The 72089-nt window shown below is 35.0% G+C and overlaps 3 protein-coding genes across 5 annotated transcripts; all 3 read right to left on the reverse strand.

Annotated features, from left to right (window-relative positions):
• Nucleotides 1–964: 964 nt before the first annotated feature.
• gcnt4b.2 (glucosaminyl (N-acetyl) transferase 4b, tandem duplicate 2) lies at nt 965–11340 on the reverse strand. Of its 3 annotated transcripts, XM_056447156.1 has the most exons (4): nt 11228–11340; nt 10801–10855; nt 3500–3597; nt 965–3421 (listed from the first exon to the last, which is right to left on the reverse strand). In XM_056447156.1, exon 4 carries the CDS (start codon nt 3418–3420, stop codon nt 2158–2160), a length of 1263 nt encoding a protein of 420 aa, XP_056303131.1. In that variant the 5' UTR covers nt 3421; nt 3500–3597; nt 10801–10855; nt 11228–11340; the 3' UTR covers nt 965–2157. The 3 variants fall into 3 exon arrangements, with proteins under 3 accessions (XP_056303131.1, XP_056303129.1, XP_056303130.1); XM_056447154.1 differs by lacking the exon at nt 10801–10855; XM_056447155.1 differs by lacking the exon at nt 11228–11340 and having other exon boundaries at nt 10801–10933.
• Nucleotides 11341–16030: 4690 nt separating this feature from the next.
• gnrh2 (gonadotropin-releasing hormone 2) lies at nt 16031–21175 on the reverse strand. The gene is made up of 4 exons (XM_056447160.1): nt 20983–21175; nt 19607–19746; nt 16402–16485; nt 16031–16309 (listed from the first exon to the last, which is right to left on the reverse strand). The coding sequence occupies exons 2-4, from the start codon at nt 19742–19744 to the stop codon at nt 16271–16273; spliced, it is 261 nt and encodes an 86-aa protein (XP_056303135.1). The 5' UTR covers nt 19745–19746; nt 20983–21175; the 3' UTR covers nt 16031–16270.
• A 5563-nt stretch (nt 21176–26738) lies between these two features.
• ptpra (protein tyrosine phosphatase receptor type A) lies at nt 26739–59080 on the reverse strand. Its single transcript, XM_056446940.1, has 22 exons — nt 58979–59080; nt 56081–56168; nt 53284–53697; nt 50286–50297; nt 49457–49541; nt 49140–49213; nt 47331–47467; nt 45035–45125; nt 44804–44880; nt 41068–41104; nt 40865–40962; nt 40542–40661; nt 37648–37814; nt 36307–36442; nt 36076–36225; nt 35905–35998; nt 34301–34377; nt 33310–33444; nt 32837–32962; nt 32598–32749; nt 31588–31723; nt 26739–29292 (listed from the first exon to the last, which is right to left on the reverse strand). Exons 1-22 carry the CDS (start codon nt 59078–59080, stop codon nt 29218–29220), a joined length of 2583 nt encoding a protein of 860 aa, XP_056302915.1. The 3' UTR covers nt 26739–29217.
• Between the last annotated feature and the right edge of the window lie 13009 nt (nt 59081–72089).

Genomic DNA, 72089 nt, shown 5'->3' on the forward strand with positions numbered 1-72089 from the left:
GTGTTTTGATATATAGTATATTGAAAACACTACTACAATATGCATTTATGCATGTATAATTTATTAAATCCAGTAAGTAAAATCCAAAAATGTGCAATAGTTTCAAATTTTAAATACACACAATGATTTTATTAATAAACAATTAAAACAAAGATATATATAACGTTAAATTAATGCTTTGACAGTGATTAACAGTAGGAAATAGTTAAAACAATATATCAAATATAAAATCGTTTTTATTAAATTAATCATTATAGCAAACAAGTACAAAAGATTCTAAACCCAAACCCTCAAATTTTGTGCAAGACATTATTATGAAATATGAAAAATATGCATCTGGAAAAACATGTAAAGTGAAAATAACGAGCATCTTTTTTTCTCGCCAATGGGAAATGCTGATAAAACCAGCAAAACCTTCATGTATGAATTCATTCATAAATGAACCAAGGGTTCACGAATGAACTGTTTTTGCATTTGGCATTACAACACAATAAAACATCTTTCAAAATATAGTTTGGCCAAATGCAAAAAATAGATTTTCTATTGAACATGGCAGCAGTTATTTATCAAATGCTAGATAAGCACAGTGCATAAATGCTGTAGAGTACAGAAATGACAGATCACAGAAAACAGCTGCATCATTCACAAGCCTTCAGAAGCAAAACCAGTAAAATGAGAAATTGCAACATGCAAATGTTGCCTAGTTCTACTTTTTGTGGGGTTGTGTTTAATTCATTTGCATTATTCCTGCTCAGTCAGGTGCAAAACAAACACATTTTTCTCTGACAATTAACACTCAATTTGCTCCAAGTCATTGTTCTGAGTCAACCTTTAGCTTCTTTCTTTCTTTCTTTCTTTCTTTCTTTCTATCTATCTATCTATCTATCTATCTATCTATCTATCTATCTATCTATCTATCTATCTATCTATCTATCTATCTATCTATCTATCTATCTATCTATCTATCTATCTATCTATCTATCTATCTATCTATCTATCTATCTATCTATCTATCTATCTATCTATCTATCTATCTATCTATCTATCTATCTATCTGCCTGATCCATTGTAATCATATTCAAAATTGTGATCAAATGTTTTGAGAGACTAAAAATGGACCCTGAAGTAGTTTTTAAAAAAATGTAGAAGTAATTACAGACTGCTGTCCAACATATTTACAGGAACTGCAAACAGCAATACAGAGACCAAAAAACAAAAGCATCACAGAGCATTACCAGTTATAGTGCAAGTGACTAGTTAATAATCCAGTTTGTTTGAGCTAACTCATTAGCTGCGCAGAGTTGGTTGCTGGTAACAGTTCTGACAGTAGATTTTCAATCTTGATGACACAATTTCATTCATTCAGTTTACTTTAGCTTAGTCTTTATTTCAGAGGTCACCACAGTGGAATGAACTGCCAACTATTCCAGTGTATGCTTTACACAGTGGATGCCCTTCCAACTGCAACCCAGTACTGGGACACACCTATACACACTCTTATACACACACTACGGACAATTTTTTCAATTCACTTATAGCGCATGTCTTTGGACTGTGGAGGAAATTGAAGCACCTGGCGGAAATCCGGCGAACATGGATGATTTTTAAATTTTAGATTTTTTAACCAGAGATAAGATTTGGTTTTGTAACATGATAAGAACATAAGTTAGTAATTTAACATATATATTTTCTGACACACATGCTCTTTAGTCCAGCATTGTTGTTTTGGTTGTCAGGTTCTCACACTCACATGCTTGTAGACTGAACACACTCATTTATCAATTTGCTTTTGTGTGCATGGGTGTTTATGTATCATGTTTTAAACCTTCTGCTTTTTAAGAAGTGTTCATCCTCATGTTCCTCAAAATAAAATAAAACAGCCCAAAAGGCATATATAGTTTTTCATTATTATTTTTTAGCTGAAAACAGAGTGTGTAAATGTAAACCGACATAATAAAATTCACATTTGGTCTCTCATCAAATCCTTAAATGTTTTATCACTAGAAAATTGCACATCATGTTGGCTGAATCACCTTTTAAGAAACACTTTCATAACAACATAAAGTGCATTTTCAAACTATTTTCCGCAGTAAATGGCTCAACTTTAAATTGTTTTAAACGTTTTATATTGCAAAATTTCACCATGGTAAAACAAGGTCAATTCACTGCAAGTCTCTGCCGTTTTTCAGCAAGCTTTTCTTCTAAACATTCAATAAGAACAGGATCCACAGTGGGATCCACTTTATTAGCAAACCAGTGGCCATAGTTTAAGAGCCATCTGAGCTCAGCAGCACCATAAATACAGACAGAACGTACACTGGCTCCAGTGCATTGTGGGTAAAGATCATTTTCTAAATATGACCACTTCACCAGATGAGTTTTACTGATCAGTTCGGAGATTTCCGGATCAGATCTCGGCACCTCACCGGGCACTCCAGGCACACGAACCAGAGTCGCCCAGAAATGTTCATCAGGTGAGTATGTATCCTCAGACCAGGCCAGGAAATCTTTGGCAAGGGAACTCCAGTGAACAAAATACACAAATTCTCTTGAGAGAGTAAAGTAAGCGCTGCCTACAAACATCTCTATGTTGTGAGGTGGTGGAGATTTCTCCTCTGAAGAGCTGACTGGAAAATCGTAGTACTCTGAATCATTCTTTTTCAGCAGATGATGAACACTCCAGCGGTTTTTCTTTCCTCCAGGCCACTTGCTTTCCACCATGTTCCTCCCTTTCAGCATCTTCAGATCCGACACCAGCTCAGCGTTTGTCCGCAGTGGGAAATCTTGACCGCACAGGTTGATGACGTACTTCCATTTGACTTCAGAGTCAAGGAGGTCTGACAGACAATTCAGATCCGCTCTGAGTCGTGAGATTCCTGCATACTGAACTCTCTCCAGTTTTGAGGCAATGAAGACGTTTGGGATGCAATACGCCAGACCATTCATTGCTGACATAAAGTCAGAAGAGGACTTTCGATCATAATGTATGCAGTAGATGTTATGCGGCACATAAACGGCCCTCAGGAGTCTTTCCACAAGAGCTGCATCTTGATGAACAACTAAAGAGTAAGCAAGAGGAAATTCACGCTCAGCCTCAGTGACCTGAATAGCATTGTAGCCCTGTGATGATACAAACCAACCGCAATCGATGGTGGCATTTGCGATAGCTGCATCAGTTACTCCTTTGTAGATTTTTTGCTTGCGGATGATTAAGGATTTGCCCAGCTCCACTGGTTCCATTTCATATATTTTAGTGCAGTTAATGCCATATTTTACTGTCAGCTGCTGCCTCAAGGGCAGTCCTGTTTCTTGTCTTTCTCCATTTCCTCTTAAAAATATGACGGTGATGCATAAAAGTCCCAGTGTTCCAAATACAAAAATGACATTTCTCAGTTTCAGGTGAAGCTTCAATGTTTTCATTCTGTAAGGTAAAATTAAAGCTCTTTTTCTGTACATGCACCATTAACACATTGAATTATCTGTTGTAATTATACCATACCTTTGCAAAACTTTGAGGCATTAAGAATCCTTTTGTAGCACTGGCACGATTCTCTGAACAAACATGAGCGTGAGTGTGTGGTGTATCAACGATGCCGCCTGTTGTCACAAAAACAGACAAAAATGTTTAGAATCTGGTCTAAATTCAACCTTAAAGTCCTAATACAGAATGCTTGATGAATACGGTACAATGAATATGGCTCATTTTGATTGAAAAAAGAACATTCCAAGGCATGCAGTTATCTTCCAGGAAATGTTCTGGGCAGATCATGACCATATCGGTTTTATATCACTTCACCAAATGATTTCGGTTACTCTCAGAAGTGTCACAGAAGATCAATTTTACACTCTACAAAGAAACCTTCTATGAAAAGTTCTTAAAAGAGACATTGTCTTCTTAGAGTAAAGACATTTTCAATCATCTAAAAAAAATTCCATTATAAAGATTTTTTGTCCACTTAAAAGGTCCTCTGGCTGTTGAAGTTTGTATCAATGGGTTGTATAAAATCAAGAAAATGCAATTCCCTTCCCCTTGTTAATTTATTTCAGATGATTTCACATATATTTTGATACATTGTTGAATGTAAAATATCACTTACAATAAGCAGTTTCTTTTTGTTTTGAAGAAATGCTTTATATTGTAAAGCGGGAAACTGTTTTAAGGTCCCCATGAACCGGAAGCTGCAACCGTTTTTTTTTTTGTATTGTGAAATTGAATTGCAAATGTGATTTGAAACATTGCGATTAGCTAATCGCAAGAGGCTGCGATATTAAATATATATAGATTATATAATTTCCCCCGCCCAGAGCAAATGCGTGACAGTCTGCGTGTGACAGTCTTACTAGCCAATTGAGTGAGCACACTTTTGTTCTGCCCAATCAGAATTGTACAACCAAACCATGCAGAATGCCCACAATAAAACAAACAAACAGGAAAGCGCGGACAAGTGGGATGATGGCGTCTGCTGCTTCAGAAGCATTAACAGATGAATTAATATCAAAAAAAAGTCACAGACACCGAACACAAACAGGTCATTTGTAAGAGCTGTCACAGAATTGTTTCCATAGCACGAGGAAATGTCTTGCTAAAAAGTCAACTAAAAGTATTGCCTGTGACACTCAGTATAGTTACTAGCAACAGTAAAGTACATTTTCAGAGTTCTTTGCGGTTTTGTTAATTTAAGTAAATACACAATCCTATGAGCAAATAATCTAAAGGCTGATGGCTGTTATTATCATGCTGTTGTTTTTTTACTATTAAAAACTACTAGTTTATCCAAAACATAACTTTTTAAAAAATATTTACAAATTAGACACTGAGTTAAAGAGATTACTTTGAAGAAAATTCCAGCCTTATCACCACTTAATATATCATTCATAATAAAATTATATTGTCCCCAAAAGGTATTACATCTATAGGCTACTGCATAATATCAAACACTTTAAAAGCATACAACAATACTTCGAAACAGAAGTGGGAAAAGAATCTTGGCTGCACATATGGCATGGTAGAGTGGGAGTGCATTATGAACAGAATGCAGACAACTTTAATATGCACTAAACATAGACAAATCCAATTTAACATACTGCATCGGACATATTATGCTCCCAAAAAACTTCAAATGTTTATTTCTAATATATTCCCAAAATGTCAAAGGTGCAATGCAGCTGAAGGAGACTTGCTGCATATGTTTTGGAGTTATCCTCTGTTGGCTGATTTCTGGGAAAATATAATTGACATATCATCAACAGTTACAGATATCAAACTTAGCTACAATCCTAGAATTTGGATATTAAGGGACACGGAACTACTAGATACAGCTCATCATAAAAAATACTTTACACTTCTGGCTGGAAAAAAATGCATATTAATTAACTGAAAATCATCTCTCCATCTACAAAACATTGGATCAACGAACTTATTTCCTACTGCAACCCTGAGGAAATACTGTTCAGCGTCAGAGGATCACCAAGGACTTTTGAAAAAAATCTGGTGTATCTACTTTACATTCTTAGAAGCTTTAGGGTATGTATATATATTTATGTATGTATGTGTATGGATGTATATACATGTGTTTTTATTTTTTTAATTTATTTATTATCATTTAAATCAATTTATAATTTATTATTATTTTTCTTCTTTCTCTTTGCTTTTGAAGGGAAAAAAAAGCCCATTATTGTTTGTACAATAGGCTTTATTTTTTATATATTTTTATATATTTGCAAAAAAACACTTGCTTAATCTTCTGTGGGTTGTGGTTAAAATATGGTAATTCTATATTTTAAAATGACCCCCTGTTATTGTCCTACATGCCCCACTTTGTGAACCACCAACAGACTCCCCCTCCATACCATTTCTGTTTGTTGTCAAATCTGACAGTTGCAGCAGCGTTGGTTAAATATGTTAGCCATGCCCAACGCCTAATCCTAAAATATACGTAATCTGACTAATTTACGGTGAATCTTTAGATTTTAATTAAAGATTAGAAGGGCAACAATATTTTTTCTTGATGACATGCACAAAACTAGCAATGTGAGCTAACAAAATCAGCTGGTCATATGGTTTTGATTTCTTAGGGCCTTCAAGTCTCATGAGGAGCAAATGCTTGACTTGAATTACAAAAAGTGTGTGTTTCTACACCTGACCTTAAATGGACATTAGCCATCTTGCTCAAGATTTTAGGGAAATTCCAACATATAACAGTGAAGATTGTGACCTTATAAAAAGTATGACTGACGAAGAACTTTTACAGTTGAGTATTAGAGTCCCATAGCTGACAACACATCATAATAATATTGAAGTTTTTGAGTATCATTTGCCTTTACAGTTTTGTTTAACATAAAAGTAAATGTAACCAATAAAAATAAATGTATCTGTTTACAAACACCATCTAATTTATAGTGTTTAGGCAAGACTCCAATACACAGGATGATGAATTGGCAAACTCAAAACGGATATATTTTATATATGTGTAGGAATTAAAATGATCATATGCATTTGTTTATATGGCAAAACATGTATTTTTCACCAAAGAAGGTCCATACTGACTCCACATTTTTAGCAATTAATACAGCCCTTATTTCCGTTTCTGGTATAAGATTGCAGAAGAATGGTTTGACTAGGAATGTATAGTTTTTACCATCATGCTGATAACTTTTTAGTCACTCGGCAGAACTACAGTTCGAACCGCTGTGGTTAAAAAAACATTCTTACATATGAACGGAATACCCCAGAAGGGTTTCTTTAGGGCAATATGATAGCGGTATCTACAAATTGTCAGAAAATTGAAGTAAGATTGTTTCTTTGGGTATTGTTGCTCGTGTTTCAGATCATCTTCTTATGTGCAGATGTATTATTGTTAGTGTGGTGTTGTGGTTTTTATACTAATGAGCACTACTCCCACGTAGCCAAACCTCAGACTGATGGCTGTTTTTAATGCTCAAGAAATGCCCATGATGCTATATTACTGACAGCGTAACCAACCAATTTTTTTTTTTGCGCCGCCTCATGTTCATGTTTAGGGGTGTGGAAATGTCCGCATAATGACAGCCTGATATGCAACTAGGGTATTGTTAGTTCACGAATGTCTTAAAAAGTTTACAACAAGGGAACATCAATATCCTAAATGATCCATCAGCAAAACTCATAGAATATATATATATATTTTTTGAGTTTGAGTTTCAATTCTTATTTCAGTGATGCATTTCTACATAAAGTTCACGCAGACTGAGATGAAAGTAGCCATTATTTAAATTTGGTTTATCAAAGCAAATGGTTTGGTTCTATTTGTGAGAAAAAAAAAGTAACTGGAAAAGAAACACTTTTCAGTTTTCAATGATGTCTCAATATTATCTGTATACCATTTTTTTTTGATGCCCCTAATGCTAATATAAGTGCTAGGCATGGGCCAATATAAGATTCTGACGGTATGATAACCTTGGACAAAAATATCACGGTTTCAGGGTACCACTGTGTTGTGATTACTAAATTAAAAAATGTTCTTTTTAAATACCTGGGTTAAAAACAACTAATTTTTTCCCCTATTGAACACAATATATTTTATTTTAAGCAACATTTAAAATATTTCGGAGCAGTATACATATCAAGCTAAATACTTTTTAAAAATTATTGACTTCTACTATCTTCATTAGTTTGTAAAACACAGATTACTTTATATATCTTTAGATTTCTTTGGATATCTTTCTTTTCCTGTGGATATAAAGAAAGCAACTGCACTGTTCAGGTCCAGCATGGTGCATAAGCGATTTGTTTTTCAAATGTTCCCTGAACTGTGGGCTGACCAGTAGCTTTTGATGTGGAGATTCTGTTGCCCTAAAAAAAAAAAAAATTTACAAGTTATATATACGGTAGGAGCTGTATAACAGAAAATGTTAGCGGTTTTAAAACTTTGACTTTCCTAACCATGGTAAAACTTGAACCCGGCTATCATCCCATGCCTAAAAAGCACACGTGTGTGTACACAGGTTGAAGTGCAGATTTTTTTGCAGTGAAACTCGTAGAATTTTAATAGTCTAGCCTTTATTTGAATTGATAAATGCTCAAAGTTATCTTCAAAACAACAACAGGTTGATTTTCAGGGAGCGAATCATTGATTCATGAATGTCTCAGACGTAGGGCTGGGCCGATAAACGATATTATATCAAATCGCAATAAAATTTATGCCAATAAAAATTATAAGCTCTGGCCTTTTTACTCTATACTCATCTAAAAGTCATCACACAGCAGAAATGTGCAACAACGGGAATCTAAAAGTGTGTTGATATTAGTGATGTACTGAATTTTTGGCCAAAAAAAGTTATCTGCTGAAAATTTGTTATGCTATTTAATGGACCCTCTAATTATTGAGGCTTTAGTAATTTTTAAGATACTCTTTTAAATCTGGAAGCATTAACAACTGATATTGGAATGTATATCATTATCCTTCAACATGGAAAACAATTATAAAGACTGCATTTTTACCATAACAAAAAAGTCTACAAAAAAGATATTTTTAATAAAAATACAGAAATTTAACCAAGAATATTATTGCTCACCCTTGTACAATGCTGTGCTCTTTACCGGCTACCACACTATACCAGTGTGATGCATTTGTTTTGAGGACATTTTGCCACAGCTTTGGAGAACTGGACACAGGACTAAATGTCTAACCGATGTATCTGGTCTGTTCTGTGATGTGAGGGGGCAAAACATTAAATCTGGACCTTTAAAGAAACTGTAAAATTTATAACAAATGTTCAGCTAAATATTTTGCCATATCAGTCAGCAAACAAGTTAAACATTTACTTTCCACTTCAAACACACTCTTGGACAACTTTTGAAAATATTACATTGTGATTAGTTCAAAGAATTCTGCTTTTAATATACATCATTTAATGATTATTGTCATCAATGTAAACATCACAGTTTTTTATTTATCAAACCTATTTTCATGCAGACTAGCTAAGATTGCAGCACATTCGACTCCTAAAATATCCTATATATATTAACCAATTCAAATCTGCTGAATTGTTACCACAAAGGTGTGCCAAACGCATTAGAAATTAGCCACAGAGCTGTGGCCAGTGCTTGACTAACTAGCACAGACTGTGCAACTGGGTGGGGTGGTGGGAGCGGCTGATCATTATCATTTAAAGAGACAGCAAAATGGGTAAAAAGCAAGTAAAAAGGGTGTTTATTTACAAGTACTTCACAATTGAGAAATGTAACAGGGTTTCTGCAGGTTTCACAAAGTCAAATTTAAGACTTTTAAAGACCTTTTTAAGATGATTATGGATAAAATTTTAGACTTACACAGCGCTAAACACTAAGGATTTTTTTCTAATTGCCCAGTTGGTCCCATGGAAAAGAGGTTTACTTGCCCCATACAAATGATTCTATTTAGTAACTTCTTTGACGCATATTTTTAATAATGTGTCAAAACAAGCAAACCCTAGTTGTATACATACACATTTTTAACACAACTTTTCCTCTTCTTCTTCAAAAAAAAGTTTTGTTGAAAGTTGTTTTGAGATTGTTGGGATTTTTGGTGATTGGATTGGGTAGCTTTACATGGACAGAGGAAAGGTAAGACTTGTTTAAGGACCTAAAAGACAATAATTCAGTGAATTAAATACTTTAAGTCCTAAAATTTATTTTATGAAATTTAAGACCCTGTGGAAACCCTGTGTAACCTAAGTAAGTTTTAGACGTTTTCATTAAGACTGTAAAGAATCATATAAACGTGTAGAACGGGCATCTGACATTATAGCCATTGGGAGAAGACTAATCCAGTTATTTATGCAGTTTCTGAAGGGGGGGGGGGGGTATTTATATTATTGTAGTTTAGGCCGTAGAGTCATTTAAAATGACTGACATCATTTGCCATAGTGACATGGAGCTGTAAATTGGTCAAGACCTGTCAGGAATTGCATTTCGTTTTCCTGAATATACTTACACGCCTTAAAATGTTCCCCAGCTAATCAGAATAAAGCATTCAACGGCCATGAAGCGCAATAAGTAATCAGGTTAAAGGTGTTAAGATCAAAGTCCCAGGAGATACATGCTGCACATTAGGCTACAGTAGACTATTATCTCCATGTCGCAAGAAAACGCTTAAGCACCGCAGTAAGTCATGAAAGATTTTGGCAATTCATGGTGGTCTGTTATTTATAGCCTTGTATAGTCTTCCGCCAGATTACACTGGTGTAACATGTTAGTCAGTAGTATCCGCATGTTTGACACGAATCCATTTAATCTAACTCCCGCGTACCGCATGCAGATCTTTGGTGAACTAAACTTGACATCCCCTATGAAAATGGACCACGGTTCTACTATTAAAAGCGCAGTAACCATATTTTTGATCGCCATTTGTATAACCACACTTATAATCACATCACTTGGACTTTTTTTTACAGCAAATATGGTTGAACTATAGTCATTGAAGCAAAAACTTCGTTAATTTGTAGTATAGCCTAACCTTTTTGGTTTCATATAAAGCGCAGGCCATATCTGTAGTTTAAAAAAAGAAAGGAAAGAAGACATGGGGTCTAGTGTACGTCTAACTTCAGTAGCTTCATGTGGTTTTAATTATAACCTCTTTAGCGAAGTATTGCTATTCCCTTTTAGATCACTAGATGTTAAGTGCACGAAACCACTGATTAAGTAGCAGGATAACTACAATTTAATTTGATTTATTTTATAAACAAGTCAAATTGTACTAGACCTGAATGAAGTATTGGTGCTTCTTTCACCGAATTACTAGTGTAGCAAAGCATATTTAGAACGAAGTCTAAGTAAATTACCTGCCGTTACATCGACGTCATCTGGAGACATGGAACGCAAAGTTGTGAAGTTGCTCTGGTAACCAGTAAAAATAAAACATTAATTCCACATCGACAGATGAACTTCACAAACTACTGCCATAAGTCCAGCCAGGGAGTGGAGTCCAGAGAAAAGCACAGAGCTACAGAACTTGTTGCCTAATGCACTCGTTTTGCTGACTTCTCACACCCTTCTTCCCCTTTGCAAATCTATTTAAAACATTGCCTAAAGCAGCAACAAATTCTCGAACAACGACATACACCTAATTCAGAAAAAGAGCTTTGACACATGTTCCTATATAGGCATCTATGTCATGTGTCCCTAAAAAGTATTTTGAACTACTTTTTAAAACATGAACATTTCTAGTAAATAGAAAAAAACATTAAAGTATCTGGCCTTGTAACTCACCTCGGCAAATCAAGCATTCAAGCTATCAAATAAGTAGATTCAGCATCTGCTTTCGCTTAATACGGTGCTAATGTCACACTGATGCTGTAAGAATCTGAGCCAAGCCACGTGGTGATGTTTGCTTATGTCCCTCCCTCCTACTGACTGCAGTTTACTTGATTAAAAGCATCTGATATAAAGTGTGGGAATACACACAATGCTGACATTATACTGTGATTGATCATCGGGACAAAACTTGCTTGGTTAAACAAGCAAAAAAAAAAACTTTTCAACACGTGCCAAACGCACCAATTGTCCTAACAAAACTGTATAGAGAAAAATAATATTTTATATAAGGTTAAAAAAAAATTATATATATATATATATATATATATATATATATATATATATATATATATATATATATATATATATATATATATATATATATATACATATATATATATATACACATACATACATACATACATACATACATACATACATACATACGTACGTACGTACGTACGTATGTATGTATGTATGTATGTATGTGTATATATATATGTATATATATATATATATATATATATATATTCATAATTTATTTTTATAACTTATAATATACATAGAGAGAGAGAGAGAGAGAGAGAGAGAGATAGATAGATAGATAGATAGATAGATAGATAGATAGATAGATAGATAGATAGATAGATAGATAGATAGATAGATAGATAGATAGATAGATAGATAGATAGATAGATAGATAGATAGATAGATAGATAGATAGATAGATAGATGGATAGATAAATGTAGTCTTGTTTGATAATTACAGTGCAGTGAAACGTTATCGAAAATATACTGCTAAATAGCAGTCTGGAGATATAAATAATAGCAAATTTGTCTCATTTTACATAAACATTAAAGCTAAGATGAAAAAAAATACTAATATATATATATATAATTTTTTCTTTTTACACTTTAGAACTGATAGATGGGACTGAATACTTGGATGCATTAAATTTGAAGTACGCATAAAAATATATAAATACGAACTAATTTATTACGTTATAATATATTTATACACTGTAAAAATTTCTGTCTTGAATTTTTTAGTTTTAGTTGCATCAAATTAAAAGTACAAGTAGTTTCATTTAACGTTATATTAATCTGACTTAGCCCTACATCATGTATAATTAGTAAATATACAAAAATATATATATATTGTCATCAAAGTAAAGAATAACAGCTTATCTGTTAATGTATATTTTTATGTCAAGAAAGAAAATCAAATCAATGAATAACAGGGAAATTACAATATCTTAATTCCACAAAATATTTTAATAATCGTTCCAGCAGGTGACGGATATGAATAAACTGCTTTCATTTTCAAGCTCTCTGACTGCAGTAGCAGAAATGAAACTTAAACGCTTTTGCCGTCTTTAAAGTGACTTCTTCCTGCTGCATTGTTCTTTCTGTCACATACTGTATATAGTTCAGTTTGCTCTACAAAAATAACTCCTGATAATCCCTAAAGCCTACAATTATTTGATGTCTGTTTGCAATATGATCTTTATTAATAGGAGGTGACATCAGCTACTGCAGGGGTGTCCAAACTTGGTCCTGGAGGGCCGGTGTCCAGCAGATTTTAGATCCAACTTGCCTCAACACACCTGCAAGGATATTTCTAGAAAGCCTAGTAAGAGCTTGATTAGCTAGCCCAGGTGTGTCTGATTGGGGTTGGAACTAAACTTTGCTGGACACTGGCCCTCCAGGACCGAGCTTGGACATGCCTGAGCTACTGGAATTAGTTGGAAGCTAGCCGGCTAAACAAACAAAAAGATAATGCACTCTTACTTAATACGACAGCTATAAATCTCCAGTATGAATAGCCATTGTCTAAGTATAAATACAATGTTATTGAATGGGAATGTCAGTAAATTTAGGCCTTGTGTCTCAAACCACTGTGTCAGCTGTAAAAAAAAAAAAATAAATAAATAAAATAAAATAAAAAAGATATGATGGTGGAATAACAGTTTGAGTGTGCTTGCTCAGAATAATCCTGAAAGTGAAACTGTCTAAAAATAGTGGATGCTTATTTGTTTCATTTTAATTTTTATTATACATATCTTCTCAAATACTAAACAGTCTCAGGTGTCAGAGTCAAAAAAGAATTGTTGCTGCCTAAAATTGTAAGTTAACTAATTACGTCTTCAATTTTAAAGTAATTTCAAAGTACATTAATTAAACTGCCCTTAAACACATCAAGTTTAAAATTGTGCATCTTAAAATATAAAGTTGTGAACTGGATAACTTACAAAAAAAGTTACAGTAACACTAAAACATGTGTTCTCATTACTTTTTGATCATATCTCTTTTTTTAACAGTGTATTGAGAATGAATCGACATTAAATGCTGGAATATTCATTTGACAGCACGTGGTTTGTTATATAATTACATTTATTGCAGGTCTTGCATAGAAGTGAATAAGTTTTGATAAGAATGTCACTATACCATGTTTGAGCTTAATTAATTTTGATAAGTATATCTATTTGCGCCATGTGGTGGCTAACAACAATACTGCATGAATGTACCGATGTGAGTCGGAATAAATATTTGGTCAAGAAAATAAGTTTAACAAATGTTTTTAAGGTTTACATTAAATTTTAATCTAAAATTATACATATTTTATTTAAAAAAATGATAAGATAAGAATATGGGTTAATAAGGTACAATGATGATGTCTAATTTTGGGTGATACCATTGTGTAATATTGATCCAATAATAAATAAAATAAATAAATAACGTTCCACCATCATACATCATAACAGCTGTATAAATTAAACATATTTATTCTGACCTGCTGTATATTGTATATTAATGAATTAGCCATATTTCTTTTAAATAATTAAAAACATTTTATTGATCAATGGATAAGTATACTTTATAGACGGTTTACATATAGCAGCAATGTAGAATATGTCAAATTATTAATGATTATTTTGATGATTTAAGAAACAATTCTTTTTAAAAACATGCAAAGGATAAGGAAATGCATTAAATAAAAATGACGAGGTCTGTGAAAGGCATTCACCCCAACCAACTGCCCATAATTCACCCTTTCTATTCAGATGGGATGGCGGACCAAGGTTTCCACGGCCCCTACTTTGGGCATCTTTGATATATCATGTTTGAGTCTAATGCATTTTGATAAGTATATCTATGTGCGCCATCTAGTGGCTAACAAAATTGTATGAATGTATTGATGTGATTCAATCGGAATAAATATTTGGTAAACTTCAAGTAAATAATAATAATAATAATAATAATAATAATAATAATAATAATAATAATAATAATAATAATACTTTAGAAAAATATATAATGTTTTTGTTTTTAAGATTTACATTAAATGTAATTAGAATAATACATGTAATAATCTAAAAAATATTATAAAATACGAATATGGGTTAATATGGATCAAAGATGAGACGTTCAATGTTGGTGTCGAATTTTATGTGATGCAATTGTGTAATAATAATGCAATAGTAAAATAAATAATGTTCCACCATCATACTGTTACTGTATCATATAAATTAAACATATTTCTATTCATAATTATTCTGATCTGTACTAATTATTATATTGTATGTTAATTAAGGTCATAATTTTTAAAAAATCACTCAAACCAAACTGACCAATTGATAAGTCTTAGTGGGTTGATATATAGCAGCAATGTATAAAATGTCAAATTATTAATTAGTACTTTGGATGATTAATTTGATGATTTATGAAATAATTATTTTTATAAACATGCAAAGGATTTTCTTTTATATGCAACCATTTTAAATCAAGGTAAAAATCTATGGTTGTCATAATCTTTCAGTGTCATTGCTGACGTTATAATGTAATAAGAAATAAAAAAACGTTCAAATATATTCTTGTGATTTTGAATTTAATAAAGGATGTATTCATTTACTTGTTTGATTCAATTACAGAAATTTGTAAAGTGTGGTTTTCTGTAAAACATTAAACGGCAAATTTGCTTTCAAAATTGATAATATTAGGACATTTGTACTGTGTTCAGGAAACCAGCATATTAGACTGATTTCTGAAGAACTGGGCCATGCTAAAAATCCAGCTGTCATCATAAAAACAATTCAGCAGCACACACACTCCTTTATGGAGGAACAAAATGTCTAAAAAATGAGCATAAAATGACAAAACGAAACAATAAATGCAAAATCTGAGAACAATGTTGGGAAAAAGGAATGTGTTTAGTATTTTTGTCTCTTTTTCTTTTCATCAAACAATGATTTATATTGGTCATTTAAGGGCCATATATTAACTGAACGTCTGCTGTTGTGTGTGGGATGCTGTGCATAAATGCTGGTCCATGCTGGTCCCAAATTAAATTCAGCTCTGTGGAAACTGCCTGTCTGAAGAAAGGTGTTAAAACTGAACACAGAAAGTCTTATGCTTTTATTGTTGTGCAGAAAATTCATAGAAAAAGAGGACTCATGTCTGGGGTGCGGCCAATGGAGGACTGAACAATGATTTACAAATGACAAAATTCACTAAACTCCACCTGTTAATATCAGCTGCCTATATAAGTTGAAGTCAGGAAAAGGAAGTTGTTGCGCACCTCCTTAATGTAACTTTTGCATCGCATTGAGGATAATTGAGAATTATTCATTTGCATCCAATAAATTGTTATGATTTTTGACATTGAAGAAAAACCTCTCCTGACCTTTTTTTCTTGAACACGCATGGAATTGACTTAATATTCCAACAATACTCAGGATTAAAGAAGACACTGAACAATTAAAACAAAATACCAAAATAAAGCCTTTATTGTAGGAACTGCTGCGAATGGTTACACAGGGCCGGCAGTAGATTCACTCACAATGAATATGAGAACAGAACGAAACACAGACATACAAAATTAAAGAAATAAAGTCACAGGAATAACAAAATATATCGAGTTTGGATGAAAATAGCAGGTCTAATGTGTTTGCTGGAAAAGATGTTTCTTTGGACACAAGCTGAAACATCATCTTGGTGTCACTTTCTCTTTTGGAAATCACGAATGAGGGCATCCAGCTGATAACATCAATGTAAAACAAGTCAAAAGGTAGAAACTTATTAAAATCCAGTCATGAATAGCTTATATAACTATTTGTTTGAGCACCCACCAGTATTGTCTTGAGGATGTTTCTTCCCTGCGGTCTCAGGTAACTGCATTTTCCTGCCTCACAGAGCTTCACTTCCTCTGAAACCTGATTTTAAGGTAAAACCGTTGGCAATGTGATCATGTTCATAAAAATGTCTCTCTATAGGATGCTAACACAAACACAGTTTATAAGGCACGTGACACTACAATAAAGGAACTGATGTTAATCACTATAGTAGTATATGCATTAATAAGAAATAAAAATGTTCAAACTAGGGCTGCACAATATATTGTTTCAGTATCGATATCACAATGTGTGTCTGTGCAATATTCACATTGCATAGATGTGCAATGTTGAGTTGGGATCATAGTTGAGCAAGGGTCACATTACAGAACATGAGATTTGTGGAGTCACTGCAGAGTTTATCTATAATTTTATAATTGGCATGTTTTGGAGGCCTGAGAGAGATTAAAGTATTCAGGCACAAGAAACGTTACCAATTGGGAGTTTAATAAAGATTCAAAATATATGGAATTACATGGAATAAAAATATGGAATTATTTATACAGTAAAGACTTTGCAGTGTCATTTTTACATTTACAAAACCATGAAGCATGCACTGTTTATTTCAGTTTTATCTTAGCTTTATTGTATTTCGTCAGCTTGGAATTATAAGGTTCTATCTGCGTTCTGAATGATTGAGATATTGAGCTTCAAAGTTTTTGCATTCCATAGGAAACAGTATGTGTGTAACATCTGTTTATTAAATAAAAAGTCTTAAAATGTAAACAACTTATAAAAAAAAAACATCTCATAATGTAAATAAGTTGTCATTTAATAAGAACATGTCAATAACTGAATGTCTTATAAATGTCTTATAAATCTAAGGTGATGATTTATCTATGATTGTTGTTTGTTTACTAAATTTTTTTTTTTTTGTGCATTGTTCACTTCCCTACCTAATCATCCCAATCAATCAATACATTCAGTGGCACTTTAGTAACCGATTCTCACCATCAACTAGTTGCTTATTAGCATGCATGTCATTGGGATATTGGCTGCTTATTAGTACTTACAATCTACATACTCTGTATGATCTTATTCTAAATCTCTACCCATCAAACGACCCATAACTATTAATAAAGAGCAAATTTGAAGTTCATGGAGGCAAAAGTCATAGTATTACATCTTAAAATAAAATGTGACCATAAATTGTTTCCAAATAGTGCTATTCAGGCCTTGGATGAAATTGTATATCACAATATACATCACAAATATATATATATATTGCAACGTCAGATTTGTCCAATATCATGTAGCCCTTGTTGAAATGTATTCTTGTGATTTTAATTTAAGAAAGGTTGCATTTTTTTACTTATTGAATTAAAGAAACCTGTGATGTGTGGTTTTCTACAAAATATTAAGCAGGAAAGTTGTTTTCAAAATTGATAATATTAGGAAATATTCACTGCGTAGCAAATCAGCATATTAGAGTGATTTCTGAGGAATTGAGCCATGCTAAAAATTCAGCTGTCATCATATGAACAAATTGTAATTTATTAATATCAGGGTGTCCGTGAGGTCTTAAATAGTATAACAAGTTGATAAATCATTGTAGAGAAATGTAAGGCCCTTAAAAGTATATTTTGCAAGGTATTACATTTTATATCATTTTTGATTACGCAATATATGGTTGTATGCTAAAGTTTGCCTGAATTAAATCTGCGAATATCAGGATGAGGTGTAATTTATGAAATCAATGAAATCCTACTAGATTTGACGTCATGCTGCTTTGTTTACTGCAGTAACCAAGACAACACTATTATTTCCAATGAATGTTTTAGTTTTGGATTAGTTTTTACATTAATATTTAGTAAATATACTGCAAGTTAAAATCTCGCCAGTGTTTCCGGTTGAAACCTAAAGTGGTTATAAGGTCTTAAAATGGATGGAAAGAGTCTTTAAAAAGGTCTTAAAAGGTACTGAATTTCACTCTGATGCCTGTATATACTCTGAATATAGAAAACCATTACTTTAAATTAGGGCTGCACGATATTGGAAAAATCTAACATTGTGATATTTTTTATTCTGCGATATATATTGCAATAGAAATACAATTTCACCAGAGAAGTTGAAGAAATATTTGTAAAGAATCTATCATTTTAGATTGATTGGGGTGATTCTGTATATGAGTGCATAAAATATAATAAACAATCTACAAGCATAGATAAATGCAATAATGAAAAATATGCTAATAAAATCAACAGTGTTTTATAGTTTTCCTAAGAGTCCAAATGTATTCACTTGCAAAATGATAAATCATAAACCACAAGACTTCATATGTGACTTTTGCAACTGATCATATTACGATATCGATGCTGAAACAATATATCGTGCAGTACTACTTTCAATAGTAATAATATTCAGAAAGTTTGTGTTTTGCTGTAATTTCAATCAAATAAATGCAGCTCCAGTGAACAATAAAGCCTGCTTTTACATGCATTTACAAATCTCCAAATCTCTTCAAATGCGATTATTTAAAATACATGAACTTATATTTACCACTAAAAAGTAATAAAAATGAAATTAAATATAAATAAATCATATTTAAATTACCCAAAAAAGTCCCCCCTGAATTATAACCCCCACTATTTATTTTTTCCCCAATTTCTGTTTAACGGAGGGATTTTTTCAACACATTTCTAACCATAATAGTTTTAATAACTAATTTCTAATAACTAATTTATTTTTATCTTTGCCATGATGACAGTTAATAATTTTTGACTAGATATTTTTCAAGACACTTCTATACAGCTTAAAGTGACATTTAAAGGCTTAATTAGGTTAACTAGGCAGGTTAGGGTAACTGGGCAAGTTATTGTATAACGATAAAGTTATTGTATAAAAATATAGCTTAAGGGGCTAATAATTTTGACCTTAAAATGGTTTTAAAAAAAATTAAAACTGCTTTTATTCTAGCCGAAATAAAACAAATAAGACTTTCTGCAGAAGAAAAAATATTATCAGACATACTGTGAAAATTTTCTTCCTCTGTTAAACATAATTTAGGAAATATTTAAAAAAGAAAAGAAAAAAAAAAAACAAATCAAAGGGGGGCTAATAATTCTGACTTCAACTGTATATATGTACACATAGCTAGTAGATTAAACACATTACTAATGTAAAGTTTCAAAATAAAGTCTGTTGTTGATGAATATTGTCCCACCTCTGAAGTGTCGTAGAGATCTATCTCTCTCTTTCCTCCAGGGTACCAGCCGTGAGACCAGTGCTGAGCGCTGCTCAACTGAGCACTCAGACACAGCATCAGCCCCATGACCAGCAGCAGCCTGCAGACCAGCACCATTACTGAGGAGTCAGAACCACACAAACACACACACTGAGTGAGTACACATACACACTAAAGCAGGTCAAATACACAACCAGTCAGGTCTAGCTGTACCAGAGTAATAATTTCAGTAGACGTTTTACACTAATGGTGCTAAACATAATGACATGTTTGATAAGTGTTTAATCCAAATAAAGTTACAATAACCTATCGAAACTGAACAAATTAAAACACTGTTGGCAAAACCAGTTCAGACTAAGAACAATAACTAGCCAATATTAAGTGTCTGAGGTGCAGGAGGATTTTTGGTGACGGTTTAAAAATATTCCATGAATTGGTTTGGTTTTATTTAAAACATCTTAAATAGACTGCGCTTTCTTAAAACCAACGTTTTCCTAAGGTGAGAGAGATAAGCAGATGTTTAGGTGTGATGAAAGATCATGTATTGTGTCAAAAATAGCCTAAATTACACAGCGTTTAGTATTAAATTCAGCATTTATTGATCTTTTTCTTACACCTCATAATGCTTTTGGTGAATCATGGGTCAGGAGTTACTTTAGCTAAACAGTAAACTGACGAAGATGACAAAGGTTTAACAAGCCTATAAAAATAAATGTTTTTTTATATTTGTAGTAAAACCATAGTTAATCCTATTAATGTTTCCAGCAGCAGGGATTACAGTAGTTTTAAATAGCCTATTGCTGTCATTTATTGAATACAAAGACGATTGCCATCAGTTTTCATTACTATCATAGCGATAATAATGCCACATTCAAATTCCAAGTGTAAGATTCCTTTCAGGAGGATATATCTACAGAGAATAGCCTAAGTATGTAATCCTCTCAGTTTTCACTATATAGATTATTAAAGCTCAACCTTACTATTTAAGACGTTTTCCATACACTGGAAATGGTACCCATCATATTTTAAGTTCAGCAGACATGTTTATAAAAAGGTGGATAGTAGCTCTGACATATGATGAATCTTACAAACAGCAACATTCCATCGGTATAATCACTGTAAGAAACTGGACTATTTATTTTAAACTAACTTATTTTTTGGTTTAATATTTATTTTGTTGTACCTTAATTTTTAAAAATGAATAGCCAATAAGTCACTCAGGGCATGTTATATTGTAAATATAGTCATGACTGAAGAGAATTCGCCTTCAGTACATTGTTGCTTAAGACATACTACAATTAGCTTTCAATTCCAATAAAAATATTAAAAAAAGAATAAAAATATATTAAGTCTACCTTAATCTTTTGGCACGTCTTCTCTTGAAGTATCGTCTGCTGTAGCTCCTCTACTGCAGTGTTGGTAATCCTGAAATGGTCTCCTTTTCCTCAAGTGAACGGTTGAGTGAAATCACAGAGCTTCTGAGATACTTCTGCCACTCATTCTCTGAAATCTTCCTACTCCTCTTCCTCACAATTTATTTACCGCCGCACATTTCCCCTCCCCTGTCTGAACACACACACTTTGACCTTCAAGTCTTCAAACACTTTGACTGGTCATTGTGGTTCCACTGGGAGAAAAGCATGTGAAAGATGAGCTCAATTCCAATTATCATCTTCAAACACTGCTGACCCTCTTGGGATGACGTCCTCTTTTCACCAACACAACACTCTCATCAATGTGTTATGCATAAAAACGTGTGCAAATTTGATTTTATTAAGACTACATTATATATATATATATATATATATATATATATATATATATATATATATATATATATATATATATATATATATATATATATATATATATATATATATATATATATATATATATAAACAAACAAACACATTTTATTAGGTACACCTGTCTGACTGCTCAACACAAATTTTTAGTCAGCCAATCACATGGCAACAACTCCGTGCCTTTAGGCATGTAGACATGGTCAAGACGATCTGCTGAAGTTCAAACTGGGCATCAGAATGGGGAAGAAAGGGGATTTAAGTGACTTTGAAGGTGGCACGGTTGTTGGTGCCTGAGTATTTCAGAAACTGCTGATCTACTGGGATTTTCATGCACAATTATTTCTAGGATTTACAGAGAATGGTCTGAAAAAGAAAAGACATCCAGCGAGTGGCTGTTCTGTGGGCACAAATGCCTTTTTGATGCATGAGGTCAGAGGAAAATGGCCAGACTGGTTCAAGCTGATAGAAAGTCAACAGTAACTCAAATAACCACTCGTTACAACCGAGGTATGTAGAAGTGCATCTCTGAAAGTACAACACGTCCAGCCATGAGGGTCAGATTTTGGCATCAACAACATGAAAGCATAGATCCATCCTGCCTTGTGTCAACAGTTCAGGCTGGTGGTGGTGGTGTAATGGTGTGAGGCATAATTTCTTGGCACATTTCTTGGCCATTGGTACCAATTGAGCATCGTGTCAATGCCATAGCCTACCTGAGTATTGCTGCTGACCATGTCCATCCCTTTATGACCAGTGTCCCCATCATCTGAAGGCTATTTCCAGCAAGATAATGCACCATGTCATAAAGCGTGAATCATATCAGACTGGTTTCTTGAACATGACAATGAGTTCACTGTACTCAAATGGCCTCCACAGACACCATATCTTAATCCAATAGAGCACTTATGGGATGTTTGTATCTGAATATATATATATTGGAAATTATGATCCATTTTAGATAAATCCAAGAGCAAAAAAGGAAATATTTTATAGAATTACTGATGACTTTATTTCATAATAAATGACTAAAAACATTTTAAGATGAGAAATAACAAGTGTATGTACTGTATTTTACATGCATATAATACTCTGTAAATGTTCAATACTTTCAGACATGGCAGCAGCTCCAGTGACCTCAATATCACACATTCTACATGAGCATGTTTTATTTAAAAAAGTCAATGTCTTGCTAATTTCCTCTAAGCTGTAAAAAGTGGCCACAGTGACCCCACATCCGTGATTTGTGTCACCTTGACCCCTACAAGATGCAAACTGGCCCAATGGGAGAGAGCCTTTGCAAACACATCAGCCAGACTTCGCTCTTAATCACAGAGAAGGTCTCCCATGGGTGATGAGAGCAGAGAATGTGACGGACGACGCATCACTGACTCATCGCAGACTTTCAACTTCTGATTGAGTTCCTGTCAAACACTGTTTAAACACGCGCAGGGGTCTGCAAGGATAATCCATCCACATCTCGACACTGACACCAGGTCTAAAAGGCCAGGAAGGATGCGAGACAAGGTGACATGACTCACTACACGAATTTCCTCTCGGGATCAAGTGTTTTCCACTCTCGGGGTCTTACAAATGGCAAGGGATTTTCAGAGATGCATACACGCCAGTTTAAAGATAAAGATCAACTAGTCAAGTTTGTTAAATTGATATGATATCTAACAGATTGTGTATACTACTTATATATAATCTCAAAAAACATTTGGAGTCGGTAGATTCCATAATTGTTTCTGAAAGAGGGTTTCTTAAGCTCAAAGTACACTCAGGTTTGTACACTTGAATGCACAGCCTTTCAAAGTATATCCCATTTGATAGCATGGACAAACAGAGGTGTTCAACAGGTACGCACTAGACAGATTAATTTTTGTCTAAGGTTAGCATTTTTCTATCAAGATGATGTACTCATTGAAAATAGAGTGGAGGATATCATCATAATCCCTTCATAAATTAAATCAGTTATGCTGCTGCTATCTTGATGAGCTGAGAAATGGGAGATTTTTAAAGTGCAAGTAAACCACACACCTTTGGTCTCAAGAAGCATGCCAACATCCTTGTTAGCATACCTTTCATGTTGGAAAGAGAGCTGGAACACCCTTCATGTGGCACAAGGGGTTAACAGTGGTGCCATGAGCTGGATGGCAATGAAGTTTAGAACTGCAAGTGTAATTAGGCTCAAGAGGCTATTGCTTTTAGCATCCTTGTTAGTCAATCCACCTACCATGCCAGAGACGCCGTTTCCAATATTACTTCAAATGGGGCGAGTGGAACCAGGGGGGTTAAGCTCAGGACACACAAAGCAAATGGCAAAGATCTAGCGGTAATAATAAAATAAATAAAAAAACGGACAATGTTGTTGCCTTGCATAGGCTGCATTTGGTCCATTGTAGACCAAAAAGCCAGATCTGAAAACACCAAACAGATTAACTGAAACAAGAATGTGCGTCGATTGCAGGAAAGGACATATCTTTCCACACACATAGGTAGCAGCAGTCTGAACCAGATCTAGTCCTGCACAGGACTAGTCCTGTTTCTCTCAAGGTTTTTTCCTTCACTTTCATCAATTGGTGAAGTTTGCTCCTCACCACTGTCGCCACTTGGTTTGTGACATGTGGAGCTGCGCATCATCAGTGTTTAGACTTTCAGCAGTGAAATTTAAACCACACTAAACTGAAAACTAGACTGACACACTTTCAATCTACTAGAACTTCTATTTTAAGCTGCTCTGACACAATCTACACTGTAAAAGTACTATAGAAATATAGATGAATTGAAAAAATAGAGATTATAAATAGGAAAGCGTGGGGAGAAGAGATAGGGGAAGGATTGGCAAAGGACCTCGAGGTGAAAAGTGGAGTGGTGTCATCACTTTTAGTTTTTGTTCTTGAATTCAAAGCTGAACAGTCAATCAGAGTCTTCTCTTTCACTGATGCCTAATGCCAATGCTACACGCTAAATCCTGCAAACTCTTTCCAACGTTTACCAGACAAGAGGCAAGACACCAAACAAACTAGCCGGATAGATGCTCAACAATGCGCTGTTGCTGCCCAACCATACCTGCCAACACTTCTCATCTCCCGCCACCCTCCCGTTTTGTTATTTCTCCTGGAAAACTGCTGTGATTTCACCCCCACGGGTCTAAGCTTTTTGGTACAGTCTATAACATCTATAACGGGGCTCCCCCGAAACCCGGTGCATATTACAGTTACTTAGCTGTGTTATTCAGACACCTCACTTACATTGTTTCCAGAATGGGAGTGAGGTGTAGGAGTGTTCAACTATGCTGAAATAAAGGATTAATTGGATTTACTTAATTTTGAGGTAAGTGGTTACAAACAATATCTAGGGGCTGAATTTAAACAAATTAAATTTAGTAATGTTCAACTTAACTTGTTTCAATTCAGCCCATATAAATTGTTCCCAACCACTTAGCTTACAACAATTGTAAATCCAATGAATCTTTGTTTTTTTCAGTGTATTTTTTATTACAAAAAGAAAAACGACAGCAGATAAAATCTCAAGCACTTTTATTAGGTTTGAACAGTATCTTGTTTAGAAAGGCCGTTTGGCATTATATAATTATATATAATTTGCATCATATATATAATTATATATATACATATATATTCAAATTTGAATAACAAAACGCTAGAAAAAAAAACTGATGCAAATGAAAAATAAGATTTTAAGACAATAATACCGAATTAAAAACAGGGGGGAAAAAAAACATTGAATACATTTCAAAATGGTCCCAGTACAGTTTAATATACAAGTATCTTATAAAAGCGAGGGAAAGATAAAAATAAAAGCAAGGCAACAGACAGGAATGAAATATAAATAAACTTACATTATGTACAGAAGGGTGCACAAAGAGGAAAGAATAAAAACAGAAAAAGGAACGTTTAAGTAATAATAGAAAATTTAGGAACGATCCAATCAGATCTCAGACGAAATCCTCAAAATGTGATTGTTGGAGAGCACAACCCTTTACTTTTCAGTCTTTCTCCTCATTCATCCAGACACGTGGCTTCCCTTTTGGATCAGATTGCTCTCCATACACTAAGAGCTTGTGTTTTGAGGGCTTTGACCTGAAGTCCGGTACTTCCTCCAGGATAGTTTTATATGGTATGTAAAGGGGATAATAATAATAATAAAAAAAGCTTAAAATCCTTGACACACCAGGGAGCAACTAACCAGTAAACGCTTGAATTCCATTACAGATTATCATACGCCATACGGGCCACGATGTCCGGTTGTGGGATTTGGACACGTGGGCTACAAAAGAACAAGCGGGAATATGCTCGAAGCTACAGGAACTTGATGAGGCACTTTCCCACCTCTGAAGAAGGATCCGGCCCCTGAGAGGCTGCTATTGGCACAGTGTCTCATACGGAAAGGGTTAGTGTGATGAAGCTAATCACAACAGTCGATAAATCACACAATATCCAAGCACATCAGTCAGCGTTTCATGGGATATCTTAAGATGAAGCTGTATATAAGAGATTCCGTAATTCATTGACTGAAACATCATGGATCTGAAATAATATATAAAAGGTTTCCATCGAGATCCCTGTTAATATGGAATGACCGATGGGTGAGTGAATTCGAGCGACACCCATTGGGTTTTACATACATTTAGGAGCTAAAACATTTCATAAAACGTACATGACCACAAGGCAGTGTGGAATGAGGGCTTAAATGGTTTGTTCACAACAAAATGAATCCCGACATTATCAATTCACCGTCTTGTCGCTCCATTGAAATTCTTACAAACTTCAATTAAACCGAAGAGACAAAAAAATTGCTTTTATATTGCATTTAAGCCTTTGTTCACGTATAAAGACCAATCAACCAGAAAAAACAGAAGAACAAAAATACCTAATGCACAATAGTGTTGTTACAATACTGGAATTCATTACCAATCGATAGGATATTTTAAAAACGTCCATTTCCCGCTAACATTTGAGTGCTGTTGAGCACTTTCTTAAACACGCTCAACAGAAATGACTGTGATTGGTCGTGAAGGTCATCAGTTCACCGAACTCACCTCTGTTTATCAAGTGCAACTACAGATACAGGGACACTGGAGCGTTTTAAAGTTGCGATTCATTAGCTGATCACTCCTATGTAAGCTTATAGACAAACCAGCTGATCAATGTGATTTTAAAATGGCTCAAAAATTTTAAAAACGTCCATTTCCCGTAACATTCGAGCGCTGTTGAGCACTTTCTTAAACACGCTTAACAGAAATGACTGTGATTGTTTGTGAAGGTCATTCGTTCTCCGAACTGTGTAACCAGATACAAGGGCACTGGAGCATTTTAAAGCTGTGATTTATTAGCTGATTGCTCGTATGTCAGCTTATAGACCAAGGGTCACCAAACTTGTTCCTGGAGGGCCAGTGTCCTGCAGATTTTAGCTCCAACTCTAATCAAACACACCTGAACAAGCTAATCAAGGTCTTACTAGGTATACTTGAAACACCCAGGCAGGTGTGTTGAGGCAAGTTGGAGCTAAACCCTGCAGGGCACCGGCCCTCCTGGACCGAGATTGGTGACCCCTGTTATCGACAAACCAGCTGATCGATGTGACTTCGAAATGGAAATTGGAAATTGATTGGCTGTGAAGGTCATCAGTTCACCGTACTCATAATTGTCAACTGAGTGTAACCGCAGATACAGGGACACCGGAGCGTTTTAAAGCTGTGATTCATTAGCTGATCGCTCGTATGTCAGCTTATAGACAAACTAGCTAATCGACGTGACTTTGAAAGTGCTCGAAAATCTCCTGTGAACATTTGAGCGCTTTTGCGCACATTTGTTAACACTGCAGTTTTGCTATTGTGTTCACGAACGTGCTCAAAAGCGCTCAAATGTTCACAGGAAATGGACGTTTTTAAATTTTTTGTATCGATTGGTACCAAGTTCCACGATTCCAGTATCGCGTCAACCCTAATGCACAAGAACAAATGTCATTGGTTGTCACACACCAAGCAAGCACGGTTGAGTCTCGGTGACCAAATTTGAATGAGCAAACATTTTAAATGTTTAAATGTGATTAAAAGTCTAAATTAAATATAAATATATATCTTATAAAGTCTTCATGTCTCTTTAAAAGATTGGATTAAACCACTGGAGTTATTTGTTTTGGAAACTCAATGACTTTCAATGGAACAGAAATCAATCAGATTTGATTAAAAACATTTTCATTTGTTTTAAAAATGGTTTGGAATGACACTAAGATGAGAGCAAGACGTTGAATTTTAACTTTGGGATGAATCAACCATTTAACCTACAGAAAACATTCACCAAAAATCCAATGACAATCAGCATTACATGTTTAGCTTTCATCATATAACGTCTCCAATAAAAAACAAACCATGTGTTGCACTTTCACAAATTTAACCGATCATAAACATTCTCATTTATACCATCATCCACCAGTTCTTTTAGAAAGGAGAAATTAAAAGCACTCATCGCCACTATGGGCCTAATATCTACCGTTTATGGATCTAACTGGCTCAGTGGAGCTGGAAAGGGCTCACTTACTTCAGCACAAAGGCTGAAGTCCTTCAAATGGGCAGGAACAGATGATCAGGTGATCATGTGTCAATTTGAATAGAACTTTCTGGATCTATTATGCACCAGTAGTCAGCCTGGCGGGACCATTAATCTTGGAAGGAAGGAAAAGTAACTGCCAGTACATAATGAAAGCTTAGTGTACAGTTGTTAAGGCCAATCAAACAGACATCCAGGCGAGTAAACACATCACTTCCTTGGTTACAATCACAAACACAGAAGGTGCTTATAGAGTAATCTAGAAAAGAAGTTAGGATGAAGAAAGTACACCCTTTGTGAGAGGACAAAATGATAGAAAAGAAATAACAAGAACAGTCTGAAGCTGTATTTCCTTTTATCGAAATGCTCAGGGAATCCTCTTCTCTTGTCTTTTTAAGTCTTACTCTAATATTTTCTAGTTTGGACTAAAGCGGATAACAAATCGGTTCTGACCCATTGAAACAAAACTGACAGCACAAAGACACATTTGACCATTTTAGTCATACCCGCCAAAAAAAATGTAAAATAAAAATAAAAATGGACACAATGAGAGTGTCAAAACACACAAAATGTTATCTGTCACTCCAGTGAACGCAATCGGAAAGCACAGTGAATTTCTTTTAATCGTGAACACGCTCGATTTCTGTGCCTAATGCACCTCCATTGGTTCCAATTTGTCACTTTGTGCGCTACGTAGCTACAGGCAACAGCAAAGAGGGATTGAGCTGCCATTTAAATCGTTTTCAGTCACTCAACTGCAGAAAAAGAGGAATTTTCTTGTAAAAACACTCAGTGAAAAGCACCCTCCACTTGCTACCGCTCTCTTAACGTCTGTCTCCATAGCGCCGTTTTAAAATATTCATGTATGCATTTATATACCAGTAAACTATATTAAGGTCACTCTAAAAGCCGCAACGAAACAGCTTCTAAAACCAAAAAGAAACAAACAAAATTACAAGAGCATATTTACACTGAGAAAAATGGGAAAGGGCCGTATTAACAAGAGCAATATTACAAAATATCCAAGAAGGCATCTCTAATGGTGTTTGCTTTGTTTTTTCTTTCATTCCACTTTCGGCATCATGTTCTCGTGGTTGCCGGCCAAAGGTTTTTTGCGTTCCCTTTTGCTTTGCGCTGGCAGTCTGTCTCATTTAGCTGTGTTTACGTGAAAGTGTGGACGTGAGTGCAAGACTGGTAAAGTCTGGTGAGCGTGGCTTTACTTGAAGTTGGCGTAGTCAGAGAAGGCATCGATGTATTCCTGGACCACTTTGTAGCAGAACTCATACTGCTCCTGCGGGCAAAAGCAGGACAATGTGAGCTTAACAGTGCTTACCATTTTAGTATTAGAAACAAAACTAGACAAAAACCTTAAAAGCTTGGTTCATGAATATTAATTAGCTGATGTAATAATAAGCTGCACTCTGATATTGGGGCAAACTTTAGATTTAGATTTAGTCTCTTGCTTATCCTTAAGGTTGGTGCTTTATAAATCGGGCGCCATGGACAAAGAAAATGACTATTGCCCAAAAAGTACATACTTACATTTCTAAATGTGACAGGAATGAAATGCAATGGCCTAGTTCAATCATCAAATAAAAATGGCTGCTGTTTGCAACAGAGCTCTAAGGGAATTAAAACATCCAGCTGAGGCTTAAATCTAAAAGTGCACCTTGTTTAAAAATATAGATTCTTTAATAAAACATTTGAGTCAGAGTCATTTAAATGATTCATTGTTTGTCCGGATCTTTTGGCCGTTCGCATCGATGTCGACACGAAACAATACCAAATACTGTATGTTCTGTGCCAGATCTGGTAAAACGTGAATGTGCCTTTCCCTTCAAATGCTATGATCAGTTCAACTATTGCTATTATATTCAAACTCATGTATCAGTTTCTTCCTCCATTTCACAAGTTTAAGTAAGTGTGATTAAAATGGTTGCCTCCTTGGTTTCTCTAGCTTGCAATATGTACTTAATTGTGTTTTGTTACTTGTAATCGCTCCATGTGGCTTGAACTGCATCTGCTTAAGTCTTTATATTCACATATCGCGTCTATAGCCACATTGAAAACGCGACGCATGCCGATTTGTTTACGGATTTAAACTGTTTGTTGTTGCTATGGCCATCGTCAGCGGTTCCTACACATGTGCGCCGGTCAAGTTTCAAAATAATTCAGCTTTTGCCACTGTGCGAATTAATATGGAATGTGTGTCGTTGATTTTACTTATGGTTAAGAATAGAGCAATATGCTGGTGCTTAACTGCATTGCTTTAATGAACTCCTGCATTGGGCTCACACATATACTCTGCACTCTGGCTACTTCAACAATGTTGATAAACCATGGTGGGCATTTCTCTCTGTCTCTGTTTCGACCAATTGAAACAGACTAGGTCATCGGACCAGTCAGCGCAGATTAGCATCATGCTAAGGAGGGTTTGGGAACAAATGAATCGCTGAACGAATCGTCGTTGGAATAATTAAGTCAAAATAAATGCATATTTTAGGTAAGCTAAATTGTCCACAGTGTATGTGTGTGAATAAGTGTGTATGGATGTTTCCCAGTGATGGGTTGCAGCTGGAAGGGCATCTGCTGCATAAAACAAATGCTGGATAAGTTGGCGGTTCATTCTGCTGTGGCAACCCCAGATTAATAAAGGGACCAAGCAGAAAAGAAAATGAGAGAATAAATAAATGCATATAAGACAATGAAAGTGTTTTTTGACCTTGCAAGCATATCAGCGTGTTGTTGGAGACCCCCAAAACCAAAATATGACCTTTTCAATGCATAAAAGGGGCTCTTTAATTATAAGCGTGTACAGTTACAAGATGTGAGCAGCTCTCACAATCCTGTGTTTTCAATGTTTCCTAGCAACTCGGTTCATAGTAAACATCACACCACTGAGAGGAATATAATCTGTAATTATGAACGTAAAACACATGCCAACAATCTTTTAAAACTGGTTTTGTAAGCCAGCTGTTTTGATTAGTTTCCTGTGGTTTTTGGGATAGTGTAAAACAGGGGTCACCAATCTCGGTCCTGGAGGGCCGGTGTCCCTGCAGGGTTTAGCTCCAACTTGCCTCAACACACCTGGCTGGGTGTTTCAAGTATACCTAGTAAGACCTTGTTTAGCTCATTCAGGTGTGTTTGATTAGGGTTGGAGCTAAAATCTGCAGGACACCGGCCCTCCAGGAACAAGTTTGGTGACCCCTGGTGTAAAATGTCAAAAATGAAGATAAATTGATAAGATAAGATACCTATTGTTATTTTTAGGTCTGCCTTCTAATAGAAAAACATGTAGTTAGCAGCACCACATAGATGGTAAGCATCAGATATATGCTAGCTTATAAAATGTGGTCGAACACACAAAGACCATAATAATACTTTTAATTAACAGTAATGTTTCCTGTTTAGCTTAATGGTTCATATAGTAATAATAAAACATTTTAAATAATTTTCTTTTCTTATTACAGTTTTCTCACACATTTATTTATGCCTGTAATAAAAACTAATTTGTTCAAACAATTCAGCTGCGCTTTGTGGTTCTAGTTCAGTGGGTCAGTGGAGCATGAGCGGTGTATTTTCTCACCAGTGTCTGCACCATGTGCGGTCTCTGTAGTCTTAGACTCTTCACTGTCTGGAAAACGTCCAGAATGCCCTCTGCCTTCACCCGCTCCAGGACTGTGCTCAGAGCACAGAATGTCCCAGTGCGTCCTGCACCAGCACTGTTAACACAAAAACATCAATTACCCACTGCTCTGTGGATATTAATGAGACGCGTTCCTATTTTCCTTCCCTTAATTGGCTGACCCTGAAATCTCACTGGGCACAGGGACTCCATTTGTGTTTCATCATTGCCGAACACTTTGGATGTGTAATTGCGGACAGGTTTGGTTTAAGCCATGGTATACCAAGCACAGAAGGACTCGATCCAGTTTTATAAAAACCCCAAAACCTTGCTTGAGCTGCCAAACCAGTAAGACAGTGTTAAAGTTGGCTTTCCTGTCTAACTAAAATATCCTGTACTATATGTGCACTAGAAGATTTATGGCTGGGCTGAATAACTACTTATGTAATAAGCAGACTAGTTTAACAAACACAATAATTCATTAAATAACTTGTTATTTCCTGCTTTTGTTTTATCAGTTCCCTTTGCAACACAGTGACAGTCAAGTTAAACATACAGTACAGTTAATAAGGGAATTTTCATTATTATTTTCAGCAAATATGCAATAAAATGATCATAAGTATCAGGAAAGACATTTATAATGCTTCTTTTTCCAAATTAAAAGAATTTTAATGCTTCTATTAATGAATGAGTCCTGAAAAAAATGATAATGAGTCATTTTAGTATGCAAAAATAATAAAAATAAAAATAATAATAATAAAAAAAAAAATAAATAAATAAATACATACATACATATACATATACATATACATATACATATACATACACACACACACGCATGCATGCATACATGCATATATACATGCATACATACATGCATATGCTTAGGGTGGAAGGATAAAATCATATTAAATTGTATTGAAGTATTTCAGGTTTGATGCTCCTGATTAAGTAGAGGAGCCATGGCTTACCTGCAGTGCACAGTGATTGGGTGGTTTCCAGACTGTTGCTGCTGCTTCTGAACCGCAGCGATGATGTTGATCATGCCCTTCCCATCAGACGGGATGCCCACCTCAGGCCAACCGTGGAAATGAAACTGCCTCACAGCTCGAGACTTGTTTTCCTGCAAAGAAAAATAAGGTCAATTACACTAATACAAAGACAGAAGAAAAGCACAAATAATAATTGATTTCCTCAAACGTAGACTTACTCTGTTATTGGTGACGAGAAGGTCCCTAACAGTGTAACTCTCACTTTCCTCCTCCCTCTTCAGCTCAATGGACATGTCTCCACAAACCATCACACCGTCAGTAGGCCAATACTGAGCACACTTCTCCTGCAGATAATGGAAAAAACACAAGGAAAACAGATGAGTTATGTGCTTAAGCTGTGATTTAGGGAATGATTTTCCATGTTTAACTCATCTGAACAGAGAAAATCAATCTCAATATTCATTTATAAGCACAGTTTAATCATATCACACATTAAAGTGAATATTTTACAATGTCATGGTATACTGTACACCACAATCTGGACTTGCTGCATTATAGAAAACAACATTTCAATGACTGTTTTTTAATATACGGCCATAGGTTTTTGTTTCTAACCTAGATACTTAACCAATAAGGCAATGAGATGATCACAGATCCCCCAAACAGAAGGACAGGAATGGGTTGACTTTACCTGTCCTCTCTCCTCCAGCTCGGTCAGCATAACGATAGAGCAGCTCCTCCACTCCCAGATCATCCTCCAGTAGTCCTCGATGGTGTGCTGGAGCGGCCCCTGACACGCCATGTACGAGTCCTTCTGCCTGTAACCCTGTAGACATGTAAGAACAAAAAGTATATTTCCCACCTTTGGATACAGCAGACATTACTCAATTATGTTATTGCACTAGGCATGTGACAGAATGACATTTCATTGCATAATAATAGCTGAATCTTTTATTATTGTATACAATATTATTATATTGCCATTATATTTTAATACTTGTAATAATTTTTATCAAATAAAAATCCATTCATTCGCAACAAACAATTATATGCTCACTTTAGGTGGTTTTGGACTGTGCAAAAACAGAGTTATTGCAAAAATAGGATATGGAAACACATTTACCACATAAACCCTGACGTAGCAAACATTACACCCATGTAAACAATCAGCTGACTCAATGCTTGCCTCGTTTAATTTGGTCGCTAGGTTACCAATACTATAGTCAGCTGCTCTAAAAATTTGGAGTGATTTCTTTCCTTTTTTGCCATCAACTATTGACAATTATTAGTTTTAATACATTTCTGGAATGTAAAGCAATCAGACCAAACTAATGTATTTGCTACTTTTTCAGTGGCACAGAGTCTATTTCTTCATGCCCCAGTCCACATGTACATAGTCAGACTATGTGTCACCTATTCATTGTCTTCTACATATTACTGTCAACATTGCTAATTGTATATTGTTTTGTTTTTTCACTATATTGGGAAAAAAATCACTGTCCCAGGCTGCAAATCTCAAAATGGGCATCCATTTAACTTGATGACTGAAAAATGACTTAAAGAAAGCGCAGCACACTGTGTGGTCTCTCAATGGAGCGTGGAATAGTGCAGCATTACTGTTAGGGTTCAGTGAGCGGTATTTCGGTTAGTTGGAAATAAATGTTAGCTGAGGTTTTACTCACATCTATAAAAGAGGCGTTGACGTAATCCGTGTTCTCCTCTCCTCGTTTTACAGGGATGATCACTCTGTTAAACTCATCTGGAAATAAAAACGGAAAGTTCAGAGAGAACTCAGGAATGCAAATGCAGATCAAATGTACACCTTAAATTGACCAGAATGCTTTGGATTTAAAAAAAAATTTTTTAAATAAAAAATAATAATGATATAAATTATATATATATATATATATATATATATATAAATTATATATATATATATATATATATATATATATATATATATATATATATATATATATATATATATATATATATAAATAAAAGATATAAAAAATATTTAATGCAACTAATTTATAAAGTATAAATTACACTGACCATTTAAATTTTACTTTTGTGATTTAAAAACATTGTTCATTCAAATAAAACTGTAGGTATTTTTGACATTTAAGATAAATAATTATATATTCAAAATAACTTTAAATGTATTTCAAACTATAATTTATTCCTCTGATGTCAAAGAAAAATATTGCAGCACCAGTTTTCACCGTCATGTGACCTTTTAGAGATTATTTAAATCTTCTGATTTTGTGTTTAAAAAACATCTATGTATGTGCCTGGGTTGTTTAGCTTGTGTGCGCGCTCTCTCTGTCAAAATTCTTAGGATCGCCTAAGAATTCTCAATCTTTGCTGCCAATCAGGAAGATGGCCCAAAGGTTAAAGGGACGTGAACGGGGAACGTGCTTGCCTTTTTGCTGTGTGTGTGTGTGTGTGTGTGTGTTTTGGCTTGTGTTGTGTGCTATTATGTTGATGTCTTCAGAGACTTCAGAGTTTGAATTTGGTTTTTGTTTCAGTTTTGGTATGCTGTTACCATCTTGTATGTACTTATTTCATGATCTCTGATCATTGGAAACGAGGAGTTTAGATGTCACGTGACATAGACCTCGCAACATGCAGAAAACTCCACTGCCTAAACACCAGTTTAGAAGAGAGTGCCATTGCTTTCTACGTATTTTTGTTAGAAGTGTGGTTTAGATATGGTGTGCTGCAAACGCTAAAGATGTTTTGTTTGTTTATTTTCTATTAGGTAGATAAGAGGGTAACGTTCAGCTAGTTTTTTTTTTTTTGTGTGTTGTTCTATATTGCTTTCTTTTATTTGCCATTACTTGAAATCCTCTTTTCCCTTAAAAACATACATTGTTTAATTTTTTTGTGAGATTCCAACTTGTACAAAATATTTTGGCTGTTTGACTTCTTTTCACTTTAGTAAATTAATTCACTTATTTTTTATATTATTTGGTTGTCGTTTTGCTATTTTGCCACCAATTTTCTACACACTGAGCCACATCAAAATGTTACCTCTTTAACCCCTAGCGCTAAACTTTAAACAATTCTGAATGTTGGAAATTTTCTGGATTTTTTTTCAGGATTCTAATTAAATACAAAAATGCAATTATAATGTAAATGTTTTCACTGTCACTTCAGATCAATTTAATGCACATCTGTTGAATAAAACTATAAAATCTCTAAACGTTATTGACCCTAAACATATTTCAGCTCATGAAATCATCCACATCATCTTGTTATTAAACATAGATTGACAGCTCACATGGAATGATTTGCAAAACACGATTCTTCTTCATGTTGGCAGGCAGGTTTCCTGTTCTCATCTTGTCATTCTGGATTTTAATCGAGGTAAGTTTCTAAAACAGATCAAAAATTCAATAAATGAAACAATATTTCAACATGGGGTCGATGAACCATTGAGAAACCAAATTACCTTAAACTCGGCCTCCAGGCCTCCACAGCCAGCTCCCGGTAAAGGAGCGTAGAGTTTATTCATGTGAGTCTCCAGAGACGTCACTTCCAACTCCGTGTCCCCGTACAGGTAGTGCTCCAGCAACGCTTGGAAAATAAACACATACTGCATCTGTAGGGATAAAGGAAAGGTGGGTGATTAGGATTTGAATCCCAAAAAAGTATTAAGACTGCTGGTTTTGATTGAGCTCACATCGGTCTGGACCATCTGACAGCGCTGGGCTCTGATCCGCGTCACAAACCCAAAAACATCCACCTTTCTCTCTGCACCCATCATGTCCAGCATTGCGTCTATCACGATAAAGGTGCCCGTCCTGCCAACACCCGCACTGAGAACAACAGATGACCAGTTATTGCAACTCATAGACCTTCAAAAGCATTAGAAACTGATACTACTGTTCAAAAGTCTGGGGCCAATGATTTTTATACTGCTAAATAATATGTGACCATGGATTATAAAACTAAATTTGGAAATTGAGATTTATACACCATCGGACAGTTCAAGTTAAAGAGATAAAATAGGTTTTTCATTAATGTATTGTTTGTTAAGATAATATCTGGCTAAAATACAACTGTATGAATATCTAGAATAAAAAATATTAATAAAAAGAAAATCACCTTCAAAGTGCTCCAAATCAAGTTCTTAGCAATGCATATTACTAATCAAAATGTAGGTTTTGATATGTTTATTGAAGGAAATTTTCAAAACCTCTTCAAAAACATGATATTTGCATAATATTCTAATAACTTGTTGAATAAAATATAATATCTAATATAATTGACTTATACAATGTATATTTGGCTATTTCATTATCATTTAAAATATCTAACTTAATGATTTTTTAAATGTAACTTATTTCCGTGATGGCAAAACGGATCCTTCATCATCATAATCTGCCAAAATCGGTGATAGTCAAAATGTGCGAGAAATCATTCCAGTATTCTGATTTGGTGCTCTAGGAAGATTTCTTATTCGTATCAATGATGAAATCCTTCTATTCATCATTCTTTGATTTGGATTAACTCAAACCTAAAATCAAGTTATTAATTTGTATTTCAAAAGTTTCTTTACAGTCACTTTTTAAATCAACAATCAATTCATCTATTTGAATTGTTTTTAAAATTATTTTGCCCAAGAATAAATATAAAAATTTATTGTGATAATCTCCCATTTCAAACCTTTCTACTCAAAACTGCAGGCTTTCAATTGGAATTTCGTGTAAACATCTCAGACATTGTATGATTATATTTTATTAATTATAGAGATAAAAAGAAGAACTCGAGATGATGTCAGAATTCTGGGATATAATTTAAAATGTAAAAAAAAATCTTAATGGTGAATTATAAATTTGAAATACGAGAAGTTGCAATTCTGACTATATTCATGTGGTATAACAAGAAATAAAAGTCAGATTTGTGAGATATTAATTTGGCATAATCAGACTTCAATATAAAATCTTACTGAGCTCGGAGTTTGGAACAGTAGTGTATTCTCTGTTCTACACATTTACAGAAGACAGTAAAGCTTGTTTACCTGCAGTGAACCACTATTGGTCCAGCATACTGGGGGTTGCAGTTCTTGACCTTCTTCAGGAACTTCAGCATGCCAATCGGAGTGAAAGGAACCCCGAAATCAGGCCAGCTGGTGAAATGAAACTGTGTGACCAGCCTCTGAGGCTTTTTACCGGACACATCCCCCACCTGAACACACAAAAGAGCTCACAATCAAACACAGTTTAACGATAACTTACTGCTTTTTAGAACAGCCATTACACACTTTCTCATTATAATTCAGAAAAGGCCCATTCTGACACAAGAGGGAGCTAGTACTTCTTACTACTGACAGTGAGCACTTTCACATGCACACCAATATGCTAAAAAAAAATCTGCTTATTGGAATAACCTGTTGTTTTGGTTTATGTGGAAACCAGTAACTCAGCAATGCAGTAAACAGCATTTACAATACCTTAATAATGAATCCGTTTGTTTCCCGGTAGTGATAATTCGCTTATCTAACTTATTCTTTTGTTTTATGTCAGGTGCAATTCTAAAAAAATAAAAAAAATCTAATATAAATCTATTACAAGCATTTCTTTTTCCAAATATTATGCAGTGTTTTGATGGAATGGCTTCTCTCCACAAAATTACATGATTTTTCTTGGTGTTAAGAAAGCATCCGAGTTTGCCAACTCATCTGAATGAGATTTAATGAGCAGAAAGATCTGTTACATATACCACACATGAACCCTAACCTACCACACATTTTATGTGCCTAAACATCTGCTTAACATTTTAGATCATCTAAACAAAATAGAAATAAATAAATATAAATGTTACTTTAAAAAGCAACTTTAAGTGTGAAAAAGTTTACCTAAAAAATAAAAGTACATTAAACATTATTAGAAAAAAAGGGTTTAAGCAGCTAAATAGAACTAAAAAAAAAACAATATACTTTGTCTGAAAATTAAACAAACGTTCAACAATCTTAAAAATATAAGCTTGTTCAAAATATGTCAAGTATGAGGGTTTCTACAGGTTTCCCAGAGTCGAATTTAAGACATTTTAAAGATCATTATGAATAAAAATTTCAGACTTATCTGGGCCTAAAGGCTAAGGATTTTTTCTAATGGCCCGTTTGGCAAATGGAAAAGATTTTTTTACTTGTCCCATTAAAAAATTTTTATAAGATACTTCTTAGCAAAGGGCATCTGCTGTGTAAAACGTATGCCGGAATAGCTGGTGGTTCACTCTGCTGTGGCGACCTCTGATAATGAATCATTTCTTGGCAACATATTTTAAATTATGTGTCAGACAAGCTCTAGTTGTATAGATACACATTTAATAAAATTGATTTTAAAAAGAAGCTAAGTGTATGAACAACAACATGTCCAGGTCAGTGTCTTTAACACCCAGCACAAACAAATAGTTTTAAACAAATCGTATTCTAAGGAAGACAATTAAACCATGTTAGTAAACAGAAGTATAAATAGAGTTTCATTAAAAGGTTTATTGAGATGGTGATTGGATGTATGTTGGCCTGATTGGGTAGCTTTACATGGGACATGGGAAATATAAGATCTGTTAACATTTATTTAAGACCTAACTATATTTAATTGAATTTAATTGGCCTTAAATTTTGTTTTTGAAATGTAAGACATTTTTAGACCCCTCAGACACCCAGAGTATATAAATAACACTAAAACACACTGGCCAAATTCACTATCATATCATCAATACACAATATTAAATCATTAATAATTTGTGTATTATATTCTATTACATATATTTGATTATTACAGTTTTTCTAAATGGCTTTGGTGCATTTCTCACAACACTATTTACATTTGCACAACAGTTAATGCATTTCTCAAAACAATTAGTCATATGTGCATATCATAGTAGCAGTTTTTCATTCCCTCCAACAAATTGCAAATGCTTTGGACAAGTATCAATCAACTCTCTGCTGTTTTAAAACATTATCATTTGCTTATGTCATGTCAGTCAAAATTAACTAAACTTGTGAATGCTGAATAGTCATTTCATATAAAACTAATAGTCCTCATTTCATTACTTGAGTCTTTACACACAAAAATGTTGAACTAGTTGTTAAAATCTGTCTAGAAAATTTTATAAAGAAATTTTAATCTTTTTTTTCCTGAAAATGTCTTCTAAATTGAACAATTTCATGAATGATATTCAGACCCATGTATGTTGTAGGTTCAGTTCCAATATGTAAATAAGGGTGTATTTATTCTTTTGCACAGTGCTGGGAATAAATTAGAATTGCAAAGAGCAAATGCAGTAAAAATGTGAAACATACATATTCAGTGTCTTGTACTCAGATACCTCACTAAATGCATTGATGTCTAACTTTACTGTAGTTTTCAAATGGCTGTGCAAATAGTTTATAGCGCTGTCTTGAGCATTTTCAGGAAGTGTCACCAAAATCTGACTTACAATGTACAGAGTAAACTGTCATAATGAAAACATGACAAAGTTATTTGACTATCTTGCTCATAAATGGTGTCAGGACTTTTCATCTTGATGACACTGACACTTTCATTGACATCAATACATTCTTTTGAGGAATGAGCTATCCATTTTGAGCAAGTGACACACTTTTGCAGGTTATCAACTTGGTTTTGCAGTTTCCACTAATTGTTTTGAGAAATGTATTAACTGTTGTGCAAATGTAAATAATGTTGTGAGAAATGCACCAAAGCCACTGAAAAACACTGTAAAAGCTTACATTTAGACCGAAAAGAGTGTAAAGTGCAAAAATCTAGCTAGGATGATTAGTTTATGCTTAAACCCTTAACATTTAACATGATGCAATGCATAATAATAATAATAATGATGATAATGCATAATTAGGTTAAGAATGTGTATGTAAAGACAACTCGCATGATGATTTTTATTAAGTTTTACCTGCTGAATGCAGAACTTCCGGATGGTGTAGTCAACCAGGATCATTGTGTCCTCTACAGACACGCGGATGTTTCCGTAAGTCCAGCATCCCTGGTCAGGCCAGTACTGAGCACATTTACACTGCGGATATGAAGCACAGTCTATCACAATCATCATACATCTTTATTAATGGCCATCATTCTGGAAGTTGCACTCTAAATCCATTATGTGAGACCGCAATAAGAGCCGAGGCGTAAAAAAAAAAAAAAAAAAAAAAAATCACAGGATCAGCTTACGCTTATTTGACACTTGATTACAGTGAATACATTTGTTGCGGTGTTCACCTCTTTCCGCTCCTTCAGATTGGTAACCATGACGATGGTGGCAGTGTTTTGCTCCCAGATCATCCTCCAGTAGTCATTGACTGTTTCTTCTTTTGGTCCTGTAATCACAAATCTTCTGTTAACTATTGTATAAAAATAATAATAATAAATTTTTATGAAGTTGAGAGAACAAATTTTTAATAAAGTAACTTTTTTTTCTGTACCTTGTGCTGCAATGAATTTGTTTTTCTCCTGGTATCCCTTATGATAAAGGAAAAAAAAACATGAAAAAGTGACTTCAAATTTAATATAATTTAATTATTATTAAAGATTTAAGCTGCATGATCAACACCAACAGGCACTGAAATATTTCTAGTTGTTTTAGCAAATTTTGTTCAACTTTAATTATTTATTTGTTATTTATTGCCACATCAGCAACTTATGGCTATTTCATGGCAAAATGGATATATAAAAAATATTACATGATAAAAACTAATTCGCATTACAATAAAAAGTTACTTGGACAAATATATAGAACAGAACTAAATAAAATTCACACAAAAACATATTGAAAGTTAAATATGATTTTTCAGTTCAATTTTTCATAAATAATGTAAGATTCTTCCTGGTGGTACCTTTTAAAAACTGTCCATCAAAGTACTCTCCTTATAAAAATTTTGTCTAATTGTATTCATACTTCCACATTCCAACTAAATATGTTTCATGGTAAGAGCAGCTTGGCAGTAATTAAATTTAGCTGGTGCTTTGTTATTCAGAAAATACAAACGAGTCAACCTAGAATGTCCAATTTGGCATCTAGTATAGACAGTTTGTTCATGCCTGGTCGCAAAATTATAATTTGCAAAATGTCTCATTTATTTTCGGTTTAATTTCATGTAAGTTATTATTTATGCAGTTGTCTCATTCCCTTTGCCATGTTTTGTTTATATACAAATTAATTGTAGGTTTAAGGTCCTCAGGATGAATTAAACATTCTGTCACTTTCAAGGAGATTTGCTACTTCATCTACCAGTTTGTTTCCATATAGTGATTTTGTTCAACTAAATGAAATAATAACTAATAAAAACTAAATAGTGGTGCTGAGTATATATCTACAAAAGTTTGGGTACCCTCTCTTGTGTGGATTTCAAAATCTGTAGTCACTTGATGCTGATTGTTTACAACACAAAAGTGATTTGAGAGACTCAGAGAACCTTAACAATCCAAAATAGATGCCATCAATCATGAAAAAGGATTTTAAGATTGCTAGTTGTGCTTTTCCTTATTGTGAACCTGAAAGTAGCAACATGGCAACCTCAAAAGAACTTCCGAATGACCTAAAACTAATTCACCAACATGGAGGAGGATGCAAAAAGCTATCACAAAGGTTTAAAGTCTCCCATCTTCAGTCAGAAATATAGTGAGAAAAAGGAAGGTCCCATGAACAATTCTTGTGAAGGAAAAATATGCTAGACCAAGAAAAATATCTGAAAGACTAAGGCGAAGAATGGTTAGAATGGTCACAGACAAACCACAGATCACCTTCAAAAAGCTCCAGGAACAGTTATAGGTCGCATGGATTCCACACAGTATCAACAGATTCTTAAGAGGAATGTTCAGGAATCAGTCAAGAGGCTAAAGTTACGGCAGGGTTGGATATTTCAGCAGGACAATGAGCCAAAGCACAGTTCCAGATCTACCAGGGATTTCATGCTCAGACACAATATAATGTTCTAGAATGGCTATCCCAGTCCCCAGACTTGAACATCATTGAAAAACTAAGGATTGATTTGAAAAGTGCAGTTCATGCTCAGCACCCATCAAACTGTTGACATTTTGCAAGGAAGAATGACCCAAAATTCCTTCAGCAAGAACTCAGGGACTTATCATTGACTATATGAAGCGTTACAGGATGTTATTTCAGCAAAAGGTAGCTGTACAAAAGATTTATTTCATTCTGTTAAGGTGCCCCCATTTTTGCAGCTGCCAGTTTTTGTTAAAACTTAAATTGCATTAAATCTGTTGATTAAATAAATGTTGTGTCAGAAATGAAATGTTGCTTTTTTCCTAGGGTATGAAATATATCCAAATGAAATTGCTGATTTGAAAGGTCAGCATGCCATGACTTGCAATTCTGAAAATAATTGGCCAAACAGGGGTGGCCAAACTTTTGCATAACTGTATATACTTTCTATTATATGCATATCTATTCTATAGCTAAATATTAATAATTATTTACTCAAATATATGCATGAATGTGTGTATTCATATAAACTCACTACACCCTCTTATATAAGAGGGTGGAGTGAGAAGATTGTCACGCACTGAGGGAGGCATTGTGCCGAAACGTCTTTGTTTTGTATCTCCTAAGAACATAAACTAAAGCTATATAAAAGAAATAATTTAATGATCGCGAATCATGACCTTCTGAACGATATTATTAACAAAATTAACACACCAACATTTTTAAAAACTGCGAGTGTGCAGTGCAGACTTTATTACTGTATTTATAGAAACATTATAAATATTCACAGCACACACACATACAGTATAGTATGCCTTTTATTTAGGATGTGATTAATTTTTGCCCGGCACTACTATACAGTTATATTTACTATTTACTCCGATCAGGACTTTTGCAGCCAATACCGAGTACCAATTCTGATGCTTCAGGCTTTATAATGCATAAAGCACATTTTCCCTCAAAGTATGACACTTAAGTGGAGATCTTGTCTCACCTAAGAGAATAAATAAAAGAGGTTGCATGTAATCCTTTAAATATTTCTGTGATAAATATTTAAATAAATACATCTCTTATAACCATTTGGTGTGGACATGCCATGGTCAGAAGCAGCTTCACTGAAAATAATAATAATAAATAAAACCAACAAAAATTGGTAATAAAAATGACTAACAATGCAATTTGGAAACAATGCAAATGATTAAGACTTTAACATGTCTCTATGAAGAAAAAGTTTGGAGTGCATATTTGATGCATAAGAAGTTAAAATGCACACCTATAAATAACTTCTGTACTAAAAGAAAACATGCCTATAAACTACTGTTTAGTGCAATATGTGTATTACATGAAGTTATATTGTATATATTAAATATTGAAGTTTTAATTTACTTTAATATTTCCCTAATGCATTATTTTCAAAAACACAGAACTTTCAGTTTTTGTATGTAAAAAGGCCTGAATGCATGCAATATTTTGCTCATCTCCAACTATTAATAGAACCACAATGACCATAACTCTGGACAGTCTCACAGCAGCTCGATTGCACGATAAGAGAGAGGGGGATTTGCACTTTATTGCTCTATTCATTTAACTTAACAAATGTAATGCTTAGAACATCACAGTGTTCCTTTCGCGATCTGTTTTCTTGCTCATTCACTCTCGTGGCCATGATTTCTGGGGCACTTCATCCAATTTGCGGGGATCGTAGAGTAGCTGAGCTTCTGATAGAGGTCATGTGGTTGATCATACAGTCGCATCACAGCAGCTCAAAACACTGGATAATAGAGTTGTGACAATAGACTAAATAACAGTTCACTCGTCTGTATATATTTTATCTGCTGTGACGCGAGCGCATTGATCTCTCACGCCCCCACACATCTTTTACCTCCTCGCATGTTGTAGCTGCTGATGTATAACCCAGTGTGCACGTGTGTCTTCCTCTACTTGTAAACAAACACCTGAGAAGGTTCATAAGATCGGCCAGATCAGCGAGTACCGATTGAGTCATGAAATGTGATTATTGACCGATGTTGATCTCCGGCCAATCACTCAGAGCTTCCCTAATATTTACAAACAATACTACTACTACTACTACTACTACTAATAATAATAATAATAGACTAAACTAAATTAAGATTTGATATAAAATATGAATAAAAATAATATACAAAAAAATTAACTGTTATTAAGAACCCAAAAGTATGTCAGCACTGACTTACATTTATGTAGGAAGCGTTGATATAGTCTGAGTCAGGAACACCCTCCAGAGAGGTCAAATGAACTCTTGAATGATCATCTGAGGGGGAAAAAAGCAAGGTTAAGACCCACAGCATTAATACTACATTTATTACAGTGAATTTCACACAGTGATGTTCTTTGTAGTCCTTGTACTTCTACTAAAAGTGTGCTTTGTCAGCTTTGGTTCGGAGATAAATGTGGGAAAGTCTTACAGGGCAGGATGTTGACATATCTGTTCTTCTCCTTATTCTCCTCCTTGGAGGCAGCATCACATGAGGCTTGAATGGGACACACCGGCAGCGCCTGCAGAGAACAGACAAATCCTCAAAGATCATGAGAGCATAACAGAGAGATTCACACTAACAACAGTGGACTATATTGGAGGAAACTTGTATTTTAAAGGCCACTGAATGTGAACTTTGCGCAGTTTAGACCAGAATAGAGGGTGAGATATATATTGAGTAGCTCCTCCTCTTTCAAAAAAAACAGCCAATAGCATTTGGTCTATGCTAGTCAGAGTCATAGAGAGTGTAGTAATAGTTCTTTCAGGTCTGATGTGGGTAACTGGATGAAACATTACATTTCGATGCTTTCATCTATATGTTGGGACATTGTGAAATTTGAACAACAAAAATTATGACTTAACTGCAAATTGTTTACTTGGTTTAGTTAAATACTTCATTCATGAATGCAAAAGTTCAAAAATAGCACCTCAATTGAAACTAGCACCTCCTTTAAAAAAATTAGTTTGCCACCTATAGAGACTTTGAAAATAATGAAGAATGACAAGGCAAAAAAATGGTGTGATCTGTTCAAAGAATATGGTTTTATTTAAACACAAAGTTCATGTCTGATATGTCTGCACTGTATGTTGATTTATTTTTGTTATTTTATGCATTATTATTGTTTTGTTTGTTTGTATAATGCTACAGCTAAGTATTTAATTCTTTGTATTATGGTCATTTCTCAGTCAATTTGTGAAAGACTTCAATGAAATTAAAGGCTGGGTTATACTTCTGCGTCGAGTGATCGGCGTGACCCATGGCGCCTGCCTTGTGTGTAGCCATGCATTTATATTTCTGCATGCTGTTTGTGCTGCTCCGCAATAACACTTCCCAAACGCTAGGTAGGCGTAGTTTTTTATGTTCCTCTGTGTAATGTTTCTTTGTGGGTATTTAGCTTTTTATGAATACTTCAAGTAGCTAAAACTCACTCAATTCAAAGGTGGGAACCGGCGGACATGCAACAACAATAATCATAAGGTAAACCCAAAACAACAGTCTCCAACTGGAGATCCTTAACAGGACTTTACATTTGTAAACACTCGCTCCAACGGGTTCACATAGCTCTTAGTTCCGTCCCCACTGGCTACAGCTACCAAGCTGACCAATCACAGGGCTTGTGCCATACGTTGTTGTGACATTGATTACATTTTTTGAGAGGTGCGCATCAGCGTCAGCCATAGCGAGGGCTATGCGACCTCACGAAGGTTGCGGCGGAGCATATGCATGCGCTTCATGCAAAAGTATAAATTAGCCTTAAGTTTGGTCTAAATTACTGTGTTTTTCAAAGGCAAATAAAAAAAAAGCGCAGCAATAGTCTACTGTAGTCAACATTCAAAGTGAATCAAAAATATTTTTAAAAATTGTCCTGGGACAAGAATGTGAATTGTTCAATAGTTTTAGCAAGTTTTAGCAAGTTAATATTGTTAGTTATATTGTTAGATAATGTTAAAACAATCAACTTTTAAAAAATTTCATAACTCTTAAAAGTGCAAAACCAACCATCTTCAACTGTAACTCGGCTGTAAATTCTAACTTCTGGGAACTATTGAGAGGCTCCATGAGCAGCCATTGATGACGATAAACATTCCATTGGAATCAATGGAGTTGTCGCAACTCTCTCTCTCTCTCCTTCTATGGTTCTGTGAAGACTGATGCCAATTCTTCATGAACTCCCTCTGACATGAGTCAGAAGAGAAGCAAAGTGTGGAAAACTGCAAACAAAATAGCTTGACAGATGCTCAAGACGGTGTTCCCAATGGCCGACTGTTAGCATCCCGGCCTCAAAAAACATGGAAGAATTTAGATCGACACTGTCAGCTATTGGTTATTATTTTCTTATATGAAAGTCTCAGTTACATGAAAATAAGTGATAAATCATAGCAGCATCTTATTGAGGGTGAGACACTTCAGTTAATTTGATTGGTCAGAAAATCTGATGAGAAGCTGAAGTGCTTGGTTATGTCATAGAAAAAGCATTAATCCTTATTGGTGGAAGGGAGAAACATTTGCAAATATATGATGGGAGTTTTGAATGCTTATATCTTATTAATGTTAATTTGTGTTTGTTTTAGAGCATAATAGATTTTAGACATCCTTCAGAGTAATAGCTTTAAAACTTTAATTTTGTTTTCAGGTGGACTTTAAATGGCATAATTAATAGATGGTTAAATCAGGACAGTGATCCAACAATTCCAGAAGATTCAGTGTTGGTTTGTGCACCTACATTAAATTCTTCCCGGAAGAGTTTATTGTCATCAGCCATTCGGCGGTTCATTTCCTCCTCCAGCTTGTCGACAGGAAGAGGTGGGTACTTCCTGTTAGTGCTTGGAGAGCGAGCCAATAACGGTACACTCTGGAGTTCTGTAAGATGGTGCAGGGAAAAAGAAACACGGGGTGGAGAAAGGAAAACAGAAACACGTCAGTCAATGACAAAAGCTAAAAGGATTTTTTTAATGAAATATTTTTAAGAATGACTTGCAGTTTATCACTGTTGTATAGCAGATAACCAGCAGAGGGCAACAAAGTACAATTCAAGGAGAAAAGCTCTCATGCATTCCCAGTCACTGAATCATGATGTAAAATTTAATTTGCAGCTAGTAGTGAATCCGGCTTATTAATTAAATAGATTTTAATGTTAACTTCATTATATTTGTTACAAAAAGGGATAAACACAGAACATCACAGATATAAAGTCTAATTTTATAGTTAACTAAAATAAGCTTTCTTATTATTACTGTTGTTGTTAAAATAAATATTAAATCCAATTAAATAAACTATTAATATTTTAAAATAGAGTATTTGAAATACAACTAAAATAATTAATATATTATAAAACAAGTTTACAATTACTAAACATCATTTAATTTTACTAATTTAATTAATTTAACTGGAGACCATTTTTACATAAACAGAGAACTAAATAGATATTATATTATATTATATTATATTATATTATATTATATTATTTAAATTGAGTTACATTAAATTATTAGAAAATACATCTCATTTTTCATTCATTTAAAATTAAAATGTTTGCTTTTTCTGGCAGAAGTCAGGATCTTTTTTGGTTTATTGTGCTCCCTGCAGTTGAAAATACCCTCTTTGAGTTGCACAATGCAGTTAAATGAGATCATGTTTATGATTTGTCATGAACACATTCACATAAATGAGAAAAATAAGCTTTTTTAATATAATTTCTTAAGCATGGTTTATTGTTAGGCTATTCATAGGCTAAATTTGTAAATACAGCTGATGTAAAAGCATTTTTAATGTTTAAGATTTAGGCTCCTGCAGAAAAAAAATACTGTTTTCATTGTAACCAAATGTGTGTTTATTTAAATATTAATATTATACTAATTTAGGTGATTGACTGCTGGCATAACGATGTGGATGATGTAACGTTACTGTTAGTATCTAGGCAGTTTTGAAAGATACTTTCACTTAGCCAGATTGCTTGCGTTTCCACTTATACAAGAAAACCACTTGTTGCGTTTGTTACTACAGACATTGTTGCTGTCCACTCGGGAAATACAACTCGTTTGGTTCACTTCGCAAGCTTACGAGCTGAGTGCGCGCACTTAGTCAAGAACTATGAATGCTTTTATATTTGACGTGCTCGCCAGAAACACAAGCATTTCTCATGTGAGATATGAGATGAATTTCAAATATCACAAATTAGAAAAGCTTGGCCAGTTAAATTATGCTACTGTAAGTAATGCTTATTCAGCAATAATTCTCCAGTATTGATAGCAAGACCTTTAACGTCAGAGGTTATGTGATACTTGATAATGTAGCACCGATACCAATAAAGTACCAAGTTTCGGTACCCATCCCTACTTCCCATTTTCATTTAGTTTTACTTGAAGAACTAATAAAAATAAAATTCAACAATATATATACTTATGTTTTATGCATGTATACGTTTTCGTAAAATTTAAATAATCAGTCAAACTAAAATTAAAAAGAAACCAAAAACGAATGCAAACTCCTACTAAATCTCCAGCGACGCATCAGTGATGGTGAAATAACTCACCTGTGTCGTCAGCTCTGCCGTTGGTCAGGCGGAAGGAGTTGGAGTGGCTCCCTGCCTGCTTGTACTTCTTAAACCTGCCACAACAGAGCCCAACAAAAAGCCAATCATTACCATGGCAACTGGACAATTGATGCCTGCGGCCCCCGCTGGCGACGAGGCTTTCCTGATGAATGGAGCTTTCTCAACACTTTCTCTACGACTGCACTGGTTCTCTTATGCTCTAAGTGCTTCTTACTCATGACTTTGTCTTTATGTTTTTCTTAATGCTACGAGCAGTTCTTGTACTGAATGGAGAGTTTGTGAATAGTGAATCTTACCTGAGCATGTAGAGGATGATGATGATGAAGACAATGACCAGCAGAGAGGACAAGGCAACCATCACCGCCATGATAGCTGTGTCATCTGTGTGCAGAAGATTTTAAAATAGCAGTTGCAAATATTTTCATCTTCTAATAGGTTGCACAATATATGGCTACCAGCAGGGTGCGAATTATACATTAACAATCGGGGGGTCAAGTTATTCGATAACGTTGAACCAAATTTATATATTTATTTCAATTACATCTATTTAATTAATCAAACTTGTTATGTTTTCAGTGCGTTGAGAGATGGTTAATTTAGTGGGTAATTACATTTGTGATATTAAATAAACATATTAATGGATGCCCATGAAAGACTGCACACATTTTTATTTTACTGTTTAACTTCCATGTGCAAGCTAGGGTATAATAAAATACAAATTATGCATCTTGTTTTATGGACAGCTACAGTACAAATGCCTATTTTACAAGAAACATGTGTTGTGAACACTTGCACTGTCTGTTGGTGCTCTAGATTTCATAACACTCAATTCATATTTTTAGTGCAAACATGCATTCACGATGGTATGGACCATTACAGGGGTGGTCAAATGTATATTTAAGTTATCAATTATTTTAATTATTACACAGAGTAAACTATTTCTTAACTATTAAAGGGCAGACCCCCCCCCACATACATCTTGTTTTGATGTGCTTCAGGGGGGCTCAAGCGTTAATTGGGGGGGTCTGAGCCCCCAAACCCCCTGTAATTCACACCCTGGTTACCAGTAAACTACATTAAATTAATTAAATTAAAATAAATAAATAAATAAATAGTTAAACTTACCTTGCTCTTCACCTTTGTTGAAGGAAGGGGAAAACAACAATAGATTAGATAATGAAAACTCAGTGAAAACTGTAAACTCAACTCTTCACAATTAGGCCCTTTTTCCACCTGGTAATAGTGTTTTCGTTATTGGTAATCAATTGTTTTGGTAATCAATTCACAAGTGGTCAGCTAAGACAAGTGGTCGCCGGCAGCTAGCTCTCTGCAACTCTCACATGGTCGCCCACTGAAGCCAAGCAGGGCTGCGCCTGCTCAGTACCTGGATGGGAGATCACATGGGAAAGCTAGGCTGCTGCTGGAAGTGGTGTTAGTGAGACCAGCAGGGGGCGCTCAATCTGTGGTCTGTGTGGGTCCTAATGCCCCAGTATAGTGACGAGGACTCTATATTGCTCAGTGAGCACAGTCTTATGGAAGAGATGATAAACCGAGGTCATGACTCTGTAGGGTAGGGTATTGAAACCCGGTGCCATTATTGCACCGGTACCTTTGTAACCAGTATGTACCAGATCAAATCAGCATATGAATTTCGGTGCCTAATTTCGGTGCCACTGGTGCTGCGACAAGGACTTAAGAAGCATCAAGGGGTTCATCAAAGGCACACATAGGCGTGTCACACACATCTCTAAACATTTAATTCTAAACAACTTTGAGGAATACGGACAGACGATGTCAAGCGATTGTTATTGTTGCTTAGTGAACGTGCGCAGTACAGCGCATTCAGCCTGGTTTTCAGAGAGCAAGAGTGACTCTCTTCAAATCAACACGCATGATCGCTTTCATCAAATTTGCTTAAACTAATCATTCTGCGTATTTTAAAAGCAAGGATTCTGACACAGCAACGTGCTTTACAAAAGTTGCGTGTAAGGGGTAAACCTGTCAAAATTAATGACACATTTGAGGGCTCTAAAAGGCAAAGGAATGCCTCTCTCGCGTGCTCTAGGTGTCACATGCAATCGCTCCCTCAGGCACTCGCTCCCTCTGCTTTCGCGGCACTTGCTCTCTCCGTTACGGTGCTGCACGCATCAGTTCCCCGCATTCGTTAGAAGTTGACGCCCAAATTGACACAGGTAATAAAAAGATTAAACTTCAGTCATGTTCATGTTATGAAACACTATCAAAATGTCCACTGTTGATGATATTGGACTTCTGTGTTCAATAACGATTTTAACACTTTTAATATAGGAAGTCCTTGGCTATGCAGAGACCATAATTAATCAGAAATCTAGTGTACATAGTTTTACGTTAGGAAATGCAGTCTTAAATTTACCAACAGTCGGCAAGTACCAAGGAACAGATGTAACACATTGATCAAATGTAGTTTTCAGTCACACTCATGTAAGTCATATCCAACTCGTTTAGTTTTGCCTTCATTCATTTTTGATTTCCGTCTTTAACACATGATTTATTTACAACACTTTTTTAAACATAATAGTTTAATGAACTAATTTCTAATATCTACTTTTTATCTTCCCCATAGTGACAGTCAGTGCATAACATTTTAATAGTTATTTTGCAAGACAGTTGTATTGAGACAAAGTCCCTTTAAGTATTTTATAGTCTTTTATTCAGATTAAAGTGTAATTTAAAGACTTAATCAGTTAACTACGAAAGTTGAAATAATTAGTCTAATTATTTTGTAACTGATTTGTTGTGTATATCAAATATATACAGTAAATATTTCTTAAAGAGCCTAATACTGACCTTAATTTTTTTTATTAAAAACTGCTTTTATTCACGAAATAAACAATAAGAAATAGATTTATTATTATGACTCCAGAATAATTATTTTTTAAGGAAACACTGAAAATTTCCAGAAACATTATTTTAAATGAATGGGAGGGCAAAATAAATTGACTTCAACTGTAGGCCTATCTGTTAAAGTTTACAGGTGCAACAATGTGCCTTGATGTACTTGAATGTTAGAAATGTGTCATCCTACATCAGTACAAAGTTACTTGTCAAATAAATTAACAAGAAAGATTATTTTGAGTTTAAGTTATTTAATTATCTTGTTTATGAAGACTGCAGAGTGATGCATGAAAAAAATGACTTCGAATAATTTTTTAAGTATTTTTTTTCTGGCAAATTCAGCCAGGATGCCGGGGTTAAACCCCTACTCTGTTTTGAAGGACATTTTTAATGACCACAGAGAGTCAGGACCTCAGTTTATTGTCTCATCCGAAAGACAATGCTCACTGAGATGTAAGAGTTCTCACCAATATACTGGGGTGTTAGGACCCACACAGACCGCAGGTTGGGCGCCCCCTGCTGGTCTCACTAACACCACTTCTGGCAGCAAACTAGCTTTCCCATGTAGTCTCCCATCCAGGTACTGACCGGCTTAGCTTTAGTGGGCGACCAAGAGAGAGTTGCAGAGAGCTACCTGCCGGCACATAGGCACGTAGGTAAAAATCTGCTAAATAAGCTAATAAATAAATGTCATATGCTTTAACACATCATAGACATTGAGTAAACCTCCACCTTTTTTGCATTCTCCAGATCATCAAATTATTCAATTAAATCAGGGTTTCTCAACCACGTTCCTGGAGGATCACCAGCTTGGCACATTTACCATGCCTTCTTTACCAAACACACCTGATTCAGATCATTAGCTCATTAGCAGAGACTAGACTGAAAGACCTGTGATGTATGTGATAGACAAAGGAGACATGAAAAACATGCAGTGTTGGTGGTCCTCTAGGAACGTGGTTGAGAAACACTACTGAATTACACTTTTTAATCCTACTAGCCTTTTAATTATACAAAAGTATTTTCCTTTGAGTGATGATGCTTGTGTTTTGAGTATCACTTTGTGGCAGTGCCAATGTGCCTCTGAAGTAGACATTATTAAGCTTAACTAATTAATTGATTGTTAATCTAATTGATAATCGATTACTGAAATGTGTGTGAATGGACATTACTAGTTCAGATTGATGAAATTAAACTTAAAAGTAGGTGTAAAAAAAAAAAAAAAAAAAAAAGAACAGACGAATGGTACCTTCCGGCTTGTTGACGTCAGCAGTGGTGGCATCAGCTGGGGTATACAAGGTCTCCGTCTCGGGCTCTGAAGAGGACTGGGTGGATGTGGGATCAGGCGTTGGCGTCCCTGCTGGAGCCAAAACGGTGGTCTGGTGATCTCCAGTTTTGTTGGTGGTGAGAGACAGGGATGTGGCAGATGGGGTTGGCGGTACAGGTGGTGCCTCTGTGGGGACGGCCACAGTTGGAGGGGAGACGACTGGAGGTGCAGTGGGAGCCTCTGGGGCCACAGTGCCCTCAGAGTCATTGGATGCTTTTGTCGCAATAAGTTGTGGGGACGGTGTGGAAGATGGAGCGGCAGTTGGGGGCGCATTGGTGGCTATAATTACGGGTGTCGTAGGAGGATGTGGTGTAGGTTTGGTGGTCTGGACCGCACCTAAGATGAAGATTTTACAGCTTTAGAATATATATGTAATACAATACATTTATGAAGTAAACAGGCTTCATTAATGGGAATCTGATATATTTTTTCACAAATAGCAATATGAAGAACGGTTTATTCTTTACTATCGATTGCTTGCTTGAAACTTAAGACTTTCAAGACAACTAATGCTAAAATGCACAAGACAAAAAACAACAACAACAACATATTTAAAACTAAACTGTTTTAAAAAAATAACTGCAATTTACAATATTTAAACAGATTTTTATTTCAAGTAAATGCTGATTATTTAAAATTTCTAGCAAACCTCCAAAAATGTAGCATAATGTATAAAAAATATGAAGCTTTCCTGATGACCAAATCTGCATATTTGAAAGACTTCTGAAATATCTATAAAAATTTTGATAATTTTTTATTTATTCACCAGAACAAATGACATTTTCCAATATAATAAAATGAGCAACACATTTTAAAGCGGTAAGAATAATTCACATTATTACTTTTTTATATCATATACTGTCTAAAAATAAATTGAAAATAAAAAAATTTATTCAGCCTTTAAGAGCGTTTATCTACAGATATTTTAAAATCTTAAGGCTCATACACAACGGGAAGCTTTTCGAATGGGAAGGTGATTTTCATCTGCGTTGAGCAGAGTAAACATGCAAAATTACCACCCGACATTAGATGGCACTTAATGAACTTGCAAGTCACGAAATAAAAGTGAAAAAAACATCAAATCCTATTTGCCACTCTCTATTTCTACTGACACTTGGGCCCAATTCCAATTATACCCCTTAGCCCCTCCCCCTCGTTTTGCGCGTTTACGTGAAGAGGTAGGGGTGTCCCAATTCTCTTTAGCTTGAAGGCATAGGGCTAAGGGAAAAATCTAGATACCCCTTCGAACAGAGATTTTTCAGGACCACACTCGAAACCAAGGGGTAAGAAAATTTCCCAGAATACACCAGCTACAACGGCAGGATAGTTACACTCGGAAGTAAGGAGACGCACAAATTTTGTCATTATTACAAATTTTTACAACAAACAAGCACATGAGTTAATACATAACGACGTGCGTGTTTTACCATCATGATTAAAAACAAAAAAAAAAACACTAAAATAAAAACTGCTAAATTTCACTGTCTATAATCCATAATAATAACTCCTGTAAAGCAGTCTTACAACATTTTGTCACTCGATGACACTCGATCTCACATGAAGCAAAAGATTGAGATGACATATCATCACGTTGATGTGCTGTAGTGCTGTCCCATTTCTTAGAAGTAAAATTTTGAAGCCCTTCCCCTTTACACTGTTTCAAGGGTCAAGGGGAAGGAGTAGGGGTACTAAAAATAAAATTGTGATTTGGCGTTAGTGTGCACATTAGTTTAGTCACGAGGCATTAAACATCAAAAAGCAACAACAAAACACATCCTGGTGTTAACGAACCTTAATACACCACAAATTTTTAAATGGTACCTTAGATAACAGAAGTTTCATTACAAATAAAGGTGGACACTGGGTATCTCACAAAACAAAATTAGGTGTGGGAGGAAACGTTGTGTCCTCCAAGCAATTCCTAACTAATTTCCAGGGCCTCAAAATATTTGACATTTTTAGATGGAGTAGATGGATCGCAATGGCTTCTTTCAACATGTCCTTAACTTCCTTCATCAATGATATAAAAATATTTCAGATTGAATGAAACTGTTCTCAATTTGATCAGCTGACATAAATCACAGAGAGATTTAACATACAAAGCAATACAAATCTATGGTAAAAGTGACTAAATGAATCATTTAAAAAAATAACTAGACCTTCCAAGGGTTTGTTCACACTTGATTGTTTTCGTTTGATAAACAAACTCTGGTGCAACTCCTCTATTAGTGAGGTTCATTTGAATATGTGTGAATGGTGCCACCTGTACCAAACAAATGGGACTTTTAAAAATATGACTCCCAGGGCATTTCCAGAAGAACACTGGTGTAGTATGACTGAAATAAATACACAACACAGACCATTGACATCTAAACAAACAAACAAATAAACCAAAAACAGGATATGACGCCACAAGATGCAACCATAAATTGACAAAATGCTTAAGCACACCAGGTTCAGTACAGAAGATCTTGATTGTGTGTGACAGACTTTCTGCTATGGTTCTGACTCCTTAACACATTTTACAACCTTGTGTAAAAAGGCTAAATGTTTGACCATTCAATAAGGCAGTTCAGTCTTACAAAAATTAGTGTGGATGCCATCATTTTCCTTTCTGCAACGAATAAAAGAACCAAACTACAAGTGTGAACACACCCTAAGGGCAGTGAGTTTGCTTTTGTAATGAGGAAGGGTCTAAACCAAAGCAACAGGGTCTTACCTGAAAGCTCAGGGAGAGTCTGGGCCGTGCTAAGGGCCACAAAGGCCACATGCAGGAGCAGGAGCAGGGGACACACACCCATACTGCCCTGAAAAACACACAAACCAGCAGCAAACTATGACTATGTCTTTAAAATATGCACCATTTCAAAGCAGTACTTAAAAGTGACCAAATTAGACAATTAATATTTACTATATTTTGAAATTGGAATTTTGCAATCTTTAATCAAAATAATGTCACCCCCATCTTCAACAACATTTCTATAATGGCATGAAGCAAAGCAACCATGAAATGACAACAATCCAATGGCTTAATCAATTACGGATGGACAAATTCAAGCCATATCTTAGATTTAAGGTATTAACAGTGTTATTGAAATATTTAGTATCAAACACCACTGAAGCAATACAATAAATTTTTATTCCCTATTGTGACATTTACAAGAAAAACTAAATATTTGTAAGGAGACCCAAACCCTACTGTCAACCCCCACATGGAATACACAGCATGTGTTGCATGGGATAATTATGTGATATTTCTTTGTTTTTGCCTTAAATCTTAACGCTATGTACTGCCTTTAATGTGACTAGTTAAACATTTATTTTCTGGTCCAAAAACCTAAGAAGGGTATTCAGCATTGGAACAAAAAAGCTACTAGTGAGTGCCTCGCAAAATAGTGGGGCATTGCGAGCTAATGGTCCTACAGTAGAAAAGCAACATGATTTCAGCCTTGCTACTCGAGTTCTGGCACTACTGGCACTGGCTGGCCCAATAAAAGACCTGTCTTAGGCCCCGTTTACACAAATGCTTTTTGTTTTAAAACGCATAGGTTTATAGGTTACAACATCCGTACACACTACGCCGAAGTTTTAGAGCGCCAAAAACTGAGTGTTTTGGAAATGCTGAAGAGGCCGTTTTGGTTTTAAAACGCTGCTGCTCCATCTCGGTGTGGATGGGGGAAAAATGGAGACATCTGAAAACGGAGGCGAGGCTGCAGACATTCGCCTCTCATATTAGGGCTTTTCCTTAATATTAAGTAGCCTCTCCTTGTAAGTTCAGACTTCGCAAGTTTGATATGGAAAACTGACTCCCGAGGAGATGTCGGGTAAATCTTCAAAGGGAACAGCGTACTTTATAACCTTATTCACATCATCCTGGATACGTACGTTGTTTCACTATCTTAACAATAAAATGAAAACATGATATAAGGAACTGCTATTTTCATTTTGATATTAACAACTTAACAGACAGCGGAAATGTTGAGGCGTTGTGCTGCATATATGAGCGTCATCTTCACTGTATGCATATTTGTAACAAAACGGAGCCTATAACATTACTGCCTCCTTTCATTTTCATTGAAAATATGAAACATACCCTCTCTTTTGCTGAATATCAGTTTTAATAATCAATAATGGCCATTATAAAAGTATAACGTACAATAAGTTTATACAATATAGGAAATAAAGGCAAACAATCAGTCAATATATTCAATTCAATTCAATTCACCTTTATTTGTATAGCGCTTATACAATGTAGATTGTGTCAAAGCAGCTTCACATAAAAGGTCACAGTAAATAGGAACAGTGTAGTTCAGTTTGAAGTGTTTAAGTTCAGTTCATATAATTAGAATATATTATATAGAATATAATTAGTTAATATATAGAATGTATGTGGTTAATTATTAACTTATCTTTGCGCTCAGTCAAAACAGGTTACCTGAGAACAAGTAATAGATTCAAAAGACCAAAGTTGGGGAATGTCGTTAGATATAGACAACAAGATGAATTAAATATCACGTTTAACAAATATAGTGAGATTGGATCCAGCGGTAGATCCTTGATGAACAGTCTGACGAGCACAGCTCTCATCTAGCTATATGTGCTGCAGTGCATGCCAGAGTGTGTGTGTGTGTGTGTGTGTGTGGTCACTTGATGTGCGTTTTCAGTGGTTTGGTGTAGACAGAGAGTTGTTCAGAAACGCTGGGTAAACACTAGTGTGGATGCGGATCGTTTTCATTCTAAAGCGCCATTTTGAAACGAAAACGCATTAGTGTAAACGGGGTCTTACACTGGCCCAATAGTGGAAATGCGGCTATTGACTAGGGCTGTGAGATTTAAGCAAAAGAAACCTTTCACAATTTTCTTGAACGATATTGCGATTTTGATTTTAATCACGATTTTGTCACAGACAGACTGAATCTGTGTTTACAGTGTGAATCTGAAACATACTTAAAAAGAAAAATAATTAGATCTTTATCAAAATCCTGTAACATGTCTCTAAAACAGACAGAAAATAAAATATAAATCACCTAAAAAAGCTGTAACCAATTGTCTCTAGAACAGACAGAAGCTAAAACAAATGTGTGTGTGTGTGTGTGTGTATGTATGATCCATCAAACTCAAGTAAGGCTCCAATGTTTTGAATGACCAAATATTAGCAGTTGCATGTGTTCACAGATTTGTTTTGTCATGCATAGATCATAGAATACTTTGTGACGTTGCCCTAAAATAGGCCACTTATTGCGTCTTTTGCACACACAAGTCAATTATTTCCAATGGAGGCGCAAGAATTGCGTGCACATATTAAGAGCGGCATGCACGCATATGCCAGGTGCACCCAGCTGAAAACATCTCTTTTCAGACAAACTATAAATGTAACTTTACAGAATGCTGCACCGCGAGTCACGTAACAAGAACTGACCGATCAGCTTCATACTTTGCATGGAACATACACATTTCAGCAATGTTTTGTTAGGTTGTCATCCTCTGAGAAAACGGGTGAAGTTCACCGAGCAACGACAAAGGAGCGACCGCAAAGCACGTTGAAAATGCTGAAGGAAGCGACGCACTCACGTTTTCCACACTCTTTTAGACAATATATGACTGGCTTACAAATTACCTGGTTCTGCCATACATCAGCCTTCCTGTATCCAAAGTAACTTAATCCCATACCACAGACGTTGACTTTTTTTGGCACCAAGTCCTTCTGTGCTGAACTCATCATTCCTGTATACGCAGGCTATTCAGAGCGTACTCACACTATGCTATCCAAACTGTGCCCAGGTGCATTTCCCGGTTCGTTCAACAAGTGTGAGTGCCCCGAATCTGGCCCGAATTCTAAAGAAGCGACATCATTTTTAAGGGACTGTTTCGTATGGATTTCTTAATAATTCTAAATTTTCAATGAATGCAAACTGTCATCATTTATTAAAGACACGAACCCCTCACTGCACGTCAGCTGCATCTTCAGCAAACCTCCTAATACCTGCAGCACGAGAACTTTCATATTTATGAGCGTCAAAAGTGGTGGATCTGCTCTGCAAAATATTTGACTGTGTCTCACTGCATCCCAAATGAGCTTCTCTCTGTTAAACTGAACAGGGCATCATCGATGACGCAAGCGTGCTGCGGCTCGGATGCAATGTGAGTGCAGGCCGTTGGGGGAGATGGGAGGGGGACAACTGTGCTTGGTTCAAAGCAATCAAGCCTAGGGAGAGTATGTCCTCATTCTCCTGTTCTTGTGCACTGTTTAGGCGCGCTGCATTATGATTGGCTCAAATACCATACTACAAGAAAATCGTGCTGTAAGGCAATTTAGAAATCTCGCATGTCCAAATTGCGATTTCGATACAATTTCAATTAATTGCACATCCCTACTATTGACTGGCTATTGAATTTCCATATTTGGGTTATTGTTATAACAGAGTACACAGTTTTGATGAAAGAGAAAAAGAGACTCACCTGAAAAAACGAAACCTGCATCACTCACTCATTCGCACAATGATCCCCTGTAGATAGAAAACAGAGTTTAATATTAAAACTACACAACAAAATTCCCATTATATTGTTCACACAGGAATGTAATTATTTTAAAATCAACTATTTTTACTACTGACGATGCAACAGCTTAATTAAAATAGAAATGTATAGCATTACTAATTGTGTAACGGATCACAAATCTCATGGTTTGGATCACGTTAAGGTTTTTAGTCACAGATCAGACCATTTTTCGGATCAGCCTAAAAGAGGAGAAGACAAATGTAATTTGAGATCCATTTATTAGAGAAACAGGACTGTGTGTGTGCGTCTGTGTGTGTGTGTGTGTGTGTGGGTGCGTGTGTGAGTGTGTGTGTGTGTGTGTGTGTGTGTGTGTGCTTTATCAAAATTGTGATAACCCGACTGCCACTGTAATTACAGGCCGCTCATAAATGTGTGTGCAACCTCTACACTGAGGGAGGAAATGAGTCACTGCTTTCAGACTCACACATCAAGCAGAGATTTGAAGCTCAGGCCATTAATGTGACACATTCTGATAAGCTTGGCTTTTACATTCACAAAACAAACACACTCTTTCTTGAAACCTAAAATAATTCAATTTTGGACAACAGATTCCTATAAATATATCTAACACCCTCAATCGATCCAGCCAAGCACAGCTCACATGACCACATACCCAGACAAGCGCAACAGATACGAGACAGACAACATCCAAGTGTCTTTATTCATCCAGCAGATTGCCTGCGGATTTGGTCCGAGGGGATTAAGCTCTTAGTTGCGAGATGGTTTGATGCGAGGAGTGAAAATATAATCACAGCTCCTGAAGCCAAGAGCCACAGAGTATAGCAGGCTGACCGCTAACACGTGCTGTAATCTCAATAGTGTCTCACTGACTAAACCGTCATAATCCTGGTGCCGATCTGAAAGGTCAGACCCTAAAATAATCCAGCCCTTCTGCCACTCAAGCACGAGCAGCCATGATACTGCAGCTCTTCCAACTGGCCAATCAGCTTACAGCGGCCCTTAGCAACGTCTGACATCCAAACATCAGCAGGCCACGCCCAGTAATCCTCAAAGAGCTTTTGGTGGATCTTCGCGAATCACATTGTGCTTCTTTCATAATTACAACCTAATTAAAAACTTCATTTCATCAATGGCTTTGTGCACAGAAACTTTTCCTATAGGAGTATCCCATAAAAACAAAACAAAAAAAGAAAACGGGTTTTTGCTCACTCATGTTAGGTAAACTCTTACAAGAGCTCAACAATAAGGGGTTTGTCTGCTGGTCCAGAGGGGTCAGAAGGGCAGGTTGGTATTTTCCTTGTCAACGTTGCCCAAAATACAGTGCTCAGATTTATTGACTACACCCCATTTTGAAAATTAATATTAGTACGCATTTCTCAGTGAATATAGACAATGTATTTTGTTGCATTTAAACAAAACAGATTTATTAAAAATATATATTTATAAAAACAATATTATAGTTCCCAAACATATTTAGAAATTGAAAGATAATACAATTAAATTTAAGCAAAATCTTGCAAAAAAAATTACAACCTACAAAATTAACAAAATTTTTCAGTTTATATATTTTTGCTTCTCTTGATGTGGGTGGGCGACGCAGTGACGCAGTAGGTAGTGCTGTTGCCTCACAGAAAGAAAGTCGCTGGTTTGAGACTCGACTGGGCCAGTTTCCTCTGGGTGCTCCGGTTTCCCCCACAGTCCAAAGACATGCGGCACAGGTGAATTTGGTAGGGGTGTACTTATATATGCTGAGCACTGTAATTATGCAATAGCCAATTTTTTTTAACATATCACAGAAAATCTGTGAAAAAAATGTAAGAAAATAAAAATTGGCATAATAAATGGGGTTATATAAAACCCTAACGTAATCTCAAATTAATATAACCTCAGTATAATTATCAATTCAAAATCAGTTCTCAAAAGATGAGAATCAGTGTTTCCTCTAGGATTTTCTCCAACGGTGGTGGCAGGCCTTTTACACAGACATGCCAACTACCTATGGCCAGGGATTAAAATGTATTTTAAAATAAAATACCAAATACCTCAATTTTACATGTATCAAAATAAACTTCAAAATACAGCAGCCACAAATGCATCAAAATAAAACACTGTATTTTGAAAATACTACAAAATACTTTTACAAGTGAGCATGACGTTTCTTTGCAAACCTTCCATCAATAGGCATGTTTGATCAATCTCTTCACCATTGACTTGAAGAAAACAATGTTTGACAGCAGCAACGTTTCTCTGAGCAAATTGAAGTCAGCTTGTACGCACCTTGTAAACCTCTACTCCTATGAGACAATACACCTGAGTGGTTATTCATAAACCTTTGTTTCTCTTTGAGCAAGAAGTTCACTGGTTTGTGTCCAGGCTGGGTCAGTTGGCATATTTGCAGTATAAATTTTGTACAAATTTCATACAGAGAGTCCTGTCTTGAAGAAGATCTCTTTAATGACTGGAAAAACATGTAATGAAGATAATGAGTTGGAACATAGTACTATATCTCTTTACAGTATTTCCATCCCCTTAGCGAACACCAGTACACCATCTTCAGGTGTTTTTGCTGTTGCATAATTTCCATTCATACTCAAGGCATTGATGCCTTTCTTCAATGTTAATCAATTTTCTGTTCTGATCTCAACCCTAGGCAAACGGTGATCTGAGCCCGAATTTTTATGATGTCATCATGTAGACTTCTTACAAAGTATTTTACAGTGTTTTAAAAATACAAAAATACAACACAAAGAATTCCGATACAAAATATTAACCTGTTTTTATAAACACTATGAAAATACAAATGACAAAATACTGTTTTGTATTTGAAATACTTGTATCCTAAATACTGCCCATCCCTGCCAATGGCGTTATTTCAATAACAAATGTCATGAGCGCAGTGTTACAAGTCTAGATTGCATTTATGTAATACAAGCATGTCAATCTCTTTACTTGCACGCCGATTTTCTGTGTTCGTGCACCAAACTTCTTGCACGCACTCAATACGTTGTTCAAGCGCAGATTTTCTTATGCGCTCTTAAATAAACAATGCTAAAGTGCAATTTCATAAGTTTATGTAACGACTATGTCTGGAACGTTTACTAGATTTGCTAGAAATATTTATGAATGTCTCCAATAGACCTGCAGAAGGGCATTGATGCATCCTAAAGTAAAGTAAAACGGCCATAAACTCCAGCATGATAAAGTCATTGTACGCAGAGGCATAGACCTTTATCTATAAACAAAGTATAATTATGGAACCTGTGTTCATCATAACTGAAAGCTACGTCGTGTTTGCTGGCCTCCTGCATCGCGTAGCTCTGTCTGTTAGTCAGCATGTAACCATAAAGGCTTAAACGAATAACGCCCAGCACCACTACGATTACAGAAAAGTTCACTCTGTTATATTTCACTTACATCTGAATGTTTTGGTCCAATTATAACCGGCTATAACAACAGCAACAACTGAAGGTTTTGAATGAGAAGCTGTAATGTAGCCATGAATTTTGGCGTGGCGCCCCGCCATGGAAGAATGAATATAGCGGTAACCATGAGAATTGATTTAAAATATAGATAGGTATGTTCTGTTTTAATGTAGCCATGTTAGCTGAAAATAAAGAAAGATTTATAATAATAATAAAAGTTTAAATATACAGGTCATTATATCTCTTCAATTCTTTATCAATTCTTCATTTGTATACTGTCATTCACTGGTTCATGTACATTCTTAGAAAAAAAACACTTTTTCAGTCTTTCAAATAATAGATTATCCAATCATAATGAGCTCTTGCAAATCAGAATTGAATCAAGCCACTTAAAATGATGAACAGCCAAAGATTAACAAATAGTTTTACACAGCATTCTGGAATACTTGATTCTAATTGGTCAGTCACAGCATTCCAAGGCATGTTATTCTCAGATAACAACCACTGAAACTAATAACACAGGCTCATCCGGGTACTCCTAATCATCTTTCGACTGTCAGTGAATATGTTCGCATTCATATTTATATGTTTGTCACACCACTGTTAATGGTTTGGCACCATCTTGTGACTGGATAATGAGTAAGGGTAATGTATGCTCCATTCAGCTCTTTTTGTTAGAGTTGTCTTTGTATTTAAAGAATTAATAAACCATTATAGCTCTGAACAATGTTTTGTGTGTAATTTATGTTCTGTGGCAGGCAGCCGTGTAATAAGCGGGCTCAAGAACATCCAGGCAGTTGTTATTTCAAACTTTAAAGACATACTATCTTTCAAAAACTTGTGTATTCTGTATAATCTCATTTGGTGAAACAATGAATGCACATGTGCAAGAAAACCATTATTTATTTCCCTATAAAAGAAACCAAAGTAAGAAAGAAATCCCCCAAGCAGCCAACCATAATGTGATATAACCTTGTCAGCAACAGTGTCTTTGTTTATCAGATATCGTTTCAGTTCGTCATGCTGCCTTAGCTCATTTTAAACCATAAATGGCTACATGTAAATCTGTGCTCCTCCTCCTTAATTCGGATGGAAATTCACAGTTAGGTCATGCAAACAGCTGACCATCTCCATAGAAAGAAGATCCACTCAGTCAGTCTCATCCATCTCTGGGAATTTAATCAAATCAGCATGGCCACAGCACCCGTTTACAGGCCTGTTATACCACTGCCAACCGCACCAATCTAGATGCTCATTGTCAGGTATAATTTGTTTAAAGCAGGCCTGCACAATATATCGTTTCAGCATCGACATCGCAATGTGTGCATCCACAAAAGCCACATAGCAGAATTATGTGCAATGCTGAATCAGGGTTATAAACAACACAGTTCAGTTATTTATTCATGTGACTTTGCTTATTTAAAGTTATATGCATAATAGAGTAAAAGTTTATCATCTGCATTTGTTTGAAAGGCCTGTCACTGTGTAAGCATTTAAAGCAGGTAAAAAAAATGACAACGTATCAATGGATGTAGCTTTAACAAATTAATTATATTTAATTAATTATACAATGAAGACTACAGTATATAATCATTATAAATGTTTTGGTTAAATGGCCCACTGATAATCATTTTAAATAGTGATTATATGGTCTTAACTGTTGTTTGTGCCCTGTTTGTGTTTTTTCTGCTTTCATTTCCTCAGGTCCCTGTCATTGTTCAATCCATCTGTCAATCCTTTCTTTCCCGCTGACGTCGCTCTGATGTCATGTCCAATAGGCCAAGTCCACACTGCATAAAAGAGCGTGCCAGACCACTCACCGGTCTCTCTTGTATGTCTGCTTATATTTATTGCGTTGCGTTTAAAGAAAAACCCTGTCTCATTGTGTATTCTGTTGTTTTGTTGTTGCTTGTTTCTGTGTTCACGTTATCCATCCACCATTTATATCATACTGTTCCATTTCTCAGTTTTATTAGTTTGTGTTTAGTCCAATAGGTTAGGGGTGAGCGCCACCCCTTTTACATTTATATAAATAGCTGAATAGAGTAGGATTAGGATGCATGGAAGACCTCATCGTACACTATTTAAAAAATCTGTTATTTTACAGCTTTTTTACTGCAGCTAGGGTGCCGGAAAAAAACGTAAAATAACAGCCGTTAAATTACAAACATTTACCATAAAACAACGGACTTGAATTACAAAAATTTAGCTACATTTTAATTTCCGGAAAATTTCTGTAATTTCCCAACTCTTATTTTACAGTAAATGTCTGTAATTTAATGGCCATTATTTTCCGCTATACCCTAGCTCAGTGTTTCCCAACCCTGTTCCTGGAGGCACACCAACAGTACATATTTTGGATGTCTCCCTTTTCTGAGCCATTAACTTCAGGTGTTGGAGTCTCTTCTGATGTTATGGTAAGTTGATTCAGGTGTGTTTGATTAGGGAGAGGTTAAAAATGTGTACTGTTGGTGTGCCTTCAGGAACAGGGTTGGGAAACACTGCCCTAGGTGATGGAAAAAAATGTAAAATAACAGATTTTTTTACAGTGTATGTTTATTTATTTGTTTTCATTTCGTTTTTTTTTTTCTGGGGGAGTTAGACATTGTTTGGGTTTTGGTCTTTTCTTTTGTGCCGCCCACGTCGTTTGTTTTTCCCAACCATTTTATATATTGTAGTATATTTTTGCCTTACCTTCTTTTTCCTTATTTTGATTACTTCATTGTTTTTGTTCACTTTGGGAATTGTAAATAGTATTTTGTCACAGTATTTTGTATATCTGCTTTGGTTGTTCATTCACTGTATATATAAATTCATATTTTAATTGTACACAAAATGTCAAACCCCAGTTTCCCCCTAGACCAACTTCAGGGGTTTGTAACAATTATATACATAATTAATAACAATTAATTTGTTAAAGCTACATACATATACGTTTATATACATTTTCCCCTTGTAAATAAGGTTGCTATTACACCTATACATGCCTAGTATTGTGAAGTTTCCAATTCTCAATACCACAGCAGAATGTGACAAAGTAAAACAAAAAATGATAACAAAAGGGGGTGAGATAATCCAAATATAATTTATCACATCCCTACAATAGAGTTATTTTTCATATATACATTTGATTACTCCATTTCTGTACCTGTATACTGTTAGACTCATCAGAAATCTAAATAGCTGTTTATTTCACTTGTATATTTGATCTATTAACCCGTACACGTGGGAGTTTTAAATACTCCACCTGACCCTCCTGCATGAGTTTTTTAGTGCCTGTTACACAGAATCCATTGCGTTGTAAAGTTCCAATGGCGAAGTTTATCACATGACCCACCAGCCCCAATGATCTATGTATATATATCGTATTTTGTTTCTTTTTGCCCTTTTCTGTAAATATTGACAAACGGTCTAATTATTTGTGTGTTATTTCTGATTCTCAAATATGTATTAATGCATTTTTTTAACAGCTTAATAATAATAGTATTATTTGTTATGTGACAGGTAATGGGCGCTGCCGTTGTTGCTAGAAGGGATACAGCTGCGATCGGAAGTTAACAAGAAGTATTTACATTATTTATTAAATTACGCATTCATTGAATTTTATTAGCTAGATGGGATACAGCTGACATAAATGTTTATGATGCTGTACAACAAATAATATTTTTACATTACCGTGAGGCTTGTGTTTAAGATTGAGGTTAGAAAATAATATAATACAATAATATAATAATAAAATACAATTAAGGCGAAATTTAATAAATAATATTAATATTTCTCGTTAACTTCAGATGGCAGTTTTATCCCTTCCATCAACAACATCATGAGATCCGATCTGCTGGATTTACGTCATGTTTATTCATAATTTTATGCTGAAATACATGAAGGTAAGCAACTGTTTATCTGGGAGAGGAGTAAAGAAAATATTCTAGCAACATAAACAGTGTGCATCTTACATGAACAAAGAAAAGCGCAAGTCCAAGTGCATTTTACACACCTTAAATGGTATGTTTTGCTTGTAGTTATGTGTAATTGAATGTCTGAAACCTAAAATAAATGTTATTTGTTTGAAAGCATTAATATATTGAGATTTATGACAAGTACTGCACACATTTTTCTGTGCCTCAGCACGCGCTGTCAGATTTGAATTTGAGCAGTTGATGACGAGCGCTCTGAACGTTCTAATCACACCAGTGTGATCATACGCTTCAGAGAACAGCCAAGGCTGATCAAACCGATGTTATTGTATGCGTGAAAGGGTTAAACTTGTCTAAGCTTGTAATTTGTTTATTATATTTCAGAGCTTTTTCAAGCATCTGGTGAAATAGTATGCATATCACAATTAACACACACACACCTGAAGTGAAAATTATTAGCCCTTATGTGATTTTTTTTTCTTTCCTTTTCAAATATATCTAAAATTATGTTTAACAGAGCAAGGAGTTTTTCACAGTATTTCCTATAATACGTTTTCTTCTAGAGAAAAACTTATTTGTTTTATTTTGGCTAGAATAGACAAATAACATTTATGGTCAATATTATTAACCCCCTTAAGCAGTAACTGTATATGTATATAAACAAAAATAAAAGAGAAAACAAAGTATCGCAGTGTTTTTTTCCAATAAACTGCAGCCCTAGATTAAAAGCAGAGCATTCTTCAGGTGGAGGGCAAATCGGAGCCCCTTTTTGGCTGAGCCTGCAGAAATCCTTCAGATGGGACAGACAGATGGTCCCGTCTCCCCTCTATACATTACTCGTCAGTCTCTCTATCTGCTCTCATCTCCCTTTTTGGACTTGGCAGGAAAGCCGTAAACCCGAGAGAGCACATTGCTTCCTTCCTTCCTCCGCCGTCTGTCTGATTGCCTGCCAGATCCGTCATTCAGCCCAAAAGGCACCACACCCTCACCTAACTAACCCATCACAGAAAAGCAAAACATTATTTAGGATTAGAGCCAAGCTATTGCATAATGATACTTTCTGTGAAACTAGTCAAGCGCGAGCTGTACGTCCTCTAGTTTTAGGACTGATGAGTCAGGCCTGGATATTATCTTGAAGGAAATGGCACACCTCTAATAGATGACACCCATAATAGGGATTTTCCTCTGAGATCTGACATCATTTATTTTTAAGTGCACAAATGGCCTGTCTCCAGCTCTGCCGAGAGGCTCGTTCCTAAAGGACAAGCCTGCAGAGGTCTCACGTTCTCCAGGCAAATCAAAACAGCGACTTGGGCGTGTGCAAAATATCTGCATCCTATAGGGAGAGTTACGTCTCCGCTGCATTAGATTGCACCTCAGAGTGAAAGAGGGTTTTCATAACACCGAAACAGCACTACCGCAGAGGTTGCATGTTCATCTGTTGTACAAATTGTTCCTGTTGGAGGTTACAGCAGTCGAGATAAAGTTGCTTGAGTTTATAGTTTTTGTTGTCATTGCTATTAAAGAAATAGTACACTGAATTTACTTCTTTTAAATATTTGTGATGTTTAGATGAGCAAATTTTCACACTATTTCCTATTATATTGTTTCTTCTTCAGAAAGTCTTATTTGGTAACACTTTAGAATAATGGTCTATTCGTTATTTTTTTTTAAACATGAACAAACAACCAGTGATACACGTATCATGCTTTTTATTATTCTTTGTTAATGTTTTAGTTAGCATTATGGTAAATTTATTTTAACTTACTGTGCATTAGCTAATGTTAACAAACACAAATGTGGTTTAAGCATTAATAAATAATGCATTATTAAATGTTGAACTATGATTAAAATAAAGCTTTAAAAGATTATTCATAATTAGTTAATGCTACTGTAAATGTATAGTTAGAGTAAATACATTAACTAATAGACCATTATTCAAATGTTAAACCTCCTATTTCTTTTGCTTTGGCTGGAATAAATTAAAAAGAAATCTTTAATATAACAATTAAGGTCAATATTATTAGCCCCATTAAGCTATTTTTACCGACTGGTAACAGAACAAACCACTGTAGTTCAATGACTTGCCTGATTAACCAAAGTAAACTAGTTTTTACATTGCATTTTGTGCCTTGAAACAGAGTGTGAATGGGGAAGGGCTTTAAAATTTACCCCTAAGAAATGGGCAGCCGAGACACTTCAAACAGCTATAATAAATAATCTGATGGGTGTTTTGAGCTGACACTTTACAGACACATTCTGGGGACACAAAAACTTATATTAAATATGAAAAAAGGGGTAACCTATGTGCCCTTTAATGATTGCTTATTTTGTATAATAATTGTTAGCTTTGCTAGTCTTTTTTTGTTGTTATTTTATATTATTGTTTTAATTCAATGTTTTATCACATTTTCACTCAATCACATTGTTAAATGTAATTTATTTGTGCATCATTTCTGGATATTATTGTTTTTATTTATTATTAACATCAAAATCTGTGACAATTATACCATGTATGGATGTGGGGTGGGTTGTATTTTTTTATTATTATTTTTTGTTATTATTATTTTTCTTTTGTTAATTGTAAAAAATGTCCTGGCACTCTTTATGTTCCTCCAATCTAGATAATGTTATGTATATTTTCAGTAAATGCTTTTTTAAAAAAAAATAATAATCGTTCAATAATCAATCAATTATCAAAGAAGGGCTAATAATGGTCTTAAACTGTGCATCATCTTTTAAAGATGAATTTTATTAGCGCAATCAAAAGTGGACAAGACTAAACGCAACTAAACTGGAAACAAATTGAACTTGCCCACTTTTTGCCACTTTCAAAGGTAGTCAAAAAGACATTTTGATCAGATTACTTTTACAGTGCAAACAAACAGTCATATGGTTGAATGTGTTCAACACGGCACAAATAGTAATATTGACGTTTTTCTTATATGCTGATTTCAAGATGCATTATACTTAATATCAATGTTGAAAACATCTGTTTACATTCTTGTGACAGATAGCAAATAGAATAAATAAATAAATAGTAAACATTTAAGTGCAATAAATATCTTTTATTTTGCAAGTCAGCATTAAATCAATAAAAAGTATTACTGTTTTAAATCTTAGAAACCTCAAACTTTGAATCATTGATCGCTGATGCGCTCAAACCCATGACCTTAGCAATGCCGGTGGTGTAGTGTATTGTTAAAGCCACAAGAACCCTATGGTTAAAATCAGGAAGGAAGTCATTTTAGCTATATTAAATTTGAATGCAGATGAACAATGGTGAGCAAGTTTGTTCAAATCCCTCTGCTACACTACTTATCATTCCCATATCATTTGTGCTGCAAACACCAGCCAAACCTCAAATGATTGCACTCGATGATATATGAGTTTTCTAACCAATCAGGAATATAAATACATGAAGTAAAGCCCACAAAGTTGATTAAACGGTACAGCCATGACAAGACTCTTCTTTCATAGACTAGTATCACCCATTTGAGCTACCACCCAAAAACACCTTGGCAACCACACAGAAACACAACAACAACAACACATTATTGCATCTTAAAATGGCTAAAACCTGATGACTGTGATTAATTTGTAGCTCTTAACACATACCAGAGAGGTCATGCTTAAAATACAGCTACACTAAGATGTATTTCTCTCTTTATGAGTGGAATTCTTGAGCCTGAGGCTATCTCCAAAGAAAAGGCGCCAGTGATAAGACAGCGTTCAGCCATCTTCCAGATTTTGACCATTTACAGTACAGCAAAACTATCATAATGAACACTAAGCAGTCTTTTTATGAATGGCCAACCTGTTAGACAGTGAACAGGTGGAGTATACTACATGCCTTTAGAAACCACAGGTCAGTAAATAACAAAGTACACTCTTTACACACCGCAATTGAGTTCAGATAAGTGAAGCTGGTTCTACATCAGTTAGAGCCCGGGGATATCCATTTCACGTTTTCCCAGATTCTGTTTAATGTTTTATTAAATTCCACTTGCAGTTTCTGGAGCATTTAATGGTTTATTAAATTCTCAACATCATGTCTAATCAAATGAATTATTAAAAACTAACAGATCAATAATTTATTGCAGTTTTCCCTCCTATAAAATACTAGAAATTCAGTTTTATTCAGGTTTTTTTTTTTTCTTTTGGATTTACAAAAAATATATAAATATAATATTAAAAAAAAGTTATCAATGATAGTCATAATCAACTGGATGTATAAAATGGGGCACAAATAATATGCAGCCCAACAGAGATTTACAAATAAAATTAAAACAGATTTTTATTTAGTGTTATTGTTATTATTATTATTAATATTATTATTAAAATAATTCATTATTACTACTCAAACTGAAGATGTACATATGATGATACTTTTTAAAAATCAAATTAATTAGCTAAATACAGAAGATGAAACATTACAAATAACATACCGAGTTCACTAAAATCTTATTCAGAGAAAATGTTTTCAGTTTTTTTGGGGGGATTTTCTTGATAGCAATTTGTTTTTTAATGGATCATTAATTAAATCATTCATTAAAACGATTCTTTTAAATTTAAATACACCACAGTGTTGCTCTGAGATGCACAAAAAAGGATATTTTTGGCTTACATAACTTGAAGGACCATCATACAGTAAATGCCTTTGATCACTAAATATACTTTTCTGTTTGCATATATCATTGCATGTTATGCTTTTCAATATGTACTAATTTTCTTTTTTTAACCATTTTTATTATTTGTTTTTATTTTTCTTATACTTGTTTCTTTTATTCCTGTTTATGTAAAGCACTTTGAATTGCCACTGTGTATGAAATGTGCTATATAAATAAACTTGCCTTGCCTTGCCTAATCC

This window comes from Danio aesculapii, chromosome 21 (assembly GCF_903798145.1).
Source record: "Danio aesculapii chromosome 21, fDanAes4.1, whole genome shotgun sequence".
NCBI classification, from domain to species: domain Eukaryota; kingdom Metazoa; phylum Chordata; class Actinopteri; order Cypriniformes; family Danionidae; genus Danio; species Danio aesculapii.

Excerpts from the sequence above, each read along its gene's own strand:
- gnrh2 (XM_056447160.1), bottom strand. The coding sequence starts at position 19,744 with ATGGTGCTGGTCTGCAGGCTGCTGCTGGTCATGGGGCTGATGCTGTGT. Across the intron at positions 16,486-19,606 it reads ATCTCTACGACACTTCAGAG|GTTTCAGAGGAAGTGAAGCT; the intron begins GTGGGACAATAT and ends CCTTAAAATCAG. Across the intron at positions 16,310-16,401 it reads ACATCCTCAAGACAATACTG|CTGGATGCCCTCATTCGTGA; the intron begins GTGGGTGCTCAA and ends TGATGTTATCAG.
- ptpra (XM_056446940.1), bottom strand. The coding sequence starts at position 59,080 with ATGAGTTCAGCACAGAAGGACTTGGTGCCAAAAAAAGTCAACGTCTGT. Across the intron at positions 53,698-56,080 it reads GACTCTCCCTGAGCTTTCAG|GTGCGGTCCAGACCACCAAA; the intron begins GTAAGACCCTGT and ends TCTTCATCTTAG. Across the intron at positions 44,881-45,034 it reads ATATGTCAACATCCTGCCCT|ATGATCATTCAAGAGTTCAT; the intron begins GTAAGACTTTCC and ends TTTCCCCCTCAG.
- gcnt4b.2 (XM_056447154.1), bottom strand. The coding sequence starts at position 3,420 with ATGAAAACATTGAAGCTTCACCTGAAACTGAGAAATGTCATTTTTGTA.